The sequence below is a fragment of the Emydura macquarii genome, unplaced genomic scaffold, assembly GCF_026122565.2.
Source record: "Emydura macquarii macquarii isolate MOO-44397 ecotype Brisbane River unplaced genomic scaffold, CSIRO-AGI_Emac_v2 contig_1027, whole genome shotgun sequence".
Classification (NCBI taxonomy): Eukaryota; Metazoa; Chordata; order Testudines; family Chelidae; genus Emydura; species Emydura macquarii.
The window spans coordinates 16,227,036-16,299,124 of record NW_027131164.1 but is presented as its reverse complement, the minus strand read 5'-3'; positions in this window follow the sequence as shown (position 1 = coordinate 16,299,124).

Below are 72,089 nucleotides of genomic sequence, written 5' to 3'. Positions count from 1 at the left end.
CAAAGAAGAAAATCAGGCTGGTTTTGGCATGATTACCCTTTCATCCTCCAGGTACTCACAAATTGAATGATATCATTGCTCTAGTAGCTTCCCAGGTATCGAGGTCAGGCTGACTGATTTATAGTTTCCTAGTTCCTCCTATTCCCCTTTTCAAAGATAGGCACTATGTTAGCCCTTCTCCAGTCTTCTGAGACCTCTCCTCTCTTCCATGATTTTGCAAATATTATTGCCAGTGACTCCAAAATTCCTTCAGTTATTTTCTTCAGCACCCTGGGGTGAATAGCATCAGGCTCTGCTGACTTGAATTAATTCAAATTAGTTTAAAAATGTCTTTTTTTTACTACTCCAGCTCCAGTTATCTTCTTCCTGTTCCCATGATTTCTTCACCATTCTTTTCACAGGACTCACTCAGTTCTGTCTCCCCAAAGTCAATTTTTCTTTCATCTTTTCAGTAACCCCTCAGCAACTGTCTTCCACTTGCCCTTGGTTCTGTATCTCTCTCCCCCACTGTATTTTCAGTAGTTTCTCTCCCAGTTCTCCTGCCTACATCTCTCTTCCTCAATTCTGTCTCCTCTCTTCGCACTTACTTCTCTTCCCAGTTCTATTCCTCTGTCACTCCCAGAACTATCAGTTCTGTGCCTTCTTGTAGAGTGGGTATGACCTGTGCAACTGCTATAGAAATAACTGATTGACTGTTATATTGTTTCTTTCTCTGATTTCTAGCTATGATTCCATTGTAAAAGATGATGAAATAATGCAACAAAATCTGTGCTCATACGGAAGAATTCACCAGAGCATCACCTACTAGCATCTTGGGGAAAAAATTAGCCTCAAGGAACATAAAAAGCAGGATTGTTCCCATTTTTATTTTTATTTTATTTAAAACCAGGAGCAGGAAAAGAGATTGCTACTAAATAGCACAGATTGTGAACTACCAAATAAGCCTATATCTTGACAGATGTCCACTGTTTGATGGTCCTATTGCATTCAAATTATCCAACATATCTCCACTAAAAAAACAGGATAATGATTCGAGCTATGTTATTTATTCATTTTACTCTGAGTCTGAAAGCCATAAAACACTGTGCTGATAGATGTAAATTGTCTCAGACAATTAGTTCCGATAGTATGATAACAAATTTGAAGTCTTTATAGTTTAATAATGAAGATGGGTTGGATTTCAAATTACAGTGAAGAAAAGAAAAGAAAAGAAAAGAAAAGAAATAAGCATTTCTTCTTGGCAGCCAGATGTGTAATGTCCAGGGTGTGACTGGAAAGCATTGTTAAGAGTATAAATCCATAGTGTAGGACACTTTGCCACAAACAAATGCTACAAATCACATGTAAATTTGTACATCTATTGCATATTATTGACCTCTAATTCTTTCTTTAAGTAAGCAGCAGTATGATAATGTTCTTTATAGCATTTCTTAGCTTGATTGCAGTCTAGATTACCTTTATTAAGTTTAGGTTTCCTTCATTTAAAAGAAGTTAACGAGTTCTTCACTGCTCCTTAGCAATTCAGGCAAAACTTCCACTGATATCAAAGGGAATTTTACCCTGATAAGAAGTACTGATGTGGATCCTTAATTCTGACTGATTAGTAAAAGAAATTCCAAAATTTCTTCCTTTTATGAGTGGGGCCAAAAAATGATTGGTTTCCTTTCGATCATCATTCCATCCCTTTCTGATGATAGTCATCTTTCCTCAGGTGCAGTCAACTTAGTGGTTTACGATTCAGGTTGGACATGCCTACACTCCATGGAACCAAACGTTCAAGCCCTGAAAAGGTTAGTTCAACTAATTTACCTTCAGATGTTGAGGGATTCAGAAAAATAATGCTAAAAATCCCCTTTGCCATGCAGATGGCTGAAAATGAATGATATTAATGGATGAATAAGTTCTTCCAAGACTGATCACAATACAGTGAAAATCCATGAAATGGCATACAGCAATACTTTTAACTTTTCACTATTAACCAGACTTTTGGTGCTTTGGATTTATATGGATCAGATCTCTGATAATTTGACTGATACCAACAAATAAATTGTCACACCTTTGTGAGGTAGGACAGCATTGGTATTAGAATTTTACAGATGGATAAGTGTGGCAAAATGAGATTAAGTGACGAGTTTAATGTTAGACAGTGTGTCTGTGGCAGAGAGGGAAAATGAACCCAGGAGTTCTGCTTTCCAAGTCTCACTGGTTATCATTAGGCCGTGCTTTCTTTCATTTACAAGCATAGTGCCAATCAGGTATGATGGAAGAAGGCAGCCGCTGAAATTGAAGAGCTTATTTGCATTTACACTAAGGCCTGTTTTTACTGTTCTGGCAGCACAAATGCCCTTAAACTGTGATGTGTGTAAATTTCCTTTAAGCCCACTTTAAAGCTCCTTTTGACTGCCATCGCATTGAAAATGGGTTTTCAAATAAATGTGAATTGGGCCCCGCGTGTCTTCCACTGTGATCAAAATTGTTCTATAGGAGCCATTCTGTATCTAGTGATAACCCCAATATTTCCACTGTGCTTGTTGCAGCTCACGAGGGGGATCCAAACAAACGGAAGTCTATGTGGAGTCCTGATTTGATTTTTACTTCTGGAGATCAAGGTACTTAAGCCTTTAGTAGGATAAAATTGTACAAACTTAAAATTAAATGTTTGATTCTCGAGGGAAAAAATACACCAAAATTGTGCATGCAATGAAGCCACTTTTAAAACACTTTTCTGTCTCAAATTCTAAACTTCATGTCAGCAGTTGGTGTTCCAGCTTCCCATCTGACATGATTGTCAATTCAAATAAAAACAGAAAAACACACTGATAAGCTTTCTTCCCATGCTTTATTATTGCTAGGTTTTTCCCTACTGGACATCTTTTGCAGTAGCGTATTTAGGACTGTACAAAGGGAGTAACATAGGTGAAGACTGAGGCGGGGAGGGAAGGCATTGCGCCCCAAACTGCAAGCCTCAGGCAGGTGTGAAATTTGCTCCCCACACACGGCCCCATTGGCCTGACTGTAGTTGCTCCCCCAAATATAAAAGTCATACTACGCCTATGGGGAGTAGGCGTGGCATAAGTATGCCCACAGGTAATATTATGCAAGTATTACCCACGTGGCTCTGTACAGAATCTCTCTGTTCTTGTTAATATCAGAATAACTGATTTGATTAAACTGACTTCACTGATTTCATTACTGAAACTGAGAGAAAAGCAAAGAGTAAACAAAGAGCTTAAGTAGTGTCAAGAAAACTGGATTTTAAAAATTATTTCCTTCAAGTTATTTAAGGTGTTATTAGTGTCAAAGGTAAAGATATTTCTTTATAACACATACAGATATAAATAAAGTAAATATAAATAGTTATATAATTAATATTTAAGTTGATAAGACCTCTTAAAAGAACATACTACTATTTATCTGATTGCTTTAGTTCTTTTAATTATTTATTACACAAATCAAATAAAAATATTAGGCTACATAATACATTCAAATTCAGATTGTGTGTTTTATCATGTCTTGTGCAAAAAATATTTTTTAAAAAAGAAAAGTTTAACATATTATTTATTTTAAACTGATATTATAAATTATGCAAATATGGATAAACAGTGGCCTATCTGCACAATCCATAGTGAATTCCATTTGGTGTCAAAGTAGTAATTAAATACAGCGTTAAAGCAAATCAGGTCCTCCGAATGCTAATCTCATTATCACCTTCTCCATGCTGTTTGCCAGAGAGTTAACAGCCATTGAAGCTCTACTGCTCATCCAATCAGAATATTAAATTAATCAGTATGGCCCCGACACAAATATTGCCAGTGAGTTAATCCTTTTCTTTGTACATATCAAATGGGGAATATACGAAGCTATTTATGAAACTGGATACATTTCCATTAACATTTTAACTGTGCATACTGCTTCAAAATGTTTATTAATGTCAGCATATGCAATGTATATGAAGAGTCTGTCAGAGACTGAAAAAACATGTCTAAATGTCCTGCCCGCATCCTTCCTCCTGTTTGGGTTCCCTTAGGAATGAACATAGTATTTGTTTTTTCACAGTCTACATTCTCATATGATTTCCTGGCAAAACGTAAAAAATGTGCCAACAGTCTATGAAATCAGATACAATTGACTATACATAGGCAGACAGGCTCCTATGTCCAGCAGGCATGCACTGTAGTTAAACTGCAGCACCACAATTTAATATTGTGCATCTTTAAGTAAATTTCTGATAGCACAAAAACTATGAAGTAATTTTCCCAAGACGTTCAGTATACAAAATCAGTGTCTGAAAGAGTTGTGCCATCTTGCAAATATGAGCTAATTAAAAATGCTGTGTTCCCCGAGACTTAAGGTACTGTTTGACAGAGGCCTTTGCCCTAGTTTTCTTATGATAGTTGTAGCTATGCCATGATCTTGTCAGAATTAATCATAGACCAAGGAAAATGAATAAAATATACATAATAATATTAGCTTAATGTGCATATACTTCTATTTTTACATTTATTTATAAATAATGTAAATTTTTATCTATAGCTTGTGTATAGCATTATAAAATTGTAAATGTAGATGTTTGTGTATACACACATACATATATATATACAATTATGTATATAACTATGCAACACACACTTATATGGGTATATATATATAAACATATCTGTATGCATATCTATATACACGCTACATCCATACACATATATACTCATGCAACAGCAATAATACATATTAATATACTCATTTTAATAATTCATTATAATAAATATTTATATAATATACACAATGGTGTGTTGTAGTATAAATGTTTTAGTGGCATGCACTGGGGACGGATACATTATTCATAAGTAACAAAGCTACAAGTTCATTATACAGGCCATCAATGAAGTCTTTATACCACATCATCATATATCCTGCATATGCCATTCATGTTACAGGAAAAACTATTTTACAAATGATTAATGCGTTTTAAAAGTTATTGGAACTATTGTTTTGATCCATTCCCCTGTAAAGCCGTAGCTGGTATCAGTCTCACAGTAAAGGGCTCAGACGGAGACAAAAATAATCTCTAAAAATAATTTTAAACAACCATTCTATACCTATAAATGTCAAATTGTTAAATATCAAGGGGTAAAGTCTTGCTTCTATTGTAGCCAACCAGTGTTGCCTAGTGACTTAAGTAGGGGCCTGAGATTCAAAAGACCTGAGTTCTATTTGCAGTCCTGCCACTGGTCACCTGCTTTAACCAATCTGTGCCTCAGTTTCGAGCTTTACCGATGACAAGCACTAAATAAGACCAAAGTATTATTAATGTGAGTTTTCCAGTGACTGATATGGGACAGGATTTCTTGACAGATGCCTAATGTCTCCGAACCAACCAGGAATGAAGCAAGTGCTGCAAGTCTCATCAGACAGCTAGGATTCTTCTCTTCCAGTGATAGAAAACTCCAGTTTCTTAGCCTGCAGGTAGCATAGTATCACATCATGCTTGCTCCAGGACATATTTCCCATCCTGGTTCTTGAGCAGATTAAATTTTAGGGAAAATTCCACATGGAACAATCATTTCCCAGTCAGGAGAATTTTTTAAAATGGCAGCTGTTCAAAGCTGTTTATAGATCTGGAATTCTCAGACAGGGCTCTGAGGAAATGGACTAGCAAGCATGGAAAAGATGAAATGGAACCATGTGATGAACTGTATTAATAACATGGTGTTGCAATTTATTACATAGCTTTTAACTTATCATATAAATATCTCCACTACATGTGTAGTGTGTGTGTTAAAGGCACAAAATATATTTGTTCATACATATGCGCTATTATATATAGATGGACAAAATGTACTTGTCCACATCATATATGTTACTATCATAATTATGAAAAATGGCTCATATTAGTATGAATAATTATGGATTTTATTAATATTAATATTAATATTAATATTAACCCAGGCAAACTGGCAAATACAGTTTTGTAAGACTGATATGCAATATACATATTGCATGGCTATAATTCTTGTGTATTGTTACATCATGAAAAAAGATGAAAAGATTTTAATCTGGTTTGGTGGAGTGTTTATGTGAAAGACTCCACTGTGTGCAGTGCTTCCGTGTAATTTTTTTTCTGCCTGGTCTACTTAACAACTGCATTATGGCAGGGGGAACATGTAGTACATCACACACAAGGTAACATTCCCCCATATCATACGAACAAATAACTGCTGATACCAATACCTTGCAAAATCCTGCAACATAATACCAATATCTCTTCTTCCAAGCCCCTAAACCTAACTGTGCATATTTTCATTAATTATAATTCTAAGGATATGGAGAGTTTCTTTGAGGTGACAGACAAACAGCAGGATATCATGAATATGTATTACATGTCTGAGAAAATAAATTAACAGGGGCCATCCACTGATAAACCACTTAGGCTGTCATTGATGAGCGTGACAGTGAGGTTCTGTAAGAACTGAATTTGCATGACAGATTTTTCTCCCGATCAACTAATTTACCCCATGCATTTAGATTATTTTAAGCTCTACACAGCAGTCAGATAATTAATCATAAATCACAAATAGTGACATTAAGGTACGACCAATATATTACTGAGGATTACCACTTAAAACCCTAGCACATCGGACTCTTGCTCAAAAATAGGAATAATTTGTAGCTGAGGAATTAAATCCATCATCTGATATGTTCGTAAGGTTGCATGTTTAGGGATGGGGCAGTTGTTTTATAAACAAACAAACTTTTGTTGTTCCACATGATAAAAATCAAGGGACAATCTACAGTCTGACAGTTACACACTATTATCACAATTATAGGATTACTGTCTTATGTTACAGGGGTATCCTTTCAACCTCAATCTCTCATTATTCCTGGAGCTGAACATTTATCTGTCTCCCTCATTATCCTTCTCATCCACAGCCCAGACTTCTTTCCTATATAATATGTTTTCAGACAAATACATTTAGCTTACTCTGAAAAAATTGTCCACAGAAAATCACAGGTTCTGGTTGACCAAAACATTCTAGCAATTCATGTAGAATTTGACAAGCTTTTTCAGTAAAAACAAGATAACTCGCGTAGAATTATGGTTTTCAAAAGTCTGTCTTCTGTCTCAATAAATACAGTAATATAGTACATAGATAAAGATATTTATGTCCTTTTTGACTTATTTAATCTTTGATTGATCTCTGTAAGCCTGATATAATGCCTATGGAAATCAATGGGAGTCTCTTCATTGATTTCTAAGGGAGTTGGATTTGGCCCTAAAGTGCATTATGAAGGCCCAATATGAATTATTACAGTTTGATTCATACTGTAACACAACCTAAGCTACACATAATTTCTAAATCACATAGCCAGCTGGTCTCTAAAGGATCAGTGGAGCAATGCACAAAGTAAGGATTTTATTTTTGCCAAGGACACATAACACAAAAGATGCAGGAGGAGGCTGCAATTATATTAATCTGGTATTCCAAAGCACAAGGAAGCTATAGAATCCTGTGCTCAAAAGCAGTAGATAATCTTTGCATTCTTCTGCTTCCTGTGTGGACTCTAGACAATGTGGTCTCAGTTATGGCACAAAAGTCCAGTAGAACCTTTATCAAGCCAAGTGTCTATAGTGTTATTGGACACTAAAACCCAGAGCCTCAGAGGTACTTAGGCACTGCTCCATTCAGCCTTGCAACTGCTAGGCAGCCTGCCACCTAGCTGAACCCTCAGCCCTGAGTTAGGCAGCGAGGCTCCCTATACAACGCATGGGGAGAGCTAAGCACCTTAGAAAGGGATCCTCATAAGCCACCAAAATGAGGAAGGAGCGAGGAGTGAAATGCCAAGAAGAGTGGGGAGAGGACAGCAGCTTATGCACCTAAGTAGATGATCTGGTGTGCCTGGCTGATAGTCCAGAGATAGGCCATCCCTCCACTTGGGATCCTCAGCTGGAAACCCTCTCCTGATGCCCTAGCAACCAAACTCTCACTCACTCTCTCTCTTTCTCTTGCTCCCACTCAATAGCTCTCACAGTTCACCCTACATTTCCCTGTGTACCTGGCTGTCTTTTCTGTGGGTGCTGTGTTGTCCTCCTCTACCTATCAGTGGCATCTGACCCAACACCTGAGAGGTCTGATGAGTCTCAGCATGCTCAGAGCAGGCCTACAGAATTGGGGTCTACTGCCGACACAGGCATTCCCCTACCTCATTTGAGAATCCCACCTCAGGGCTTCCAGGGCTAAAGCTTGAGTTCGGGCTCCAAGCCGCTCATTAGCTGTGGGATGCTGCCAGTGCTCTGGCAGAGTGTGAATGCTGACTGGTGAAAACTTGGGTGCCCAGAGGATTTGGGCATTTATGGGGCTTGGTGACAGCCGAATGGCAGTTTTGAGAGTGTCATTGACATTTACGTACTGGACTTAGGTGCCTAAAGAGGCAGATAGGCACCTAAATACTTTTGAGGATCCAGGCCTCAGGACCTCCAGTGGGAAATCAGACTTGATTATCCGAGAGCTGGTGACCTCTTGTAATGTCCCAGGAGCTGGAATGTTTTCCCTTAACATCACTGAATGCTTGAATTATGAATGAATTAAAACCTTTATGCTTATGAAAGGACAGAGTAGTCAGTCCAATCTGAAAGGGTTGCAGCTGACAAACCACCCGGCTGTCAACCTCCCCCAACCCCCAAACTGACCATAAGTATACACTGAAAATGTCTGACCCTGTCAGAGAGATGTAGCCTATCGGCATGAAATAACCTGGGAAAACTATAACCCACTGGAGACCCAAGATAATTCCTCCTACATGAAAGCAAACAGCTTCCCTCTGCATCCAGTTAGTATTTATTTCTGACTTTGTTCACCACAAGAGGATTGTTGGCTCTCCTGTGGAAGATTCACCACAGAATGAGACTGGACTATGCTACGGGAGTCCCAGGTAGCACAATGTAGCAATTCTACTTAATCTTTTTCAATAAACCTACACTGGTTCCTACCACCAAATAATTTGTCACAAGGTGTAGAGTAATTGCACCTCAGGTGCCAAAGAGTTATGTTAGGCTTTGCACCAGCCAATAGCTTGCCCCAAAAAAGAGCCCCTATTCCCTTCAAGTAAAGTCACAGGATGCCCCATCTGAAACCTACATAAGAACCATTCTTCTTCTCTGTCCCACTCTCCCGATTCCACATACACAAACATGAGTAGAGCTGGATGATTTTTTTTTCAACAAATTTTTTTTCTCCTGAAAAATGTACTTTTTATGTCCAGAACTATTTGCTAAATTCAGGACAACTTTGATGAATAGTTTTATTTGTAACAAAACATTTCAAAACTGATGAAACATAATTTAGATTATTTTGTTTTGAAACATTTCTTTTGCAAAAGACTTGTTTTGATGTTTTGATTGAAAAAAGTATTTCAATTTTACATTTTGTCAGGGGATTTTTTTTATGTGGGTGAAAACCACCCAAAATAGCGGAATCAAAATGAAAAATTCAGAAAAAAATAATGTTTTGAGTTGACTAAAATGAATAAAAAAAATGATTTTGGATTAATTCAAACTGGATTTTTTTTGACTCAGCTCTAAACACGGGATAGTAGCCAGAGAGCCATACTGGAATAGAAAGAGCTTGTCTAGGTGCTTGAAGAGCTAAACATCATGAAAAGAACCAGGGGGATCATTATAGGATCTCTAACCAAAAGAACCAAACATACTTAAAGATCTAAAGCCATCTGACATCCATCTCCCAATAGGATGCAGTTTTGTACTCTACAATGCCCTTTATGATCCTGGAGTTGCAGTCAATCCCTAAAACAGTATGCATTTACCAAGAATAAGATTAGGAAAGCAAAGACTTGTATGTTACCTCTTCAGATTGGTAAGGGGTGATAATCACCATCTCCAAGTAGAAAAAGACACTGCCACCCTTCTGTAAAAAGGAGATAAGACTCCATTGCTTACACTGAAAGGGGTGGTTTGACCCACCAGTCTTCTTCTTCTTCTTCCTCCTTCATATGGCTCAGAGAGATAGCAATGATGACAAATTTATATCTAGGTTTGATAATCAGCACATTGCTGCAGCAGTGAGCTGGTGAATGTCTTTCAGGCCCAGTGAAAGAACGAAGGGGACACTCAAATACGATGCACTCCATTGTTTCTGATTGGTGAGCACAATCTCATAGAACCACAAAATGCATATGCCATTCCATTTGTCTTTGGAATAGCACAGGCTCAACACCATATAGCACATATATCGAATGAGATTGCTAAACCTCAGTGTTTTTGGCATAACCTTCTCTTCTGAGAATCCCCAAACAGCCATGGAAAGTGCACTCAATACCAAAATTGAAGGCACTCAATGCCAAAATTAGGCATTTTATCAACTGCCCAACAGTTAAAACAGCACTTTCTATTCTATTCTATTCTATTCTATTCTATTCTATTCTATTCTATTCTTATGCCATGCTCATTACTCTGGTTTGGAATCTATTATCTCTTTCATCTCTCCATCATCTTCCAAGCAATAAAACCTCAGTAATTCCCTAAAACTTTAGGGATTTAGATATCTGCCAATCTATGACCTGATAGAAAGGAATTTCATATCTCTAGGAGGAAACACCACATTTCTCTGGCAACTTGTTTGTTTTGATAAAACATGGTTCTTTGAAGTTGGTTAAAAGTTTGGAATGCTAGAGTAAATCCTAGTAGAGTGGAATTAATGGGCAGAGTGAAGATGAGGGAATCCAAGAAACATAATATATCTGATACACTTGGGTTCAAAGCTTGGAGAAGAAATGTGAGCCATTGCTGGAGAAGAGGTAGGCTGTGAGGGAGGAGCATGCTGTAGGAGATACAAAATGAAGGAAGTCTTTCCACTTTTTTTTTCTATTCCCTTCTACTACACTGTGCCTGAGATGAATAGCGTATTCTAGATAGGGTATTAATTTTGACAAAATGATTTTGAATCTTGCCATTTTGGGAGATATTTTCTCTTTGTTCAGTTGAAATAGTTCTTCTTTTATTTATACATTTTCTTCTAGATTTCACTGGTGTCCAGGGCACGGACTAAGACTCATCTAAAAGAACTAATAAAATCATTTGCTGTCAATGATCCTAACTCCATACCACAGGTGTGTAATATACAGCCTAGCTGGTTATGGAAAAATATCTTTTGCTGGCATTTCACATGACTTTTAAGATGACCAGTAAAAACCTTGAGCTATTCTCTGCTCATGAACCTCTCAGTCACAATCAACAGGGGACATAGAGAATTAATTAAATCAGTAAATTTGTGATGAGGGGGGAAATGTGCACGTTGCACCAAAGACTCCAGAAGAAAAAATAACTCAGCAGTTTATCCAATCACTTATCATTTCCAAAATGGAAACACATGCTTAGTTTTAATCTATAAGTAGGCCCACTGGCATCGATGGAGCGAGCATATACTTAAATGTGTACATGAGTATTTGCCGGATCGAATCAGAGCCTAAAGGTCCATTTCTGAAATCTGCAGGGATTTTGCCAATGATTTCAGTGGGAGCAGGATCATGCCATTTCATATGAATGAGGACTCGTATTTGAGAAACATGATTTCTTCAGAGCAACTCTGTTTTGTACATAGCCAATTTACCTAGCTCCCTAAGGCCTGCATCACTGAGAATTATGATTGTCTAGCCTTCCTAGGGGTACATATTGCTCCACCCTTATACAGAGCTAGGAAATTAGTCATTTAAATTGGGCAGCAGAGAGTTAACTACTTTTACAAGAAGAATTAGTTTCAAAATACAAAAGAATCAATCCAAATCTTTAAAAAATAGGCTAATAAACCTGTAGGAATTAACTGATGGCCACTACAAAACTTATGAATCACTAGCTAACATGACAATGAAGAGTTTGAAATACATAGTCTGGTGTGGAGAAGCAAATTAAACCTTTAATATTTAATGAACATTGCCTCCTACCACCACCATCCTTTGGCTGCATCATCATTATCCCCTGTTCTCATCTTCCCTCTTTTGCCCCTTCCCTTCCTGACAATATAACTCATTTTTTCTCCAAGAGAAGAGAGAGAGAGAAAACCATATGAAAGTATGCACATCTAACCACCGAAGCATCTTGCTGTAATCCTGATCCTCCAAACCCCACTCCACCCCGAACAAATCTTCCTGTTGTCTGTCATTGTTTGTTTACTCACACTGTAAAAAGTTAAGTTTTTGCAGGATCCATGCCTTAGATTGTAAACTGTACAGGACAGGGGCCTTTTACCCTTTTGTCTATTCTTTGAAGTGCCATGCACATTTATGTTGTTGAATAAATGATAAATAAATTAAATAATAGATCTGTTTATCCAAAATTAGGCCCGATGACTCCCTCCTGTGAAAACACCAAGAGGGGGCTGGTGCTGAAGGCAATGGAGAAGGAAAAGTCTCTGAGATGCCCCTCACAGAGTGTTTTTTCCAGCCCATCCCATTGAGAGTAAGGTTGTTTAGGGCTTGCCCTCCCCATAGAGCAGTGGATTTATCCCTAGTAACTCGTAGAACCTCCAAGATCTACTAAAGGCAAAAAGTCATCCTGGCAGCCTCCAACCATCCCTGGCTTATTTGAAGAACTGACATTTTAAAGAAATGTTGCTTCCCCCCTACATAGGGTTCCACTTTCTTCATCCCCCCATGGCTTTCCCTTCCCTTGTCTCTACCCCAATGGCTGCTTCCACCTCTGCAGCTCCCATGGCTTTCCCTTCTCTGGACTTTCGCCGCATAGCTACTTCTCCCATCCTTCCCCTTTCTACAATCTGATACTTTTTCCAGTGTCCTAGTGGCTACGTGCTGCTTTTCTGTTCTCCCCACAGCTAACTTCTCCCAGACTCCTCCATTCTCTTCCTCCCACCACAGCTTCCCTCTTCTCATGGCTGCTTGTCCTACACAGATTTCCCCAGCTGGCCACAGCCCCAGCCAGCTTCAGCTCCTGAGGTGGTCAGCTGAGAGGCAGCTGCCTTGGAAGTGGGAGAGGCTAATGCTAGCTGCTAAGAGGGAGGCATAGCCACAGCCACAGAGGCCTTGTCTACACACAAACTTACATTGATTTAATTAAACCAGGGCAGCCCTCAGTGGGAACACTCTTCTTTTGGATGAAGAGCAGTTTCTTTCAGTTTATCATTAATCTGTTCCTAACTGATATAAAATAAACCAAAGTAAGTCTGGTTTGATCTGAAATAAGAGTGTCCACACAGTCTTTTGCACTGGTTTAAGGTAAGTTAAATTGGAGCAGCTTTGCCTGTAGACAAGCCCGGAAAGCAGGGAAGGAGCTGATGAGCTGCTGCTAGGAGAGCAGGAGAAGCTGCTCAGTGTAAGAAAATTCCTCCAACTTCCTGCTGCCCACACTGGCAGTCAAGGGCATGTTTCATGTTGTATCTCACATGGTGATTTTTTGGGGACATAGCGCAGATCTCTGCAAAATATTTTTTTGTCAAACACTGTGATTTATCTCCTGAGTGGTGCTGCAGATTCTCTGTTCCATTTAGGGACCTGTTCTCTCCCTCCAGCTGCATCTGTTTCTGCTCCTCTACACTCTCCTGCACTTTGTGTTGATGCTTTGGTGGGGAGGTGCTTCCTCTGTCAAAGACCGTGGCAGAATAAATCCAACCCCTCCCCTGTCACAGACTCCACCCAGCATAGCTACCAGATACTGTGGTGAAGCTTCAGCAGTTCATTTGAGTGATTGGGTGGGTAGACAGGTAGGAGACACTCAGTCTGTTTTGTGCACAGATGTGTTGGAAGTACTCTGCAGTGTCACGATGGACATCTGGGCTCATGGCTCACCTTACCTCAATTATCTCCCTAGGACTGATTGGGCACATCTGGGCATGAATGTATTTGATGAGGAGATATGGTGTGCTGATTTCACCAGTGGTGGACAGTTCATGGACAGGTTAAGGGTTAATGACAGCTTTGAAGATAGGGTTAGCTGTCTCTCCTCTTTTCCGGTGGGGGGGTACATCATACCCCAGATATCAGCTCTGGGAAAAGGGAGAGCAGTTGTCAAGATCTACTGCACAAAATTCATCCCTACAGCAGTGTGATACACAAAGAAATAAAGGAGACAAAGTAGTAGAGTGTGCAAAAATTTCACAATAAAACCCCCAAACAGAGGAAAATCACCAGGTGTCAGGCTGAATGACAGGCTGAATTAAACTGACCAAGATTCACGCAGAGATTTGGCAGAATTTTTTTTTTCTTTTTCTGGAGCAACAAACAAAACAAAATAAAACAAAAAACACTGAGGGTTTTCAGTGAAAAGTGTGGCTGAAACTACTGAGTTGTCACTTCTAAAATGTTGTCAAAATTAAACTGTCCAGTTTCACCTAAGCTTCATCTGGAATTTGTGAATTCTCAAGAATCCCCCCAAATCAAAGCAATGCTTGATTTGTCAAACTGTCAACCTTAAAACCTGCCTAGAATGTACATGGAAACTTGCGTGAATGGAAGCTGTTTGGTTTCATACATCTTGAGCACATGGAACCCCAATCGTGGATTACATTTTATGTATAATGGGCCAAACTCTGCTGTCACTTACACCAGGGCAACCGCTTGCAGAATCTGGCCCACTTTATCTTATCTGCATACTTTATTTTTGGATTTTATTTCAGCTGATATGGAGGCCAATGCAGTTTGAAGAGATGTAGATTTAGGTTTAGCCATGTGGGGATGATTAGTGTGAGAGCAGGAGCCTGTAGGAAGAGGCTTTTAAAATAAATTAAAAACAAAGGGGAAACCTTGGAATTTTCACTTGGCTACAAGATTGAAAAAAAATGGGGAGGACCCCTGCCTTCCTCCCCACACTCTGTTCACCAGCAAAAATAGAAAATGTAAAGTTGGCCTGGTGGCAAACTAATTTATAATTGTTTGTACTCTCCTATGGCAGACCTTACTGTGGGTTTGAATCCCAGTATCTCTCTCTGTCTCCAGACTGGAAGGGGTTGAAGCAGCTCTTAAATGCATATGTGGCAGCAGGCCATGGCAGAGTCACTGACTCCTTTCTGGAGAGGAGAAGGAAGTGTCATGGAATATGTAATTGGGAATTATACAGCTGTTGAAGACAGAAGATTCCCCCCTTAAAATCATGAGTAATAGCTGCAGACCACAGGAAACCCACTGAACTAACTTGGATGTGCATCAGCTTGAAAGCTGGTAAAGTTCCATGCTGTAACTGCTATCATTACTGTGCTATTTCACCTTTACTATTGACTTATAGACCTTAAATGGTCTTCTCATGTCCTCTCCTTAATATCATTCTAAGATCCACTCTGTACAAGTAGTCCTTACTCATGCAAGTAGTCACTTTGGGCTTGATTCTGCTCACAGTCCCTGGTGTAAATCAGGAGTAACTCCAATGAAATTAAAGAAGTCATATCTGCATATAATCAGAATAATTGAAAACAGACTCAAGGTCAACAGAACTACTCCCAAGAGTAAAGAATTTTCAAGATTAGCCCCCACTGTTGTTTGATAATGAATGAAAATATTATAGACTTAGATTGGAAGCAATTGAGGACAGAGACTGTCTCTTTGTTATATGTTTGTACAGCATTCAGCATAATGAGGCTGGAGCCTCTGAGTGCTACTGCAATGGTAATAAATAATAATTATATATCTATTACAAGGAACATTTTTATTTTAATATGTGCAAAACAACATTACCAGTGAAGTAAAAATGTATCTTTTGAGATAGGAAGCATACACACCCAAGCTTTAGTTTTCACAGGGGGGAAATGTCAGTTCTTAGAGCTGAACTGAAAACATTTCACTGAATTTACTTCATATACTTCAGATATTTTGTTGGCAGATAAACCATTCTGTTTGCTTCTTGGGTTATTTCTTCTCCTTCAGCATTTTGTGAGTTTACATCTCAGACTTACAGAACTATTTATATTTGTAGGTGGGTGATTCAGGGACTTTCCATATGTTCAGACTAACTTCAGTAAATTCTTCATTCATTTGAAATGGGGGTGCTACTATTTAGGAAAAGTGTGTGTGTGGGGAGGTGGGGGGAATGACAGATGGTTTTGGTCAGCAGAGTGTTCCCATGATTTTAATAAAGATTTTTAATATATAAATAGTGCTCACAAGCTTACATATTTTCTTGTAATTTTCAGCTACAGTTTGTTTTTTTAAAATGCAATTCAGCTGGAAAAAACCACAGCTCCATAAATGTAGATGATTCCTTAAAATGAAAATAAAACAGAGACACTAAAGGAACATTTAAGTATTAGAAACTAGAGCTGCTTGAATACTGCAGAACATTGTTTTGTTTGCATGCTTTCCTCCATATTCCAGCTATTTGGTTCCACAATTTTTGTATTCCTCTTATTCAATATGGTGAATGTGCTGAGGACCTGGGCTCAAGTGGGACGTCATCCCATACACTGAAAATGATTCATCAATGGCATTTTGTGAATCTTTACAAAGAACAGAAATTAGGGTAGGTTTGTGAACAATCTGCAAACAGAAAAGAGGGTTCATTTCAAATTATTGATTGCAAATGAATTACGATTGGCTCTAAATATGAGAGAGAAAAATGAATCCTAGTAACAGAAATTTGGGAAGCTATACAATAAGGGCCTTGAAGCCCATTAGCCTTTTTTTAACTCATTGATTCAGTGAACTTTGGGGCAAGCCCTAAGGTCCCAATTCAGCAATGGCTTTAAGCATATGCTTAAAACCTAGTCAGCAAAAGATTAATCACATGCTTGACTTTAAGCAGTCACTTAAGTGCTTTGCTGAATTGGGATCTAGGTGAAATGTAATCGTAAAGTCCACATGACAGTTTGCAGTAACTGAATTTGGACAGGATGTTTTGTGGATGAGTAGGAGGATAGGCCACTGTTAGGGTATTAGACTGGAACTTGGGGGCCCAGGGTCTGCTTACTGTTCTGCCACAGACTTCTTATGTGACCTCAGGCAAGTCACTTAGTCTCTCGGTGCCTCAATTCCCTACCATATAAAATGGGGATGATGATAATATTTCTTTGCCTCACAGGATGTTGTGAGGATAAATATATAAATGATTGTGAAGCACTTGGCTGCTATGGGAATGGGGACTATGTAAGTGCCTCAGACAGATATGCTGTACATGTGGAAATACTCATCAATTAAAAAAAGATAAAGCTCCGGTAAAGAGAATACCTATATTTGAATATGCCCTTTGCAGTTTGCTTTTGAGTTTGTGCATGTTTCAAAGTGGTGGATCATTTATTCATGGCTCTCAGTTTTACTGCAAATGTGGTGGATTGGTTTTAATCCTTCTTCAGAGAACACCATAAAATTATTGAATATACACACACAGTCAGAAAAGCCTGGGGAATTTGTCCTTTCAACAGTTTTATTTTCTTAACATGATTTAACATGTATTTACTTAAGGGTTGCTGATGCAATACATACTCTGGAATAAAGATTGTTAAAGAGTCCTGGTCTAACCAAAATTAGATTGTGGAATTAAAATAAAATGTTATGAATTTTGTTCATTTTTAAGTGGATTGCTACAACTACTTCATTGTCTGCTTTTACTGTTGCCAATGGGTCTGATTCGAAGTTTTGAGGGCATCAGATGTAATTTTCTTCTGCATCTGCACCATTTTTTGGACATTATTATTTAAAACATTTCATTTTACTTGCTAGTTTATGTGACTGCAGTGGGAAGGCTCTGACTTTAGAAAAGGACCTGGGGGTAACGGTGGATGAATGGACTATAAAATGGATGATATGATATTGAGCAGTTTTGTTACCAAGGTGCCACATTCAATAAAGGAAAGAAATGTGTGTTTTCCCTTTTTAAAATGTGATATCTTTTCTGTTTAGAAAGGAAAACATACTGAAATCATTAGGAACCAGATTTCCCAAATGCTTTTCAAATAAACTGTATGAGAGACTTTGATCTACTTAACTGACTGATATCACAGTTCTATTCATGTGTCCATTCTGATTGTATCTACAGAGTTTTTCCCTTTTAAATCATGTGTTGAACTGCTTATGAGCTCCATTTCAATGGAGAGAGGCCAACAGCAAAGGACTTATAAACTAATGCAACAGCTATGTTACACAAACTGCTACATCACCTCATAAAAACCAAGCACATCCATGAGAATGGTTTTTTTTTCTTTTCCGTTTGACCTCTGCATAGTGCTACTGTTTTATTTGCATGAGCTGAGTCAACACAATAATACTTAAGAGATACTTTCATCATTTTGGACTCACATTTCTGGAGTCTATCAAATCTTTCCAAACCCCAAATTATTGGTGTTAGGTTATGACAGCAAGAGATTCTCCAAGTCATGCCTGGGTTGTGGCTGCATGCAAATGTAACTCTGCTGTAGCATTTGACCTAGTGGTTTATCTTTTGTGCACAATATCATGTCATGAAACACTCACCAGCCTCCAAAAGAGTCAGAACAATATCTGCCATAATGAAGTACAGTTCCAGTGGGCACCAAATTACATCTTAGATACTTTGTTACTTGTCCTTTATCAAGAAAATGTAAAATTTTCGTGGGGATACTGACATACTGTATAATTCAGCAGGCTGCTGCTTTATCACAGCTCTCAGTAGGTCTCTAATGAATATTCCTGTATGCATGTTTCTGACTGATAATCAAACTAAGAACAAGTCCTAATTGGGTTTTTTCCAGTGCATAGAAAAGTGCCTATATTAGCTTGGCACATGTCCCAACCAATGTTAAATTAAAAGTACAAACATAACAGACTTTCTTTTATATTTTTTTCCAAAACATTACATTTTATTGAGTTATAAATGTACACAAGAAACACAATCGCACGGAGACTTTTTTCATAAAGTACACACTCAGCCCTGGAACAAGACGTCTAGAATGAAAATGAAGTTCATAAAGTAGTCTCTGTGAGCTTGATGCTGTAACTCCATATGTATATGAGAAGTAACTCCATTGAAGATGAAGTGGTGGAAATGGGACAAGAATCAGGTGCTGTGTCTTTATCGGATTTATAGGGTAGTAATGGCTAGAGACTAGGTAAGAGCCCTATCCTGCATGTCTTTCTCATGCAATGAATTTCACTGAATTCAAGGATTTGCCTCCAGGAGTTGTGGAGTTGAAGAGTTACTTGTATGTTGAGGCAGGATAGTAGGGCTTCAGGAGAGATGGAGAAAAAGAAAAGATCCAAAATGCCACAGGTTTTTGTAGAGGACGGCATGGATAAGGTGTATGAGATGAAGGCTGATCATCATAGTTATACTGGACAGAAACATTCTACTGCTTCTCCTTAATCAGTACAGAAGATTAGATCAAGACCTGGCTGCCATATTTGTTGGTTTATATTTCCCATATGTCTAGCAGCAGCTATCTTGAAATGATCCTTATTTTGGTCTCAGTTACACAGGCATAAACCTGGAATGACTCAGTTGACTTCAGTGGACTTTATCTGGTTTCACACTGTTGTAACTGAGATTAGAACCCAACAGAACACAGTTAATCCAATGGCCAATGCAAGATTTTCCAATTCTTTAGATTTTTTTTCCAGTGTCTCCTGGGACCTCATTGTGCTTAGACTTAAAGATCATGAAGAAGGGTGGAAATCCAATAGATACAAGACATTATAGAAGGATCTAGCTAACATAAGCAATTGGACAGAATTATGGCAGAGGTAATTCACTCTAGGTAAGTGCAAAGTGATGGATGCTGGAAAAAGCAATTTGAATGACTTATGCACATGACTTGGTTCTACATTAATTGTAACCACACAGCAAAAAGATAGTGGCATCATTGTGGACAATTTAAGGAAAACATCTGCTCAGTGTTCAGTGGTAGTAAACAGGTAAGCAAGATGCTAGGATGTGTTGGGAAAAGGATAAGGAATAACAATGAAAATATTATAACACCAGTAAGCCTCCACTGGAATACTGTGTTTGGTTTTGGTTATTTCATCTCAAAAGGTCATAGCAGAAATAGAAGAAATCCAGAGAAGTGCAACAAAATTTATCATGAAAAAATTCCTCGATTATAAATCTTGCCTTCCAAAATCCATTATGTCAAATATGTCTTTTAAATTAGCTACAATTAATTTAACTAGATAAGAATAACAAATAACAAATATGTATATTATATATATTATATATTATATAAAATATAATAAATAAATCCATTTAAGACAACACCAGAGTCCTTTTATACAAACTACTTGCAACCCCATTTCATTCCTAGGTTCAGTCTCCAACCCACTCCCAAAGGTAACTGACTGTCCCCTGACCAGTATTTTGTTTTCTGCAAATTAAGGCTGTTCCAAACTTTAAAGATTATATAGCCATACTCAATTACCATAGTTCTTACACTGTGACTAACACACAGAAATTAAAATAAGGAATATGTAATTTACAAAGGAGATAAATACACAGTGAAACAATAGAGATATATAAATAACGAATGGTATAGAGATAGGATATCAGGGGCTCCTAATTACTCTGTCTCATATTTTTTTACATAGAGCTAAATCATGCCCCAAGCCGAAGTAAAGGACAGCATGTGGTTGTGTTGTCTCAGGTGCACGCCAACAACCAGACTGTGACTCAGAGAGCTCCTAATTTACTCCCTGCTCCATAGGGAAATAAATTTGTGTCAGCCCTATCTCTAGTACTATTTCCTCCAGTGCAGCCGTATCTGCTGATGTGTTGTGGATGGAACCAAGGTTCCACCTATTCCTTGCTCCTGCCCGCCCACTCCTGGAAAAGTCTATCTCCCCACTGCACTTGTGCACACACACATGCATACACACACTGCTACTTGTGATATATGTAGCTGGTGCAGTGGAGTAACTGGGTTTCTTGTCCCAGAAGCACATAATGAATGTGCTCCTGCTTGGTCTGTGACTCTGCTTATGCAAAAGGGCAGGGGCTACTCTCCTAATACTCTCCACTGCAAGCAAGTGGGTGGGAAAAGGGTGGAATTTGGCAGGGAATTGAAGGAGCATGGCTTTGCCCCCAACTTTCTGGCCAGGGTAGCTGGCTGGGTGGTGGAGGGGAGAAACTCCATAGAACAAGGAGAGAGCAGAAGAGAAATTGTGGCCTTCTGATTTACAATTTATTTTCTTTTTTGGGCTACTACAAGGCATTTGGGTCCAAATATGTTCACAATTTCAGCAGCGATGAGCAGGAATTAGCAGTCAGGAGACACATTCTGTGGACTCTTGAGTGTCTCCTGATGCAGAGGCTCATGGATATATCCCAGGCCCTTTAGAATATTGCTCCAGCCAAACCACCAGCTTGTGAACCTTTCTTATTTAAAATTCTCAAAAGTGGCCTGGAGTCCAAAGAACTGTTTAGTTGCTTACAGTTCATGTAACTTGGATTGACTGTGTTTGAAAAGATGGGAGGGCTCCTTGTGTGTGTTTTATACAGCTTCTGCTTGAAGAGTGGATATCTGATGAACTATCAGATCCACTGTGCAAACTTACAATTTCTGAGATTAAATTTACAAATATTTATTTTCCATGTTGTTACCTGGCAGCTCTGTGTTCTTGGGGAACCAGGGCGCAAAACCCCTATTCTCTCTGGCTCACATGATTCCCCCTTCTCCCCTGCTTGAACCAGAAACCAAAGGCATCTCAATATGAAAAGGTAGTGGAAGACACACCTAAAACCCTCCCAACAAGGGTGATACAGCTCCCCTCGCCTCATCTACATCAAAGATGTAAAAAGGAGGCATCCCAATTAGCACATAGAATGGAGAACAGAAGCCTCATCTACATCAAAGATGGAACAAGATTTAGCCTAGCATATGGAGAACCAACCTCCAAAGCAGGGACCGCACTGAACTCTGGGATTGGCAAAGCAGGGACACACTGCATGATGGGAGATCTCTGCCACTGATGTAAATGAACCCACATCTGCACACATCCAGCTCCGCAGTTATCAGACCATTCAAGATATTGATATGCAAAACACTGAATCTGCCAGGTTGCATTGTGAACTCCCTCAAGGAACACTCCCCATAACCAGGAATGATCAGCTCCTATTGTCCAGCATAAAGAAAACCACTCTGGGATACTTCCTTGAGACACTGTTTACCCATAAACAAACCTGAGGGTCTACAAAAACCTCTGCCCAAGTTCAAACCTCTGTTCTGATGCCTGGATCCAAATTCTGCATCAGTCCCACAGGAACTTCCCCTCTTCCTGACTGATCGTGTTGGGGGCTCTGCCTGTCTCAAGCGCTCCAGATCCTAAGCTGAACAGACTGTCTCCTGGGAACCTTTGAGCTTCGTAGAGTGGTGAGACCCCCCATCTTCCCCCCCCCCCCCCCAACACTCTCTCTCTCTCTCTTACTCTCTCTTTTTTAGTCCAGGCCTAACTTTCTACTTTTATAATCAAACCTGGGATAGTTTTCTCCAATATTCCAATTGTAATTGTGTAGTACTGTAAGCATTTGATTGTTTCTCTCTCCTTACATGGTATCACTGTTAGTATCATAAGTTTTATATACCTGACAATAAAATAACTGTTATAATCAAGCTGGTTGCCACTCTCTCTCTCTCTCCAAACTTCATTTACTCCTTTGTGTTCTTGGCTTTCCTATCTTGTTCTGCAGCAACACTTCTTTTACCTAAGCCAAAGGTCCCTGGAGTGCCCAAAAATTCTATGGGGTTTGTTCATCAAGGGGGTTACTACTAGAATAATTGTAGCGTGAGGGGGGAGGCAGCTGAGAAGTGCTGCTACGCCTAGCCTACAGAGTCCAGGGGCATATAAGGGGGCCAGCTGAAAAGTGCTCTTTGGACCCAGCCTGCTCAGAAGTGCACTCTATTCTGGTGCGGGGCAAAAGGGCATATAAGGGTGGCCACTGAAAGTGCTGTGTCACCCAGCCTTCTGCGTTCAGGGACATATAAGGGGTCAGCTGAGAGTGCTGATAGCCCAGTCTGCTCAGATGCACTCGGTTAATCTGGAATGTGTGTGTGTATCTGTGGGGGCTTTATTTGAATCTGTGGCTGAGGGAACCCAGCCCTGAAAACCTTAGGACCACTGGGAGGGGACTTGTAGCCGTATGAACACACAAGTAACACAAGGAGTACAATAATAGAATCACACACCCCAAGTAACACAAACAGTACATTAATAAAATCACACACACCCTCCTCCAGGAAGGTAGCCCTAATAAATGAGCATACCCCAAGGTAATAGGCAAGTCTGGTAACAATGTATACTTAAAACAGCATTTGGAAAACACATTTACTTCAATTTCAATGATGAGATACTGACTTTAGGCCCAAATACTCTGCCTCCTTGACCTTTCTTGCCTATAGCATTAGTTGTATGCAGTGTTGTTGTAGCTGTATCAGTCCTAGGATATTGGAGGGAAGGTGGGTGAGGTAATACCTTTAATTGGACCAACTTCTGTTTGTGAGAGAGACAAGCTTTCGAGCTTACACAGAGCTCTTCTTGAGGTCCTGAAGAAGAGCTCAGTGTAAGATTGAAATCTTGCGTTTCTATATCATTAGTGGGTATTTTATACTTTTGTAAAAACACAAAACAAAATACTTTTTCTGTGCCGGCGTTGTGCTAGCATTATCTTCAAAAATAAATAGATATGGTGGAACAAGGCAAATACACTCAACTGGTTAAAATGTTTCCAGTTAGGAAGCTAGACAGCTTCAATTCCAATTTGCCATAATAAGTGAGAAACCAATACTAATATCTCAGATAGAGATGGCCACTTCTAAGGCCTGACTGGGAAATATTACCATTTACAAAAGAAGAATGCAGATATAGTGCTGTAAATGATAAATCATTTTTCAAATTCTGCAGAAAATAGGCAATTGATAAAAACCCAGGGGACAATGGTTTAAGAAAACTTTAATTTCTCTTGCCCTCTAGATAGTACCCATTTATTTGAAATAAAAATCTAACTGTTTAAAACAGATGTAAAGAGTCAGGGATGAATAAGGTATTTTAATCCCAAAGCTCCAAAACTAAATAAACCTCCTAACCAATGAACTCATCAGAATAGTTATTAATTAGAGAAATAATACAAGCTCCTTATGGTTTGAACTACACGATTGAAATTTAAGATGAACCAGTTAATATGGATAAAATACAAATGAATACTTGTTGTCCTGTTGATCAGTTCACCCTCTGTTATGGAACCAAGGCCCTCCCTGATAAAAGAAAACATCACCTCTTAAAGGAAGATCCTCTTACTGTTATTATTTCTATAATTATATTAAAGGTCCTAAAAGCTCTAACTGAGATCAGAACTCATTTCTGCTAGCCACTCTACATGCATGTAGCAAGTGTTTTCATCCATAGTCTTTCTAAAGCTATTCTACCAAAACAAATACATCTGTATAAAGAAAGTGTTGGATTTGTGAAAATAAACAATGTTGTATAATAATTTTCCAATGGCCTTGGGGGATTCTTCATCAATGACCATTTTTAAATAAAGATTGGATGCTTCTCTAAAAGATCTGCTCTAGAAATTATTTTGGGGAAGTTCTATGGCCTGTGTTACACAGGAAGACAGGCTAGAGATCACAGTGGTCCCTTCTGGCCTTGGAATCTATGAACCTATAAAATAAATCTCTGTAAAGCCAAGTAGATTCTGCCACAGCAGTTCTCACTGTAGCATTGATCATCATAACTAGCAATGGGTTAACTTCTGAAGAGTCAGAGTTAGGATTCAGTTCAGGTAAGCAACCAATGTTCATCCAATGTTCAAATGTTCATCCAAAGCTTGTCCAAACACTGGAGATTCTCTTCCACCGAACTGCACTGCTCGCTTCTAAACTGCACTAAAAACCTAGTGTTCCTCCCTCCTCTATGCACTATTTCCAGAAAGAGCGAAGTCCCCCACTTCTAATGCTTTCTTATTGATTGGGGAAAAGACATGGTTTCCTGCTTGGCTTAGAGGTCTTTAGGGCAGGCGTTGCTGATCTGCTCTCCCCTCTGGGCATTCTGGGATCAACTGGCTGATTTACCCCTCCTTCCCTTCTTCTTTTTGAAGAAGAGGTGAGGAAAGCTGGTAGGCCCAATCCATAGTATTGGCATCTTCTATGGAGTAGGCAATTTTTCTGCCCCTTATACCACTTTTCCTCACCTGGGGGATTCATCATTACTTGAGTCTATTTCTTCCCATTGAAATAGCCCTTTAGCACTTAAGCCCAGATTCTGCTTGGCACTTCTGCAGAGGTGAAGGGAGGGAAGGAAGTGAAATGCCACTCCACAGACCCTTGCATGTCCCATGTGAACTGCAGTCTCTGAAGAAGCCCAGGAACCATTCCCAAATTACTCTGTCAGGGTCTCACATTTCCTCAAAGGGGGCATCAAATTTAGGGAGTGCCTTGATTCTGCCTCTCTTTCACACTGGCCAGCAGAGGCCTGCCACATGGGGGGAGAGGAGGAAAATATAACAGGCCTCTTAAATGGCATATCTGTTTGTGCACTCTGCGGTGCCCTGGAGAGCTCTGGCAAACATCGCATCACTGAGCCAGAAAGGCTCTGGTGCTCCATTGGATCAATGCAGATCCTTACTGCCTTTAATGCAGGAACTGTCTGAAATGGAACAGTCTGTATTATTACAGGCCACAGAACAGCCATCAAATGGCAGCAACTTTCACTCAATATGGAAAAGTCAACTCCCACTTCTGATAAACCCATGATGGCGGTCTTCTTCACCCACTTGGCAAATTTTCCAACAAGCATCTTCATGCTTTTCCCCATGCTACTCCTCATGCTTGAGAGGAGCTTCCCATAAATAACTGCAAAACTAACTCATTATCCTCCATCAAAGCCATCCTTATAACTCTACTCTGCTGTGAGGCCTATAAAAAATTAACAGCTGTTTTGACAGTGCTAATACCACTGTTCATCATGCTGTCCAGTATTGTCTCATTGTGTCCTTGTATTTCTCCATTGGTCTGTCTGTATCTATCTGGGGTCTCAGACTGTAAACTCTTTGGGTCGGAGACTGTCTTTTTGTTCTGTGGTTGTACAGCACCTAGCACGGTGGGTCCTGGTCCATAAATGGGACTACTAGGCACTATGATAAGACAAATAAATAGTAATAATAATAACTGGTAAACTAAGCTCAAATGGGTGACTTAGCATGAGGGTTCAGGTCACATTACCAGCCATCTAAGCCATCCTTTCCCCAGCAACAAGCTTTTATTGTCAGTGTTCACTTCTGGACCTTTTGATGATACAGTTGTAACAAAGCCACATTTTGCGAGTAGATGGGAGATGATAGCTTTGCGTCAAGAAAATGGCATTAAAGTATAAATTGTAGATTACAGATCAAAAACCATTTCATATAATAATAGTTAATTAATAAAAACCGTCACAGTGAGGAGCACATTTGTATGCATTTTTTAAAATCAATTTTAAAACTGCCTCCCTAGCAAAGAAATCTGATGCTTGAATGGGTTACTGGATTCCAGGCAACTCATTTTCAATCTTTGCTGTCACTGCTGTTGAAGATACTTCAAAGGGCAACAGAATGAACTGAGCTCAAATGCACCCTGACACATCTTTGAAGTACTAAATCAGAGGTGTCTAAGTATCAGTACTAAGCAGAAACCTTATACAGGTGATATATTATACTACATCCATGTGAAATATGGAGGACCTCTTTCTTTTTTGGAAGAGAATGTTTTTATTAAAGGCAAAACTGGCTTCATCAGGGGATTATTTGCTTTATACACTTACATTTGTTGTTGTTCTTAAATTAAAATATGTACTAGCATGTCTTTTATAGACCTGCATAATGACAATGCATATAATATGGCATGAAAAGTAACCTTTTCACACACACACATGACTAATAAATATTTAGGGCTAGATTCTTCCATCTTTACCAATGTTGGTTTCAATGGGGCTACCCAGTGCGCATAAGACTGGCAGAACTAGCCTTTTATTTTCAAAGATAAATTCATTAGTCCGGTAATGTTTCTGTCAACACAAAATATTGTAAACATTAGAGATAAGCCGAAATGGATCTGAAGCCCCACAGATTTTCGGCGAGGTCAGGTCTTTATGAAGTCCTGATTCTGCAACCTGTAGGCTACATGCATTCGGGCTGACTGTGAGATGCCCATTGAATCTTTTGAATTCATTGTCCCCCTTGGTCTGAAAGAGCCCAAATCCAATGACTTCAGGGTACGGAGCTCATGATTCTCCCTCAGATATCCAGTGAAGAGGGGTGACGGGTGTGGCATTGTGTGATATAGCACCCAGGACAATGGGGTCCCAATCAGTGATTGAGAATCCTAGGCACTACCACAACACAAATAAATGAATGACAAATAATGGGAGCAGTGGGGAACTGCTGCAGGGGGGGAGGACATTTTTTTTAAATTGTTGTATTTAAAAATATGTTTGTATTTAAAAAACCTAAATTATGCTGAGGGTATCTGAGGAGTATGGACAGGTGCCCTTTTTAGGATTTCTATACATCCAAATAAATAAATGACCTCCCAAGGCAGAGCAACTCCTGCGCCCATTGGTGTCCATAGCATAGCTTCTATTAACCGCAATAGTGGAAGATCAAGCAATTGTGAGCAATATCTTTATTTTATTCACTTCACTGGTTCTCATGCTTGGAGCTGTTTGAGTTTCCTGCCAGTTCATTACCAGGATTCCCAGTGATTATCTTCTTTCTTTCTTTTACCATCTCTCACTGTGAGACAAATGGATATGTCTAATTTTAGAATAAATTATAATTTATGATCCTACCGACCAAAGTGCAGTCATCTTGCAAGGTCTGAAGGCATTCTGTGAATAGGCTATAGAGCTGCGAGGCTCTGACCACTGCCTGGCCACTTTTTGGTAAGGCCAAACTCGAGTGGCATTGCACCCCCACACGCTATGTTGTAACACCACTCACTCAGGGTTGACCTGGCCAATCTTCTATCAGGACGTAGGAGTGGCCAGGTCTAATGTGAGTGGTGCAGTAACTCCGTGCACCAGATTACAAAACCATTCAATCTGGATTAGGAGGGGATAGGTTTAGGGGCATATGGACTGGAGGTGGAAGGGAGTCAGGCTTCCAGCGGTAGAATGGAAGAGGGAAAGATAAGCATCATGTGGATGGGTAAATCTATGTCCCCCCACTTAAATGCTGCTCTACAGCCCCTGATTCTATTTTAGAGATCATAACTCATTTAGATGCTTTGTTACAATCTAGATATAGTAAGGGACAAATGCAACCATAGGTAATGCTTGGCCAATCAGTGAAGATGGCTGGATTAGTGAGAAATTAATGGAATTGAGAAGTTCTATCTGATAATACAAACACTTGAACATTAGTGGCAGCATAAAAACCTTATGACTGATTTCTATTTCTCGTAACAATATTGGCTGGTTGTTTTTAAATACATAAAATGGGATTTTCAAAAGCAAATCAGCACGAATACCTAAAAATCTTCCAGTGACTTTCCTGTTATAACACTATCTGACTTTTTGATAAACTCAGGGGTGTGCACAGGAATAAAAATTTCACCACTTTTGGAGGGGCACTTTCTGCGCCCCCCGTGGCTGGAGGAGCTGGCTCTCCCCCTGCTGCCCCAGGACCTGTGAAGCTGTCATTTTCCACTCTGGCCTGGGGGGAGGAGCACACTCTCACAACCCGAGACCCAAAGGAGTTCTGTGCCCCGCCAACTGGGGGGGCCCCTTTGCGCATGCCCCTGAATAAACTTTACAATAACATATCTTATTACCTCAGATTGTTGAGAACTGGCAGACAGACTCTCTTTAGAAAGCTATTAGCACTCCATAAACTTAACTAGGCAAGACCGAATATTTCATTTCATAAGCTCCTATACTTTCTGTGTCCTTATGGTAACATTACAAATTTGCACTGGGAAAATTAATCATTTCTAAATTGGTTCTTTGGGTTCATTTTCATCATCACACTACCAGAAATAAGTCATCTTGACAAAGAATGTTGAAATGCGATTCTCCTTTGGGATTGATTGGAAAACTGCTACTCTGTGAACTCTTCAGGTGTGGCTGCGTTTTAGACATGAGCTAGGCAGAAATCATTCAGCATTTCTGCACTGCTTTTTGTGAGCTTCGTCATTAATTAGCAATTTATGGAAACAGAAACTGTTTTTTCTGAAATTGTTCCCTTTGTATCAGTTCGAGTTTTCAGAGCATCAGTTTAATGCTGCATGAAATGGCACAGATATATGTTTATTAACCTAAGCTCAATTATTCTGTCTGTAAAAGTAGATGATCACAGAATAATAAAATCATAGGACCATGTTGTACCATCAGTTTTCCAGCAGAACTCCCCACTACAATAAACTGAGAGTTCTGCTGAAATATTGAGGACATATGTGACCCACAGAAATAAGAGCTATAAAAGACCTTGTCAGTCAATTACCTGAACACCTTTCAGGGCAGGATTCATACTTACAATCTATGTTCCAGTGCTTAGTCCACTCTAGTTTTGAAGGTCTTAGGCAATGGATCTTCCACCACTTCCCTCAGCAAACTACTAAATCTTGTTAAAATAGAAGAGTGGTAATTTTCACCATTATGGAGCTGTCATTTTATAGCTCTCCTCTGCCTTATTTATTTACTCAGGGACATTGTCTTGTTGGGAAGTCCAGGAGTAATAAAAAACGCAGAGAGGCAGTTGTAAACAGGTGTAAAACCTGTTTGGGGGAGGAAGGGGTGAGGAAAATTAACAGCCTTTAAGGCCAGAAGAGACCATTATGATCATATAGTCTGACCTCCTGCATAACAGAGGCCAAGTTCCAGATGGAGCTCCAGCAAAATGCAGATAGGGAGAAACTCAAGTACAAACACACAGTCTCAGAAAGCTGTCAAGTACAGGATTCAAACTTATAGTACAGGGGTGCTGCACAGGTTCAACTGCCATAGCATGTCACCTTGAGCCATCCTGTTGAAAATGTGCATGAAAAGGAGGATTTTGTCCAATTGTGAAAGTGATTGTCTTTAGTCACTCATTTTCTGGTCAAAGTAAACTTGAATTTAGCGTTTGACTCTGGGCTAAAGGTTCAACCTGATTTGTTTTCTGCTGATGTCCCTGTTAAATTAGATCTAACCCCCATGCACACCAAACGTGCATATTTAACATAAATATTACAACAAATCTTTACTCTTAATTGGCTATTAATATTAGTAATATTAGCATAGTGCCAGTAACAATACTAACTGCAAACAAACAAAAATGCACTGAACATACTGGAATGATAAAAAATGTCATGTAAATATGGAAAAGACAAAAGATATTCCGGTGATTATCCACCATACTCTGAAATCTGTGTTAATTATTACTCTTCGATGGCCTACTAAAATGGGTACCTGAAGTTTAATTAAGGAGAATAGTAGTAAGAAAGAAGGAACACAGAGAGAAGCAGAGTAGAGAAAATAAAGAGGGACAGACAGACACAGAGTGGAAAAGAGGGAAGTAGGTAAGTAAAGGTCACTGTACAGCTGCTTTGGGAGAGAGGTGATGTAGCCACTCCTTGGTAGGTGACCATTGTGGTTATGTTATACTTTACAGAAGCTCCCAAGATAAAAAGATTTCATTAAAATTGTTGTTTCTTGAGAAAGTGATCTTCAGCATAAGTGAATGGTCTACAAGAGTTTATATAAAGATAGGTATCATAGCAAAGGCTGATTAGTTTTTCTAGAATAAGGCTATCTTTATATAGACCTAACAGGCAGATATTGGCTAATGATATGATGGAGAAGGTTACAGTCTGAACTGTAAGACTACAGACTTCGGGCCAGGTTCATCCATGATGTAACTCCATTGACTAAATTAGGTATGAATTTGGCCCATGGGGACAATGAAGGTAATTTTGCATATGACCAAGGTGAAGACTCTCTCTCTTTTTCTTTTTCTCTCTCTCTGTATATGATCAGACTATATATGATAGAAAAGTTTATGTATACCTCCTGCACTGGGTCCTGGATTTGGGACTAAGGCCTCAATTCTGCACTGGACTCCCCATGGATGGACCCCTGCATCCACATGGAATCCTCTGCAAGCTCAGGGCCTAAATGCATGAAGAGTACATGTTCAATACAGTATCCAATATCAGCCATAAACAGATATGGGACTTTAAATTGACTATGTAGGCTGGTATGCTCAAATTCTTATATTCAATAGCTTTCATTCATTTTGCCTTAATTTTCTTGTGAAATCTTAAGCTCTTCATGCTTTTTGGTGCAACTTAGCCATGTAGAAACTTAAATGACATCATGGCTGAATGAACACAGCTGAGGAATTTAGAACTTTTCTGTACACCCTGGATCAGCACTGGTGTTTCCGTAATTAGGAGAGGTTTTGGAAATAGGCAGTGTTCCGTGACACTCAGGCATGCATTCATTTTTATTTGTTTATGGTTAAGATAACCCAACACAGGATAGTTATCATATCAAACATGAACATATGCTGGGTGGATGGTCTGTGACACTCTGACTCTCCTTTAATCTAGAAAAAGTAAAAAAGAGGGGGAAACAAAATCTTTTTCCACTCCATCTTTAAAGCTGATGATGTCTCTTTCACAAAAAGAAGTTGGTTCAATAAACGATATTCCCTCACTCACCTTGTCTCTCTAATTCCTCACACCACGACTCAATAGACTTAAAATACTCCCAGGTGTGTCCCACAAGAATAGTGTAATTGGGCTAGTGATGGGCATGATGAGAGTATTGTATGTATTAAACCATTATCCCCAGTAAAGGAAAGTGAAAGATATACAAGATATTACAGAGGCTGAAAGTTAATAAAGAGCTACAAGTTAGCCTTGTTAAGGACTTGTCTTATCTTTTTTTGATTGCAGCCTGTGATTATTAATTTGCATATCACCTATGCCACTTATCTAGTTCATTACCTTTATCTACCATTAATGGAAACCAAAACTTTTGTGCTGGAGGAAACTTCTCAAGGAATGATGCTTTTTTCAGAATACCTTTATATTAAAGGGCTATGTTGTACTATGTGATACTAAGCGGAAACACTCTTTGAAATGAATGAAGAGCCTCTCTTAAAAAACACAGGCAAATATGGCCAAATATTTGGGCTTCAATTCTGCTAGCCCTTATGCAATTATGAGTAATTACACATGTGAGTACTATCAACTGGAATAATGGTTGTGTGCAAAGTTCCTCACCTACATAAGTGTTTTCAGGATCTGGGCCTAAGGTAGGTCCATTTTAAGCCTTAACTTAACCATTGTGTAGTCCCCAACTTCTTTTCTGCCTGAAATTTATACATGTAAAATCTCTACTGAGAGGAGAATGTCTTTGGAATGTTTGAGATTCAACAATAAGGGTATTTTTCAGCTAAGGGACATTGAAAATAAGGTACTTTTACTCTTTGAAAAATGTTATTTATGTTCAAAAGTCATATCAAAACCAGCTTGATCTTTAACTAATCTGTTTGAATAATATTAATCAAACAAATTATTTGCCAAATTTCTCAGTACTTTTCAGAACAATGAATTAATTGTTTTACTAATTTTTATCTGAGTTATAGAGCTGAGGTAATTATTTTGGGGCCTGATCCAGCTCCCAGTTCTACTGATTTTTATGGGAGTCTGATCAAGCCTAGATGAATATTGTGACCTGTCCATGCTTAGGGTAGACCACCTGAAAATGCGAAGGTCAGGACAGGCTGCAAAAGGAGAGCAGATTCTCCCAGCACTGGTGGCTGACACTGAAGTCAGACTTCCTAACAATCCACAAACAGTGCTTTTGAGTCTCCACAATGGTTATCAAGAAGCTAAAACAAAATATACACAGCCCCCTTTACTGCATTTCAGGCTCTGGCTCCTAATCAGCCAGTAGATCCAGTAAGGAGATAAGTTATTTAAAACTCTATACTCTTTACCAAAAAGTTTCTCCTGATCCCCAAAGGGTCAACCACAGTACCAGATCAATATAAGTTTGGCTCTTACCCAAAATATCATGCTGCCAGCCAATCCTTTAGTAACTGAAACTAAAGGTTTATTATAAAAGAAAAGAAACAAACAATAAGAGAAGTGTTAAATGATTAAAGCAATCGGATACATACAAATGATTTGAAAGTCCATCTATATCAGGTTTTCATTAGAATTGTGAAAACAACGAGAGTCCTGTAGCACCTTAAAGATTAAGGTGTTTGCAGGCTTGTATAGTCCATCTGGTGTACATCAAGTACCAGGATGGGTCTCAGTCCCTTGATTCACTCACAACTTCATTTGCAGATGAGTTGATCCAGAGATAGGTGAAGGTTGAAGGCTGAAGACTAAAGACAATATGGATGTGGTGCAGCTGCCTTTTATGTGGATTGCTACATGGCTCGTTTCAAACACAAGCCTTCAATCAGCACATGGCATGGAAAAGCCCCAGAGTTAGGGACAGTCCCCTGTGCATAGGGCATGTTCTTACATGTCCTGGTGACTCATCAGGTGTAGCCCAGGCTTGTCTCCCAGGGCCCATTGTACCTGTGAGTTTCCTTAATGGGCCATTTAGAAGGCTAGTGCTGCAGCCACCCTATCTGGCGTGTCACCCAGAAACAGAGCACAAGTTGAAATACAGATACAGCAAACATATCCATAACTTTCAATACCAATATGACACGTACACATAAACGGTATCATCTTACTTCGCAAATGATAACCTTTCTAACGGTACCTGACATGGCATATCTCATATAAATTATTGACAATTTTGAAATACTGCAGTTAAATAATATCATAAATGGTCCCCCTAATCCATCCAGTGTCACAAATATATTCACAAATAATTTTTTCAATAAATTTATTCTTCACCCAATTCTTCTCTAGTAACTTCATATTTGCTTGATTCATTCATCTTGGATGAGATCTAGAATATGTTCCAAAATCCACTGAAGTCAGTGTAAAAACTGTTTTCGCACTTTGAGGGGCTCAGGCCGTGCACTTCCTTTTCTCTTTACCTCCATCTCCCTGATGCCCAGGCAAAAAATAAAAGTTGGCTTTGTAGTTCAGGTACTGGACTCCATCTCAGCAGAACTACATTACATTCTCTGCTCTGACACAGACTTCCTGAGCAATCTTAGTCTTTAATCTCTCTGTACTTCAGATCTCCATCTTCAAAATGGTATAATTATATTTCTGTCCTCCTGCTGGCATCTGTTCTGTCTAGCTAGCTTGTAAGCCATTTTGGGTGCAGGAACAGTCTCTTCCCATGTGTTTTCACAGTGCCTAGCACGATGAGGGCTTTGTAGTGGCTTCTAGATACTATTATGAAATAAATAATAGCAGTTTAATAACTCAATATACTTCGGTTTTTCTTTTCATCCTCTTCTCTGACATTTGTAGATAGACATGCGAAAGTGTTCCTTAGTAGTCTTGGCCTTGTGACAAATTGTGTTAAATTCATTTGCATTAATCTTGTTTGTTTTGTTTGCATTCAACCCACCCAAACATCTCCCTTGAAGAGAGAGTGGTTTCCTTTGTGGTTCTTATCTGAAATGGCTTGATCCTTTGAATTTGACTGTCCCTGTGACAGCTTGCTGTATGGTTTCTTGAAACAAAATTTATTGGCCCCGTCAGTTACACTCATGATAACCTATTAAAGTCAATATGAAATAGATCCAGTCCCTCCTTTGCATTTCCCAGATTGTCACTGATATTGAACAAGATCCCCTTTTATATTTAGCCACCGTGCAAAACAGATACATACATACATTTTATACAACTTTCAATAACTCCATTTCAGCCTAATTTTTCCCATATTCTGCCATTTATGTTTTAAAATTTCTTGCATCTGAGGCAGTGGGACTCCTATGCTGAAATTCTATAAACACCTGTATTTTTGTCTATCATTTCTCTATAGTGTCTGTTACCATAATATCTAAGTACTATAGTATCAGTAAAGACACTGCTGCAGAAAATGTCATATCCAAGCACCTTATATAATAACAATATTATGGCAACGTACTTTACTTGGGGCTACATAGTCTCTCTGGAAATTTAATTTGATGCAGAATATGGCAACCCAGATGTTAAGCGGTACCTCTCAGTAGCTGCATCTGCGCTCCCTGCTCTTCTAGGCCTACCTATTAGTTCCCAGGTGGAATTTATGGTGTTGGCTTTGACCTACAAAGCTCTAAACAGCTTGGGATCTGCCCACTTGAGAGTGAGAACGCTGTGGTGGGGAAGTTTTTATAAGCCCGAAATCTTAATAAATACGTTATATATGCAACAGAGATTGGATCAGATTTATCTGACACCCGAAGCAGAATCTTGGGTTTGTTTCAACAAGCAAGATTTTATTAATTAAAATGCTAACAACTTGGCTGAATAGGTTCAGTTGTGAGAAGAGCATATTGTAAGTTCCCACAGAACAAAGATTTGGGATAAAATGTCTTTAGGGTTGAACATCCTGCTAAAACATCCTTGAAGTAAGTAATAAATAAACAAAATCTCTACTTCAAAAAGCTAAAAGTATGGGGTAATAGAGAGCAGATAAATGACCCCTTGGTAGATATGATACTTTCCCCCCTACACATTGTGACTAATTGACAACTATGTGGGTTTTTTTTTAAAGGGAAGAAAAGATTTGAGTTGGCTCCGGTCCCATTACCACAACGTAGCTGGAGCTCAGCCATCTGTCACAGCTGCTGCTCACTTTAACTGCCACTCTAATTGACAATGAACCCAGAGACCTGTAATAATTGTGGCTGCTCTGTGACTTCAGCAGGTAATGCCTTCCTTTTAGCATCCATCAGGCCCCATCTGTGCTTCAACACTGCCTTTCTCTCAGGAAACGGGGGCTCTGTTAGACTCTATAGCTTTGATTCTAGGTTGGGAGGGATCACCTCATTAGGGAGGCCTTAAGAAGGCCTAAGGGAAGTCATGCCCACAATGAAATTGAAAACCTCCTCAAACTTGTTGTAAGATTTTAATCCTATTGCCAACACACACAACATCTGCCATTCAAGCTTCATTTTAGATTTAGATTGAGTACATAATGGCTGTTTTAAACCAGGTCTCTTTTAAAGTATCTTCTCTTGTAAGTCACTTCACTCCAACATCATTTTAAATGGACTGCTTCTACCCCTTCGCCATCAGAGCCACGAAAGCATTAGGACAAAAAATAAATTTATAATTAGATCAATAAAAAAAAGTACAGGAAGAACCTCTGCCAAAGTTCAAGCACTTTGGCTCCAAAACCAGATCTCTACTGACCTGAAGAGACGGTAAGATGTTTGGATACTCATCCTTTCCCAATGACCACGCTTCACCTTATCCCTAGAGAATTGCTCTCTCTCTCTCTCATCTCTCACATTGTGCTGCAGAGATGGAAATGCTGCTTTGCAGGTGCTGTGTAATGGCATTCTGAGAACTGTCATTTTCCTGAGTGGAAACTTCTGGGAATTAACTTGGGTTTTCCAAAAGGTACATACATCACAGATAAATATCAGCCCATATAGTTAAATTATTCTGCTATAATATTATGGTTTGTTGGGCCTCATCCAAAACCCACTGAAATCAATAGAAAGACTCCCATTTACCACAGTGGGCTTGCTTTGGAACAGGGCCTTAATAAAGTCTCATGTCTTTAAATATACAACAGTTTTGGGCCACGCCCTAAGTACTTCCCCAGTTTTCCCTTAATTAGAGTAAGAACTACGTAAAAACTAGATAAGGACTTCAGGATTTGGACCACTGAGTTGAACCAGCTCAGAATGGCTGAGGGCTCTAATTTGGTTGAACGCAGTGGCGGATTTAGAGTTAGTGGGGCTCTGTGCACAGCTTCATTTTTGGGCCCCCCCTCTCAGGACCCAACCAAGAAAAAGAACATTCTCTCTTATCTCCCCCCCATTTTTCATTCTTTTTTTCTTCATCCCCCTCCTATATTATAAGTAATAAGAAGTAAATGAAAATAAAGTGAAGTACATGGATTGTTTTTTTAGCCTAACTTTTTTTTCACAGATCACTTGAAAATTGCTGAAGATCTTGGCGGACCACTTAATGATCTTTCCAAATGTTGTTTGTACTGTTAGCTAACTATTGTAAAGTGCTTTCAATAACAGCGCTTTATAAAAAAAAAACCCCTTAATTACCTTTCCTCGGTCGACCTGAATGAAGTTCTTGGGCAACAGTTTGAGAACTTCTGGTCTAGAAGAAAGCTCGTATTTGCATTACGCTAATGTGAAAAATGTGTAAAAATAAAAAGTATAGATGACACATGAATGGAAAAATAAAAGTTAACTTCCTCTGAAGAAACTTATTCAATTTGGAAAAAAAAAGGAAATTTATTCAGATAGCTTTTTTCTTCACTTTTTTTTTTTTTTTTTTACAAAATCATCAATTAAATCATCATAAGTAATATTTTGTAAAGAGGCACTTTCAATTGTTAATATTGCTGAACTTCTCAAATGTTCCTCTCTCATCGTATTTCGCAAATAATTTTTAACTTGTTTCAATACTGAAAAAGAACGTTCACTAGAAGCATTTGTGACAGGTATTGTTAAAAATATTTTCAGAATGGTTTCTACATTTAGAAAGGTTGCCTGCAAACCATAACATACAAGTCTATACAAATCAACTGGTGATCTCAACAGTACAGACCTCATCATTTTCAATAAAATGAATGAAATGTTTCACTTCATCTTCAAAAAGATTTGTATGTATGTCTTCTCAGTAGAATTCACTTAATTTTTTAGTATGGTGGCTTTTTTAGCATTTTTGTTCATACTTATGTCAAAAAACACGCAAAATAAATCAAGATTTTTTTAGATATTCACCTATACTCTGTAATTGCACTATTCTTGTGTCACAAATAACATTAATGGTCTCAGTTATGATCTTCTCTTTCCCTTTTAAATTGATTTCCTTGTCTCTAGTTTCATCGAAAAATAACTTCCTGCTTTTTTTACACTTTTCATCAGATATTTCAGAGGAACCTATATCTTCTGTTAACGTTAGTGCCTCTGCTTCTACCAAGCCATAGTGATTTCGAACTTTCATGACAAAACTTTTAACTGAGGCTAACATTCAGCATTCAATAAATTTGTGTCAACATTTTGCAGCGATTTACTAATGGCATTAATTCTTTTAAGTAAACAGTTCCACAAAAGAGTAAAAACAGTAATATTGTACTTTTTAAACTTTTCTGCTAAGGATTTTGCTTCAGTTTTTGCACCCGGTTTTTCAGAATTTGATGTGGCTATGTCTAATAAGGTTTTCTTTATATCGTCATAGCTTATTTTCAAAGCCAAAACAGTATTTGCACGAACGGGCCACCTGGTGTCACAAATTCTTTTGACTGACAAATGTTTTTTATTTGCCCACTCTAAGCATGGTTGTAGCATACTCCACCGATGCGTGGAAACCGAAAAAAAGGCATACATGTTTTGAACGAAGTCAAAAAAAACGTGCAGCTCCCTCACAAGATTCGGCTGCAGTGTTGCAGATTAAATTTAAGAAATGGCTGGAACATGCTATGAATAAAGCAGAGGGGTTTGCATTGTTCAGTCTTGCCTGTAGACCTGAATATTTTCCTGCCATATTTGCAGCAGCATCAAAGCTCTGCCCACGACAATTTTTGATGTTCAAACCTAAATTTGCAATGATTTCCAAAACAGTTGTCTCTAGACATTCAGAAGTGTGGGATTTTAGCAGGACAAAACAAAGAAATCACTCTACAACTTCACCATTGCTGGTCACATCTCTTAAAATTAATGTTAATTGGTCTACATGACTCACATCTGGTGTTGAATCGACTATTATGGAATAGTACTTGGCATCCTTTACTTTGTCAGTTAATTGGTTTCTGAGCTGCTCTGCCATTATAGTGATGAATTCATCGTAGGCTCGGTGTGTTAAAAATTTGGTCTTCCCTGAGCCACAATACTGATCATTTTTCAAATGTTCTGTGAGAAAATCGTCAATTTCACTAAGATATTCAAGGCAAGTTAAACAATTACCTTTTCGATTTGACAATGATGACTCATCATGTCCTCTTAGAGGTAGTCCCAAAGAAGACATCAGTTTGACCATGGCAACAACACATCTCAGCACTTTCTTCCAATAAGAATACTCCTTTTCAAACTGAACCGATAACACAGAATCAATTCTTCTAGATAATTTACACCTTTGAACGAACTTACACATAGCATTAATATGAGCTTTGGAAGTTTCATGATCAGCAATATCTCTTGCAACATTTCTTCAATTAGAGTGCCCGTCGACGAATGTTTGTTTTCCTTTACTATGGTCAGGGAATAATTTGCAAACATAACAGTAGACTGCCTTAGTGGTTTCCGAAAAAATCAACCAAATTCTGTCATCCCATTTTCCGTCATCCTCAGAAAATAGGACTCATGAAGACCTCAAAATTGCTTTCGTCCTCCAACCTCATACTTTTTTCTCAAATTTTCCATATTCTCTACATTTTTTGGTTTATTTACTAAGAAATATTCTATCATATCCAATTAAACAAATTTTTGCCATAATGCAATGTCTTTCGGGTAGGTTTCTTCCCTCACTTTGACAAAATTACCAATATTTTGTAGTTACATTGTCATTTCAGAGTCTACTTGTTCAGCTTTTGGAGTTGTTGTGATATCCCCACAACTTGGCAAGTGATCAGATATTTCAGATGTTTCCTTGCCCATACTTTTTGTTGAATGTCCACTATTGAATACTTCAGGTTTTTTTAAAATAAGATGCCAAACTGTCTTTTTGCTTATGTTCGTCTTCTTGCTTCACCTTCATTTTTTTTGTGTTTTTGACTTACAGATTCATAGTGTCGCTTCATTATTGCTAAAAAACTGACCTTGATTTTAGGCAGATTAAAAATGTCTGAAAGAGCAGGGGCATAGCCACAGGTGGCCCTGGGTGGTCCATAGACCACCCAATGAGGTTTAATGCAGTTAATCCTGCATTTTTAACAGCCTCTGTAAAAATGGGATTTTGAATTATGACATACTAGAGACAAATCATGGGCATTGTTGCAAATTGTGGGGAATGGTGCTTTTGTTCAACTGGATAATTGGTCAAGGAGACAGACTTTGATTGGCAAATGACAATTTCCCTTAGTTGCTGTTATGTTATTGCCGAGACAGTGAAAAAATGGTGAAGCAAAATTCTTTGCTAGACTACTTCAAAAAAACATGTTTAGAGCACAGTTCGCAGAATAAGCTTGCAGAACACAGAAAGCTGGACCGCTTTGCGACTTGAAATGCTTATTAAGTTCAGTCATTTGTTAGATTTGTCCTGCATTTTGGTGCCCTCTGTCGTTAGGGGCCCTGTGCCACTGCACGGTTTGTTTCACAGTAAATCTGCCATTGGTTGAAAGGAATATATTTCCCCATGATCTGATTTAAAAAATGTTAAGTAGATAGTTAATGATACAGGAGTTGTTAGACTGGATCAGGCCAATCATCCATCTAGTCTGGTATCCTGTCTCTGACAATGGCAGCACACTTGATTTAATTTGCCCATTCACCTAGTTTGGTTTAGTGCCTTATAGTTTTGTCTAATCCTTGATAATCCAAAAAGAAATCTGCAAATTTTGCTACCTTATTGTTCATCCCCTTGAACACAGCCCTGGTTAACCTCGGGCAAGTTACTTCCTTTGCCACAGTTTCCCCACCTATAAAATGGGGATAATGATACTGACCTCTTGTAAAGCACTTTGAGATTTATTGATGAAAAGTGCTTTATAAGAACTACATATTATTACTACTATTTTCCAGAAATGGCCTCTCATACTGTTTTCACTCCACTATGCAGGAATAATCTACAGAGGAGAAAATTTGACCCAATATAATTCTTATCAAGAGTGGCAGTTTCTTCTTGAAAAGACTTGTCAGAGCTAATTGCACCTAGCCATTGTCCTCAGCCAAGTGATTTCTTTCTCAAGTTCTTCAGATGGAGGTGTAGAGAGATTTTGTACTAATGCTAAGTAGATTGCACCAAGTATAGCTTATAGCAGAAAATGCAGTTTAATGGATTTGTGTTTTCATACCCGGAACCATATATCAGCAAAACTTCACCTGAAAAACTAATGAAACTGTGAGTTGAGTAGAAGGATCTGTTGAAATGAGAAGCACATTACATTTGGGTTCTTACGCAGCAGGAGATATAGTTACTATAATTGCTACTCAAATACAAGGAAAGGCATTTTAGACCTGGTATAAAAGAAAAGGTGGGGAAATAGTCTTAACACAATGCAAAATTATTTGAAATTCTTGTTGACAGAAAGTTTATCTAAGTTGTTGACATCTTTCTGGCAACACCTCTGAATCTAAGGCTGTATCCAAAACATCACAGGGATGGACTCTGATCCGATTTACATGACTGTGACTCTGAAGTAATCCCAGTGAGCTCATGGAGTTACTCTGGTGGGACTAAGAGTAGAATCTGGCCCTTCATCTAGAAACATAGATTTTAAACTCCCATATTTTCAATATAATTGGCTTGCTCATCTTACGGTACACAAGTATTTGCAATATGTCACCAGGCACAAAACCTTCCCCTGCCCTGCACAAGTGCAGAGAGTCCCCGATACACATGAACTAGTTGCAGTTCCACTGTGTAGGGATGGAACTGCCAAAAGGCTATACAACAATTAGAAACCACTCCCAGCATGCTGCAGAGACAAACTCTGAGGGCATGCCTAGACTAATCACCTTCAGTGGTCTTTGGAGGCAGGGTGGGGAGGGAAAAGAAATCAGGCACTCTGCAGATCCTATGATCTTCCCCCCACTGATGGGTCACTATGCTGGAGTAGTTGTTGCAGGGTTAGTACTTTAAGACCTGATCAACTGAGTGCATGTAAGGGGGAGAGAAAGCTGTATTCACCCAAGGGAGATTCAGGGGCAGTCCTGCATTTCAGCTAGTCTGCATGCTACAGATCCTGTATGGGCTTGCCTGCTTTTCAGTTTAGGACACCATGTGAGGTATATTTCCTGCAATATAAGTATTAGCTTTTAGATCAGTGTAAGATCTATTTTAATTGCATTGGTATTTTTCAACATTTTAAGTTTCTACACTTATATTTTAATGCACGTACCAATTATTTACGAATATCTTGTTCAGATTTGAGTCACTTGCTTCAAATAAAAAGCTCAGTTACAATCCAACAGCTAGAGAGAGATACTGAGGCAAAATCTAACCTCAGGTTCAAGTGGTGATTCTCCAGATTTATACCAGTGTAGCCAAGAACAGATTGTAACCTATTGTACGTATCATCAAAGGCCTCAGGTCTCAGAATCAACAAGCTATAGAAGCCAGGCAAAACAGAAGCTTTTTGCCCTATTTATTGTGCTGCTATGCTTGGAAAACTGTCTGAGCTTTAAACTTCATGCCCACATGCCATACCTAGGGCTTGGAACAAATGAAAACTCAGTGGGGATGGTATGTAACATTTCCAACACAAATCTCTGTACCTGGATTGAGACAAAAGATACGTATCTTATAAGATAAAAGCTACTCAATTTCAAGTAGTGTTTATAATAATGTATGAGCACATCGGGGGAGAGCTAAACTTCAGAGTGCAACCCTAGATTGCTAACTAAGCAACTCTCAATCTCAATGATCTCTTTAGATAATTTTTTTTGATAAAATGCATGAGAGTTCCTTTCAGTATGAATGGCAGATCTTCTTAACTTAGTACACAGAAATTTCTTGCACAGCATTAACATTAAACTTCTGTCCTCATGTGCATGTTAAAGTAACCTTCATTCCTAAATTTGGGGCGGATGACAATGTAATTTTTTATCTTTGATAGGAAACTTTTTCAGGAGCATACAGATGGCTTCTGTAGAACTTTATATCTGTACCAATCATTGTATGGGGGGTGTTTCCTAGCATATAGTTTTTTAAAAGCCAATTCCCTCAGGCTGTTGAACACAAACGTCCTCATCAATTCCTTAGGCCAGGCTGGGAGGTGGTGGTGGGTGGTGGAATTATGGCAGTCTTTGTGCCCCTCCCAAATTCCTTGTGGTTTACCTGCTTTTCATTATAGTGCTGGAAGCTTTGGCTTTGCTGATTCTTTTAAGCATGTACACTTTAGTTGGAAGTTACATGGTGCTCTACAGTAGCAGAATCAGTGGAAATTGTGCTCTGAAATCCTTCAATAACTTTGAAAAATCCTCCTAACTTTGTAATTTGAACAAAAAAATCAACCAAGTTTCCTTTATAATAATACCTACCTCTTTTATAGAACTTTTTCATCTGGAGATCTCAAAGTGCTTCATTATCATCAGTGTACTTATCCTCACAATACCGAATTTTACATATGGGGAAATGAGGCACTAAGAAGTCAAGTGACTTGCCCAAGAAGTCTGTAGTAGAGAAGAAAATTGAACCAGGAGCTTCTAAGTCCTCGGTTAGGACTTTAATCATTGGACCATCCTGCCTGCCTTTATAAGACTTGCCTCTTATTACTCTAGTTCCCTAAGTCTGTATATGATTAGAATTTTTGTCTTAATGTTCTTCCATAATTTTCCTACTAATTGAATTAGATTTACTGGACAATAATTGCTAGAAAGACTCTGAGTTAAGCATGTTCTGCCAGTGCCATAGACTTTTGAAGAAGTGTCGGCATGGCATCTTCAAGACAATCAGCCAATGCAATCCTAAAACATCCTTTGCTTGGTGTCCAGAATCAGTCAGGTCTGAAAAGCACATTGGAAGGCTTGATATCCACTCAGGAGTCTAGATGGCAATTGCCTTACTCGGGTGGGAAAAGGGAATAAAGGAAAAATCTGAGATTCCTGACTAGAGCTGGATGAAATTTGTGGACAAGTAGTTTGTTCACTGAAAAGTGCAGTTTTGGTTGACCCAAAATTATATGCAAATTTGACCAGATTAGTTTCAGCTGCTTAATTCAGAGGAGGGAATTAAATTCACATCTACCTCCCAGGTGATTGCCTTAATCAGTAGGCTACAAAGTCATTTGCTCTCTCTGTGGCTCAATGAATATTTAAGTAGTTTACATGGTGGAACAGCTTCAACAGGAGAGATTGGGAAAAACTTACTCCAGATTCGCCTATAGCCTGGTGGTCTGGGCATTCAGCTAGCTGGGTGGAAATTTAGCTGGAAGCTCCATGAGAGTCCCAGCTTGAGGTGGGGATTAACATGTGGGTCTTTTATCTGCCAGGCAAATTTCCTAACCACTGGGCTAAAAGTTCTGTGTCGGGGTCATGGTCTCCAGCAAATCAGTCTCCTGGTAACCCACCATGCACAGCTGGACTGCAGCAGGCTGCCTGATTGACTGCACCACCTGACTGGTCAGGAAGGGAAGCCGGCTGGCTTTTAAACACAGCAGCAACTCTCTGGCTAAAAAATCGTTGCAACATCTATCACAAATACAATTAAAAAAAATAAATAAAAAGCTCTTCTGCAGTTCTTAAAGAACACTGGGAATGTCATGAAAAAGATACAAAGAACAGTGCATGCTGCACAGCGACTCAGGAAGCAAGGCTGCTGTGCCACAAATTCAAAGAAGCAGCACCAGCTCTCTGGCTACTCAGTGTGTATGGTATCTGCAGCTGCACTTGCCCTTGTTCCAGTCCCTGCTCCAGCTCCTGTTCCCCTTTGGCTCCCGTCTCTCCAGTACTGATCCTCAGCTTGTTCCTGGACCAGTGGCGTACTGAGGGGGGCCAGGGAGTGCTGGCCGGGACCTCGGAGAAGGAGCTGCCTCCTTCTGTTGCAGGCGGCCAAGGGCAACCGGGCTTTGACATCCCCTCGGCGGTTGTGCCGACTTAGCTCAGGCCTGTGGGCGGCCAAGGGCTCCTGCTGCAGGGGGAGCAAGTGTCCTCCTGGTCCCTGTGCCCCCATGCCGGGCGCAACAACCAGGGGTACCACTTAGGCGGGGCGGGGGTGGAGGGCTTTTGCCTCACCCTGATTTTCATAAGAACTGCTGGGAGTGTTGCTTGCTCAGCTCCTCTCCCGCCCCACCCCTTCCCTCACCGGCCAGGACTGGGAGCAATGACGTTGCTTGCTCCACTTCCCCCTTCCTCTCACTGGCCTAGTCTCTGCTCAGCCAAGAAGAAGGCAGAGGTGTGGCAGAGCCAGCCGCCGGGCTGAGAGCCTCTGCAGCCCTTTTTCAATCTTGAAACAAACACGCTCAGCTGGGAGAAAGCAAGGCAAGCTCTCAGCAGGCTTCGTGCTTACTCTGAAGATGCTGCAGATTTCATCATGATCTGCCCCTCACCTTCACATGCTGACATGTTAAAAAGACAGGCGCAAGCTCCTTGTGACACCAGTAGACACAGGGCTGCTCAGGCTGGAAAGAGGGCTGCTGCCCCAGGTGCATTCAGGGGATGATTATCCTCACAGACAGCCCAGCTCTGGAAGTTTAACGACACCAGGGAGCCGCGGGGACCCCAGCCCCGCAGGGGCCAGGCAGCTAACCCAACGGCAGGGCTCTGGGGCAGAATTTGTCAGGCCCCACCTGCCTCCGGGCAGCCCAAGGGCATATGCCCCTGTCACTCCTGCTACTAGTCATACCCGCCGCCCCTACTGAGGGGGTGGGGAGCAGGGGAGAGTGGGAAACAGGCCAGCAGAACCCCCACACAGGGCACTGTCACCGCTTCTGCTGACCGGGGGATGGGGCGGAGGGAGGCACAAATTGAAGTGCAAATTGGCACCCGGGCACCAAAGACCCATGGTACGCCACTATCCTGGAATGTGACTACATGCAACTCTAACTAGTAAGCTGAACTCTTGCTTTAACCACTAGGCCAGACCACCCATGGCCTGATTACTAACAATATAATAAGGAACACATACATGGTTTGCTGGCCCAAAACAGGCTTTTCCAATTTACTGACAAATTCCAAACACTTCTGGAACTGAACTGAATATTTTTTTCTAATTTTTTTTGTTTTTATTTGCTGGCTGAAATGAAAAAATCAATATTTTGCCCAGCTCCTCTCCTGAATGCCCTATGTAAGGGTTGGAGTGTGCTGTTTATTATTACGATCCTGAGTTTACTTCAAGGACTGGACCTAATCCTAGTGGGATGGCTTTTGCCCTACTGTCAGTAGCTATTGCCATTGCTGCCACTAGCTACTTTAAAAGGATAGGAAAGGGCTACTCCCTCTGCACTGGCCAAAAGAGGGAAGTTCAAGCTGCATCTGTAGTAAAGGTAGTAGTATTGTTAGTAGAATGCACTTCTCAAGGCAGACCAGGAAGAACTCTGGTCTGAATAGTCAGAATTCTTTTGGGAGCTCTCACTCCATCCTCCTGCAATGCACAGTTTAAAAGCCACAATCTAGCCCCTAGCATCCATTTACTTTGGTAGTTGTTTTCCCCATATGAACACTAATGCTCTGTGTTACTAGCATTAGTGTGCCTGAAATCTAATGTCTGCATTTTGTCATGTAAGCCTTAGAATGCTTGTAAAATAAATCGGGACTGTTTTAATGTTTAAGGATCTATTCACCTCTAAGAGTGTGCAGGTCTGTGTTCAGCTCCATTAACATTAATCGAAGTCATAAGTGTGTACACTGGAAAGAGACCCTGACCCCCAGGGAATTATTGTCCAGAGGCTGTAACAGCAACTGCTTATCTCTTATTTAAATAATCAAGTTAAACACCAAATAAATCTTCAAATTCTGCTTTCTGTTGAACTCAAAGAAATCAAAGAGGGAAACCACAAGCCCCACTCTCGAATTATTACAGCAAAAAAAACCCAAACTATTTAAATATACTGTTTACAAGCTACACATTTCCAAAAGGATTAATTTTTAAAACAGAAAACCAATTATAAACATCAGCTGTCATCTAAATGCTGATTCAGAGGCTAGATTGCTATCTATGTAAGATTAGCAGGAAGTTTAAATTATTATCGATTGAAGTAGGTCTGGAACAAAAGCAATTATTTGGAAAATGCAGGCTGAAAATTGAATTTGGTTCCTTGATTAATTAATTAATTAATTAATTAATATTAAAGATTCCACTTCTATCTGCTGGTTCTTACCTCATATTTACTAAACAGTGGCTTATCTGCATTTGTGCAATAGCAGCATATGCATACTATAGTGCAACACCAGATCACACAGACTGGTGAAGACACTACATCTCTTATACTGTACCTTCTCTTTAAAAATGATTCAGAGACTCTACTAATTGTGTAATGAAAATGCAGCAATTTAATGGATTCACATGCACAATAAAAGCCAGGTAGGAAGTGCTAACAGATATGCAGTGATGACTTCAGGTGATTATTTCTAAATACACTAGTAATGATAGGATACAATCAATATTTACAATAAGTAGACATTGAAGCCAGGATCTTAAATAACTATAAAGTTCTTATTGCAATCTGGCTACGGCTTTAAATGTGATTTGGCTAATGTAAATTGGCATAAAGTCACATTCCAATGGTCAAAGAGATTTGATGGTATCTTCTTTACACAGAGTTAAGTGAGCCTCCAATGTTTGCATGCCAATCCAAAAGAAACCACTTAAAGGGAATAAACCCTTTTTAGTACTTAGCACACTTGAGACATTTTTCATACAAGGAAACAAAGTCTAAAAGAAAACTCAGTAGACAAGTGAACAAAGGATTATTATTATTCTACAGTTTTGTAGTTAATAAATATATTTAGAGTGCAAAGTAAATTTTACAGTCTAAATTAGACAAACACAGACCATGGCAGGAAGGATGGTTTAGTGATTAATGAACTGGTGTTAGACTTGGAAGACCTAGGTTGAATTCAATCTTCTGCTATAGATATTCTAAGTGACCTTGGGCAAGTCACTTACTCATTCTGCTCCTCAGTTTCCTGACTGTTAGACTTCCCTGTTCTGAAGATATTATAGATATGATGTAATAGGGAGTAGCTAAGTATCTGGGATAGATGAGATTAGACTTGAGTAAAGACTGAAGTGAGTGTACATACATAGGAGATGTGCCTTTGTTAAGAGCAGACCTGTGCAGAGTAATGGAAGTTGAGGGCCCAAACTTCCTATAGAAAGACACAAAGTGAGTAAAGAGGTTTTGGAAAGGAGGATAATTTTAGTTGCTGAATGGTGGATGGATTGAAGAGTTTGAGAGGTGGCAGGTAAGGCTGATGGAGGGGGAGAGGTTACAATAGTTCAAGAGAAAGAACAGTGGTGTTAATCAGGGTTTTGCCAACCACATCAAAGAGGAAGGGGCATATTTTAGAACTGCTACCGAGTGAAGAAGAATATAATTTGGTGAGAACCTTAATGTAGAGACAGAAAGAAAGGGAGAATCACAGTAATTATACTGACATCCTTTGTAAAGTGCTTTGAGATCACTGGTGAAAAGTTCTGCATGAGAGCTAGGGATTATTATTATAGACAATCTTAAAGCTCTGAGCTTAACTGTTGGGGAGGATAGATGGAGAGCGGAGAGAAGATGGTTGAGGAGGAAAGATGAGCTGTTCAGTTCGTGTCATGCTACATTTAATTTAAGAAAGCTGTAAGACATCCATGAGAAAATACAAGGGAAGAAGAAAGAGGTGTAAGCGTGAATTTACTGGGGAATTTGTGGATGGAGAGCAACATATGAGAGTTATGAGCATAAATGCGGTAAGAGATCATGGAGGAGGTCACTAGGGAGGAGCGTAAATGAGAAAAGTAGGCCCAGATAGACACCTAAGGAACACCAACAGAGAGAGGGAGGGAAGAGAAGGAGGAAGGGGATTCAATAAAGGTTACACTGAAGGAGCAAACAGCAAGGTAGTAGAAAAACTTGGAGTTTTTCTCTAGGAGTGAACAGTAGAAGCCCATCAAGACAGGCTTTCAAGGAGAGTGGGATGGCTAATGATGTAAAAACTAGCAGAGAGATGGAGGATAATGAGTAAGGAGAAGACCGCTTTAGACTTGGAAAGGAGAGCTCATTACTTACTCTTGCAAGGGCTTTTTTAATATAATGGACAGTTTGGAACTGGGACATAAGGGGAATGAGGAAGGAGATGGAACGGTGACGTTAAGAGTAGGAGAACTGAAAATAAGTGATAATGTAACAAGGTTAGAATGAGGAAAGAAGCAAGGAAGTTTGAGCTGGGAAACAACAAGATGGGGTTGACCAGAGACATTTGGCAATGGCTGGAGCTTAGAGAGAGTAGGCCACGTCTACACTAAAGAGTTAGGTAACTTAGGTCGACCTAACTCTGTAAGTCTACAGACTAGAGTGCTCCTCCTACCGCTGTAACTTGCCTGCTATGCCGACCTAGTAAATCCACTTCAGGGAGAAGCATAAGGCTTAGGCTGACACAGTTCAGGTCAGGCAGTGTCTGTATAAACACTACATTACTTGCATCGCCTGTTGGCTGTCAGCCAACTTGTCATTTGACAGAAATGTCAGTGTCTTTGCTGGTAGGGTCCCTGTTTTGAAACTGAGCATAGACGTAGTTTGACTGCTATATTGGGGGGGGAGGGGTAGGCATGCACACACACACACACACATACACATGTTCACGCTGAAGCCAGTTACCTTGGCTCATTGGCTCTCTTCCCCCACCTGGAGTGCTACCTGGACTGCCGGTGCTGGGGGGCATGGTCCAACTTAATGGGGGAGCTGCAGTAGCTGCTCGTGGCCACTCCGGCACCTGCCGCTACAGAAATGTTGCTGCTCTGGCTGAGGGGATGCCACATGCCAGGCTCCTGCTTCCATTGCTCATTCCTGTATCCCATTTTCTTCCCCATCTCCTGCACCTTCCTCTCCACACTGTCCTGTGCCCCATCCTACCCACATTCCACACCCTACCCCATTGTCTCTTCCCCCCACCCAACCTCCCACCCCTTTGTCCTGCCCTCCTCCCCCATGGGCACTCACTGTTGTACAGGAAGAGGTGGGCACTAGGACCCAGGAGATGACTTCCAGCTGCTGAGGTGGGGCCCTGGAGCACAGGAAAACAGCTTCTGTCCTGTTGCCTCCTCCACTCCTTGGGAGCCAAAATGTGCTGGGGGGAGTTGTGGTGGGGAGGCACCGCAGCCCTTTCCCCCGGCAGGCCAAGCAGAACAAACCCTGCAGGACAGCTTGGTGCTTGCAGAAATTGGGGGGGAGAGGCACGTAACCCAACATGACATTCCCACACACCTCGCCTCTGTTTGGAGGGGCAATGCCCGTCCTCCACACTCCAAACTACATCCATGAAATTGAGCCCCCAGGGCAGGGGGGTTGTTCCAGCTGCGTGCCCCACAGTGCTGACAGCTGGAGCCTTGCTGCCTGGGCCCTCAGTCCCTACACTGCCCCTCTCAAGTAAGCGGAAGCGCTCCTGGTGAGCCAAAGGAAGGCAGTGTGGGCATGAAAACCCGATGGTCGTAAGCTGACCTAACATAAGTCGACTTAACTCTGTATGGCAGAAATGCCTACATCTTAAATTACTCCGCAGTTCCCCGCATCTACTTATTCATCTCTTACATTTGCAAAGCTGTCACAAATACACCATTTGAAATCAGTGCACAAAAAATCAGTTCTCTTGCCCTTTAGCTGATGGACAAGCATATTGATTTTTGTGCTTTATGCAATGAATTTAAATGGTATATTTGTGACAGCTTTGTAAATGAAGGATTAAAAAAGGTGAGAGTAGGGTGAGCGGAGGGAAATCAAACATGATCAAAAACAACTGAAATAGAAACAATGCCACAAACACACTGAATCATTTGAACCACCATTACCCATAATGCCACTGGACCATAATGCCAGTGAGTCTGCTTTAGCTTCATGCACACATTAGACTCAAACTGCAACTAGTCATTACAGCCCCATTTCATCAACTTGTTTTCGAGCCTTGCTTGGCTCCAGTCAGGATATTTAGATCATTTGTATACGCAGTGGTCTCTAGAAAGAAAATTCCTGAGACCTCAGCACATATCAGTGATTGGTTCTTCCACCTTTTTCTATGCCTCCCCACACTGCCCCCCAACTCTGTGTAAAAAAAGGAAGGAAACAAAAACAAGAATTTTGACCTGTCTTCCCTGATTTTTCTTTCAGGCAGGAACCTGCTGCTTTGCTCCATTGACATCTACTTCTCAGTGCCTCCCTGAGGCCAGAAAGCCTCCCTGGAGACTTAGGGGTGCAGCATCCAGGCAAGCACAGGTGGAAAACTACCAGGGATGACAAATTAAATTCTGACGTGTTTGCTTGAGTCTTAGTCGCTGGGCTTGGTCAGCAGATACCATATCTTCTCTGCTCTGTGAAGATCTTTGTTTGATTGGGGATATAGAGGTTAAAAAAGAAATATTGTGCTTTTGATCAGTAGAGCAACGGTCTGCTCCACTGCCACCCCCTGAGGGTAAAAGGAAACTGCCAGAGCTTTCTGCAGGATTATTAATGCATGGAATGCCTTGGGAGGTGAGGCGGTTGTTTTTAAATAGAATTAGGGTCCTTGGACACCAACAGCAGCCTCCTAAGGTTACATGGTTCCAAGGCTCCTGTGTCTTTCATGCTGCTCAAGTAGTGTGAGGTCAGAGCAGTAGATTTTCTCCTACAATAATCAAGAAGTACTGTATTTGTTATAGACTTCTCTGGCTGAAATCAGCCCCATTAGCAACCAGAGTCTCTAAATTATTTATTCCAGCCTCTCTTCTGGGCTTGTCAATGAGTGACAATTTTATCAAGCTGCTTTTCGCTAGGGGCTAAAATCTGAACCATCAGTGAGGTGCCCCCCCCCCCCCGCCCCCCTCCCAGGAAACAAACAAACAGAAAAGACATTAGTCACTTCCTAGATAATATACATGCTCTTACAGAATACTCTTAAACGGGATGCCTCTTTTGCACATTCTTCTCAGTCAGGAGTTCCTCTCATCTGTAATACCCTCTCTGAACTCCGGTTACCAAATGCTTTGGGAAAAAGAATAGCAAAGGACTGGCTCGGAGCCTAATGTTCCCTCTTTGGATACTGTATTAAAGCATTACAGTGAACTATGTCAAAGGCCTCAGATAGAAAAACAAACAGCTTCTCACATAAAGACAGGTCTCCATTACCCAGAACAGATCAATTGCTCTGTGTGACTGATGAAGCTGAGGTGAAAATACGAAAACCAGAATGATGCTAGCTCAATATTTTATTTTTGGTAGTGAAAGTGATCTACTGCTGTTTACCTAGTAATGCCAAAGAACATCAGCACAAAAGACAGGGTAAAAAATGTTGGCTACAGTGTTGTATATGTAGCCAGATTTCAGGATGAAGCTAATTGCACACAGTTTGCAAAACATTGATATTTCATCATCTTTTATTTATGGAATTCATTAAAATGTGAGATGCTAATATACCATGCACTAAAAAGAAATTCTACAAGCAACTCTCCATATCATCAAAACCATTAACCATATACTAGGAGATGGCTTAGAGGAACACCTCATATTCTAAATGATCAATCCCTTCACTCCTGACAGTTTGTACATGTGTCTTGGCAGTTCTTTTTCATTGAACAGCCATTTACTTCAGTGGCATGTCAGGACAAACCAAGTAAAGTTGCAAATAAGTGGTGGAGAGAGAATACACCACCTGCATTTTGGCTGTTACACACTAGATTTAGTAATTTATTTTTATAAGACCCGGGTGGGAAGGAAGCTCTCTCAGACACACAGTATTTGCATAAGCAACCAATTTTAAAAAATTAAATATTCATATCAGGCTTCTTGAGTTGTGATAATATGCCTTTTGGGTTCTGATGGTCTGGGAGGAATTGTACCACTGAATAACAATTGGTGGTTATTATTGAAACTGTCAGGGTTAGTCTCTCCAGAGCAGTCCTCTCTTTAAACTCTTGCCTGATGGCGATTCTGTCATACCGCCATAAAATGGAGTTACAAATGATAGTTTCCATAAGATGGAGTTTTGTGGGTTTTTAATGACCTAGCCTGAATTCAGATTTCTAGCGCCCCCCATGTACTCCAGACCCAAAGGGATGTTTGGATCTGGAGGCTTAGGAAAGGCCTATCTCTTATAGCAATCTAAATAGCTCAGGGGCACATGAAGTGAAGTACAAGTTAAAGTCACAGGTAACTCTAAATTAAACAGGATCGTCTGGGTAAGAACAATGAGAACACTGACTGTACACAGAGAAGTTATACTGTGTTGAGGTTTGTTATCACTCTTCCTAAATTCCTTCTAAGATTCTTTTTATATATATAACCGTTAGAGAAATTAGCACAATTCATCCTCAGGGAATTACACATAGATTGAAAAATATTCATCTCAGCAAAAGTCTGAGCCTAACTTTAGCCCTCTAAGGGAAATCTGGGGCTGTTCACTAGGTACATTATGTAATGGACAGCTCTTTATTTATTTAGGATAGTCACATTATTTAGGATATATAGGTTTGTACTGAATATCTAAATTAAATTTGCTATTTAAATCCACTCCTTTTCTGTTAAAGTAATTCCAGTAAAGTGCATCTTAATATCCTATTACTCAGTATCCTAATGTGTGCTCCAAAATGAAGATTATATACTTAGACATACACTTAGAGGAGAGAGGTAATAAAAAGACCATTTTAGAACCCTACTCTTTCTGATTTATACTAGCTCCCCTCTATTCAGCTTCCCAGTCCCTAAAAAGTAGCCAATTCCCAGAAATGTCCCACCTGACATTAGAGTTCATTAAGGGTTAACAATCCCATCAACTATATTTTTTGGGGAAAAGGAAATCCTATACTGGTCTATTTTCTTTATAGATATTATCTTTTTCATAAGAACAGAGATTGAATGCAGTGGTCATCTCATCAAATTGAACAGTATGGAACCATTATGTTGACAGTAATGAATTAATACCACCCTATTAAATAAACTGGATGTTCTTTGTAAATGACTGATCAGGTTGATTTTGGCTTAAGAATACCATATTTATTGATGTTTTATGTGCAATACTTAAAATTGATGACTAATTTTACAGGCATGGCTCATAACCAGGTTCTTAAAGAATTTTATTTCCCAAAATCAAATAGATTTTGACCAATTTCTTATGGCCACATTGAAGAAATTTATCTTTATTGTTCCCATATCAAATTTATGAGGTAGGAAGATAAAGGTTCCTGAAAAATGTCCTCATTTGTCCTTGTAATTGTTGTGAATATGCTATACCTCCAGCATTGCTTCCTGTTATTTTGTGCTGATGTCTCAGCTGTCCTGCCCCTTTCTCTGTGGAGGTCAAACTCAGAACAGACATATATGTTTTAAAGAATATATATGGCTAGATTCCCACTATCTATATTTAAGTGGGATTTTAAAATATTAAATAAATGCCTATCCCAGGCTCTAGGTGCCCTAACATCAATAATAGACAAAATGCCAGAAACACTAAGAAACAGTCGTATGTACTTGTATGCCCCACATTATCATAGAATCTGAGTGTCTTACAATCTTTATTTATCCCTTGTGAGGTAGGGAAGTGCTATTATCCACATTTCATAGACGGTGAACTGAGGCACAGAGAGACTTGCCCAAGATGACACAGGAAGACTGTGGAAGAACAAGGAATTAAACCTAGATCTCCTAGGTCCCAGGGCAGCATTATAATCACCCTTCCTTCCTACTTAAAGTCTCCAGTGACATTCTCAGCCAGGGGAGAACAAATCCCTTTATATTCCTATGCTGTCTGCCCAGTTCTTATGTCCTGGCACACAGGAGAAAATGGGGGCTACTGACTTGCTTACTTCCTCCTTGGAACAACTGGGCCGGCGGGGATTGAGCCTTGGCTTCAAAATAGTTGAGCCAGGCAGTTGAGGAAGGGATGGGGACAGAGTGAGAAGACAGTTGTATGGGTCCCCATTCAGGAAAACTTTTAAGCATATGCTTAAATCCATCCCTATGCAGGACAGCATGTGCGTAGGTGCTGTCCTGAATAGGGATGATTTCCTAAATCTGACATAAACCAAGAGTAAATGACTAACCTCAGGGAGTGAGAGGAAGCAGAAGAGGAATTGTGACTCCAGGGACTCTCCTGAGTAACAATGCCTCTTTGCATTGGTGCATAACCTCTTGCTTAGGACTGTGCCTAAAGTTACAATCTAGCCCATAATAAGAGTAAATGGAACTAAGCATAACTTCATATTGGATAAAGGTACATGATATCTTCTATACTAACCTAAAGAGTATCTGTGTAGGTCTGGAACAAAGTACTCTATAGGAATGACATGCATTATTAAAAAAATGAAAATGCCTTTTCAATGTGTTTTTTAGCATTTTCATTCTTCATTATTGATAGTTTTTCTATTTACAAATAAAATTACATGAAATCATTTATAATCATATTATTAATAAATCCCATGATGGCCCCAAACTTGCTATTATTACATGAGCAAAGTCATTTTAAACAAAGAAAAAATGTTAATGGCATCCATTAGTTGGCAAATTGATTAGATCTGTGCTGACACAAATGAGCAGTTCATATTCATATTCAGATGCCTAAACCTAATTGGCCTCATCTAAGCAACACACATCCATCTGGGATGGTATCAGCACCATACGCATGTGAATACAGAGAATGTCTTATATACTGAAAAGAGTAGTACTGCTATCTATTTTGTATAACTACTGCAGAAAAATATTACACACTTTTTTTTAGGTGAAATTTGAATTGGCTAATCACATGAGTTATGCTGCATGAGAAAAAGTTTCTTGTGGATTTGATTTTGCATAGCCCAGTTACCAAAGGAAATCTGGTTATTTACAGATTCAGGAAAATACTTTCTTGTAGCACACTGGACATTATGGTTAATTTTTTCAAGGTTGCATGCTTAAAGTTAGTCCAAGACCATAATAATTGAACCAGTTTTCTGAAGTACTGAATACACACAAATGTCATTGAAGTTATTAAGAGCATCTCTGAAAACCATGCCATTTATCTACAGTCCTAACTATGGATTCATGTGAAGGCATCAATTTTAGCCACTACACATTACTGTCTTACTATGTTGCATTTTTGACATGTAGTAGTGATTTCTAGCATCACTTAATTGCCTTTGTATTTTGTTTTGTATTAACTTGCAGCATTACAAAAAATAACAGGTTAGGAGACTACACAGGAAGCTGCTATTCTCAAATTAGAGAAACGTTCACTAATTCCACATTGTGTTATAATGTCTGTTTGACATAAAATGAAGCTAGCAGATGGAAGCCGTGAAAAACAAGGGTTCTTCTATCTATCTGCTAGCTAGTGCAACTTGCTGACTCTCTAATGTGTTGGGTATGTTAGCATGGGAGTCTCCTTCTGAGCTGTGAGATGGTAGATGCAGTGCTCACAGATATGTGGCAATGTTGTGAAAAACGAAATGGGTGATTGAAAGGAAGACACACCAAGTCAATGTCTACAAGTCAATAATCCGATGTTTCAATACGCGCACACACATGGACAAATTATATGGTTTTCATAGAAGCTACTGATATAGCTGCCTTGCTCTAAATACACTGGGTCAGTTGGTGTAAATCAGTTGGTGGAAATCAACATAGTTCTACTGAAGTCAATGAAGCTACAAAAACTTGCACCAGATGAGTTTCTGGACCTCTGTTTCAAAAACAGAGCTGGCATGCTGTGCACATCTCCACAAAACCACTCTCTTCAAAAAAAGAATTTGTTGGTCATGAAGTCCTGGGTGCTATCAGGTTTTTTTTAGTTTCCCACGTGGTTAAAGAACTTACTATAGATATCAATGTGCGTGGGAGTCAAGCCAGCCAAATGCATCATGTAAATCTATTACCCATAAGAACTAGAATCTGGGTAGAAGAAGCAATTTAGGCTGCTTTCAGCCTAGGTCCATTGACTTCAATAATGCTAAGTTGATACACATCGGCTGAAGATCAGACCCTCTGGGTCTCTTATACAGAAACAATATTACACACTAGATACAGTTTACACCCATAGGTCTTTGAGGGGAATGAAATGGTGGAACGGAAGACTGACATCTCTGTGCACTCTGCTTCCAGTATTTCTTAATTTCAGCCTGATCTCTTGTTTATGGTGTTTATTATCTTAGTTACTGGGAACAGAGTAAAATCCTGTAGGACCTAAATTAAAGAGGAGTTTAAAAATGTTTTGACATTCATTCCCAAGTTTCAACCAGCTGGGACATTGGCATGTCTGCTTTCAGCCTCACACCAAAAGCAGCATATGATGATCTGACTTTTAGATAAAAAGCTAAATTTGGAAAATTTGGAACTTATCAAAGGTTGGACACAGTTCAAGCTACAGTGGTAGCAAGAGAAAGCTGAGAGCACTGATTCATGATTGGAGGGGATTGAGAGAAACTAAGTACTGGACTCTTTACTCTCTGGATTTTTTTCATTCACATTATAAGCACATTCTGTTCTTGTTCTCAAAAGAACTTTGCTGACCAATCAGGATATCTGTTAGACAATCTCCTTTCACCTAGATGAGTCATCTATAACAATTCCTTTGATTTTCTCTCATCAAGAGATATTCTGGTTCCTCTCTAATCTTGTTCTGCCTTCTCTTTCCCCTCTCCCCTAAAATTGTTCCCTTTAAAGGGGATTAAAGTTAAACCAAAGTAAGGTCACTTTATTTCTGAGTAAGAACATCCACACAGGGGTTTAATGCCCATTAACTGTAGTTTAATTAACTTAGCTTTTCTGAGTGTCCCCATGTAAACAAGCCCACATTTTCTAATGGACAATTTCTAGTCAAATCTTTAGACGTATGTTCTCTCCATACTTGTCTCCTTGATTTAGACCATTGTTCATCAACAAAAAAACCTCATTAAAAAGAGTGACTTTTAAAAACAGATTGTAATAACCCATCAATGGTTCCTGAAGTTGTAGAATTGTTGGAGTCGTTGGACTCCACTGACACTTTCTAGAATAACTCTTTTTTTTAATCAAGTTTTTTACTTGGGAATTACTCTGCTTAGAGAGAGATCTTATGAGGCCCACTTTTCCCATCCTGCAAATTCTGGCAAGACTACTAAGTAGGGGTGCCCATGCGTGCATGCACGGAGTTATATCTGAATGGGTATAAGAGATGGGAAAGGAATGGAGAGGGAGAGTAAGAAGCTTCTGTCCAAATGGAAAACATGCAAGTTTTCCTATAACAAGTTCTATAGCTGGAAATTTTAACCACTTAGTTTTAACATGTTTAAAAGATTCCCCTTTCCCTGTCTCCCACTATGCTTCCTCCAGTCTCTGTATCCCCATTCCAATACTCTTCTGTGGCCTCTGTTACGTTCTTCTTCTTTCCATACCTCTGCTTTGGCATCTGGGCCCCCTGCATCTCCTCCATCCCTATCCTGTCAGGCCCCTGCTCCTGATCTTGCATCCTTCACCTGCTCACCTCTGCCTCCACCAGAGCCACCCCATTTTGAGAGTGGGGAACACAGCTCCACTGCTCCAAATTCCTGTCCCCCGTTCTATGTCCCACCAAGGCATCCCTCCACCTTGTAGACTGCTGGCCCTCAGAATTTCCCAACAGTCTCTTACCCTTCACAAGTGTCTCCTGACCTCCCCAACTTCTTGTCTGAGTCCATAACTTGGAGCAGCACAGCCTGGAATTAGAAGCAAATTAGTTCCTATTTATACATGGTTTTCTATATGCATATAAAGAACACCTCTTTATTCTTTGTAATTCCTACACAGATCTTCTAAATATACCAAAAACTATTTCTCCCGCACAAAACCGACCAACCAAAACTACACCAAGAGTTTGCCACTTTGGTGATATGAAGAGTGAAAAAACCCTTAGGAAATTTTCCCAAAAATTAACATCAAGAACATTTTAAATAAAACACCATAACTTTATAACTGCTGTTCTGCTTTTGTCCAAATTTCCCAGAAAATGCCTATGCTGGGATGAATTGTGGTATATTAAATCTGACGGGAATTTCTTTCTTGGGAAGCCATTGGGGAAAAGCGTTTAAAAATCGGGCTTTTTATGGGAAGCTAGCCTCTAAATATTCTGCAAGTGTAGGAATCCTTAATGAACACATTTCAAGACAATATTCTGATAATAATCAGGGAAGCCAGCAGGAAGAAAGAAATAAGCAAAAGGAAATAAAGCAGTATGACAAAGCATCAGAAGCAGTAGAGAGTGAGAGGAGTAGCATGGCAACAGGAAATTTCTCCAGCTTAGGAGTCTGAATACCTGTGGCTGGTTTTACAAGCCTTGAGCTATGAAGAGAAGCAACAATGCTGGGGCATGTATTTCATATTATTCTCTCAGTGGCCAGGGCCAGATTAAACTTTGGTGAGCCTGGCACCAAACATAGTTGTGGGCCCTCAGGGGGAAAATGGGGCATGGCATAAGAGTGTGGGGGGGTTATTCCCCAGAGTACGAGACTGGCTGGAGGCAATGGAGCATGGTGTGGCCAGGGCAGCCCCACTCCGCCTAGCCCAGTGCCAGGGCACTGTTTAAAAACTGACACCTGCCAGACACTCGCTAGCCCACCTGGCTCTGCACTACCAGCATGCCGCTTTCCCTCAGGCCCACCCTGTGTGCTGCACCACACCTACCTCTCTCCGGCTCCCTATTCCTAACACCCCTCCACCCAGAGACCGCCCACAATCCCTATGTCCAGCACTCCCTGATGAAATCCCTCAGACCCCTATGCCCTGTGTCCCCCAAACCCGCTATGCCCAGCACCCTCCCCACCCATAGACTCCCCTCACTGGCCAGTGTCCCCCCCCCCAGCCCCAATAAAACTGCACAGTGCCCCTCACAACCCCCCCCCCCACTATCTAGCAGCCCTCCATGGACCTCCCCAAGGCCCAGCATCCCAAAACAAACAAACCTCCTACACCCTCCACTGCCCGGCACCCCCCTACAGACCCATTCCCCCAGTCTAGGGTTGCCAACTTTCTAATTGCTGAAAATTAAACACCCCTGCTCTGCCCCCTGCCTTGCCTATTCCCCCAAGGCCCTGCCCCTGCTCACTCCTCTTTCCACTCCTTCTCCACCCCCCTGCCCATTGCTCACTCCCCCTCTCCTGGGACTCACCTGCTACCTGCAGAGCCAGGCTGGGAGGAGCTGACAAGGAGCCTGCCTGCCTGCCTGCCTGCCCAATCGGCGCACAGCAGGGGTCAGTCCCCAGAGCAAGGGGCTGAGATGGGGAAGGGTCAGTCCCTGTAGTGAGGGGCAGGGCTGGGCAATTGGGGCACAGCCGCAAGAGGAGCAGAGGAGAGATTGGTAGGGGGGGCAGATGTGGGGGCAGAATTGATTGGGGGCTGTGAGGTAGAACTGATTGCTGAGCAGGGGGCTGGGCAGATGTGGAGACAGTGGGGGACAAATCACCTCAATAAATTTGGGAGTATTGGCAATCTAATTGTCTCTCCCACACCCTGGTGATGGGCGCCGGGAGTACAGAAATCAAAAGACAGGCTAAAAAAACCATAACATAATTGTAAAAAACCCACTTTTATTTTGGGCCAATTTTGGGGGTCTAACTCATGTTTTTTTAACCTATGGGGATGACAATACTGTTTATTCCCCTTCCCACATGGGAAGAAGCTATACATATATACTGGTATAACTGTGTCCATCCTTAGAGTATTGTACTGCTATAACTATATTGGTATAATGAAAGCGGTACAACTTTTGTGTGTCAACCACTTGTAACAGAGGGCTTGAACATAGATAACAACAACAAATAGTTAATTAAATTAAACTCAGTTCCAGGACCTTATGGAGATACTGAAACAATTAGTAGCATTTGTTAAAATAACAGAAAATTAATGGAAATAAAGCAAATATTATAGTTAATATAATATTATTTTGTATATGTGAATTATATAATTAGAGATGTGCATGTTCAGGATCTCTTAGGCTCAAACTCTAATGCCTCGATCCAGCAAACATGTATGTACCCTGAGTGGTAAAGTTTTTCAGGATCCAAGTCTAAAGTAGCATAACTATTTACTGGAATTTTCCTTTAATATGCATCATTGAGCTTATAATCCATAAAAGCAGAAGAAACTAGTAAATCCAAACAGAAACCAAAATGCCATCATAAATCCACAATCATCCTCTAGATCTGAAACACTGGTTCTCTCACTGTGTTACAAATGGATAGAAAATATGTTTTTTTGAACCTGATTCTGAAACTGTCAAAGATAGGGAGGAAATTAAGGGAGTTATCAATGATGTTTTAATAATTCTTCCATTTGGAGTTAACAGAGGACAAGCAATTCAGTTGATTTGGATTGTTCTTTCATTTTTTTTAATGCAGGCATACTTAAGGCCTTTCTGTGAAATAAAAGTAATGTAAGCAAAGGGATGGGTAGGCTTAGATTTTTATCAGTAAATGTTGGAAAATGTGGATTTCACAGTGCATACACAACTGATGAAAAATATTTCTATTGATAATAAAAATTGAAAGCTAGCCACAGTAAGAAGAATGTGGATTGAAAACTTATTAGAGTTTGAATTAAGGATATTGTATATTTGTTTTGTATTGTAACATTGTATATTTTTACATGTGATGTTGACAAGTTGTGTTTTAATGATTATAAAACATTAACAATTAAAATATTCCCTTGTAGGTTGTCTCGGTTGATGGGAGTGAATATTGCACCTTTTGGAAGCAGGAGGAGCATGGTGCCCCCAAACCTTGCTGAATTATCTTGCCCTCCTCCAGCAGGGTAACTCTGGACTCTGCTTGACTGCTCTTTGAGGATGGGTACTGTGTACCTTTGGTGAGGTAGGACAAAATTTTGCTGTACATTTCCACCCACAGCATATGAGACATTTGCTGTGAGGAAACAAAGCCTGTGGGATGTGTTCAGAAGCAAGTGCAGGGGTGTATCTACAACATGTAGAAGAGCAAGAAATCTAGATCACTGGAGTGACAAGCCCAAGCAAACCTATAACAAGCATACAGAATGGAAGATAATACGGCATTAATTGATCATACTACAAATGGTATGATTATTCAGTTTCTGCCTGTCTGTTTCATTATCATTTTAATTGCTGTACATGAAGGCATATAATATATTAAGTAAGGCAAGCTGCAAGATAATGAAACTGTGTATAATAAACCCCTTCATTGCACTAGCATAAGCAACTACATCGTTATAGTGTCAGGAATAAATTTGTTCTATTATAATTGTTTTGATATTTACAAGAATCTTAGCTATATTAAGCTTTAGTACACTAATTAGATTGTACATTACAGTACCTGTATGTGTGATTTTATTTCTGTTCACAGCTGGCAGATGGTGTGGCGCATGAGAGTCTGCTATTAAGAGCTGAAGAATTTTAAAGTAAGTATAACTGATGCATTGCTGGTTGCTTCCTTTCACTGTGTCTGCGGTGTTCATGTCACATAGCAAAATAAATCCCAAGGTAGTTAGGCTTCTACATCCATTGAGATCAGTGTAAGTTAGGAGCCTAATTATGTTTGAGGATCTGGGCCCAATAACTTAGCTATCATGTTACTTTTTTTGTTTTAGTCTTTCAGATTTTTAGGGCCAGAAAACAACTCACACTGAAGTCATTGGTAGTCCATAGGAATTCAGTGAGGTCCTTAAATGCTTTGCTGAATCAGGGCGTAAGCATATACTGAAGTCCATTTATATTCAACTTCTAGATTTTGAAATAATTGGAATCTAAACAACCATATGAAGTTAAGCATCTGCTTAAGTGTTTTCCTGAATAAGGATGCTTTTCTGTCTTAGTTGGCAGAGGTAACTCCCATACTTATTACATTAATAAAGTTACTCACTAACTAAAAAATCTGAATAAAATACAGGATACACTTGGAGAAATTTGATATTTAGTGAGAAACAGATTTTACACTAGATAAATATTAAATGATATAATATTCTATAATATCTCCTTTGCACATGCAAATAGATAAAATAATAATATAATAGGAAATATTAGACTTTTCTCATTTTTAATAAACAATGAGAAAAATGTATATTTGCTAGAAGTGTATTTTAACATGAAAGACAGGTTTGTCAAAATTGATACATTACTTGTTAAAAATACTATACTCCATAAAATCCATTCGTTATTAACTAAAATACAAATATATACAGTACCTCACCATTTGCAAGAAGAGGATAATAAAAAGTAGATTTTGCATTCTGACTCTGAAGAGTTTTTAATATTTCTTGGCTACACAATTATTATGAGATGTAACCTACAGAGACCTCTACTTCTGCCCAAAAGTAGCCTTTCTAAAGGCCAGCATGAATCAAGAACACCACTTATTGGTAGTCTTTGAATGAGTAGTGCCTGAGAGCTTTACTAAATAATGATAATAGTAATTTTATATCACTGTAGGTGGGTGCCGAGGATTGGGAGCTTTTGTGTGTTAACAAGCACTGGTTTAACTTGAGAACATTAGGCCCATATGAATCCTGATTCCTGCTGAAGAACAAACTGTAAGAAGCTCCATGAGTGTCTCCTCAAGTTATTCAAGGGGAACAAACAGAAGGTCCTTCTCCCATAACCAACAGATCCCTTCAGATGTGCAGAAGGCTGTGCCAATCCATAGGAAAGTCCTATGCGTTCAAAAAGGTACTGGAGACCCCCGCCTCTGTCACGTTTCCTGGAAGCATGGCTCCATTGGGGCTGACCTCTCAAGACTGGGGGACTATGCACAGAAATGTGAGAGTCCCACAGTATTTCCTGTAGAGTTGAGTGGCTCATGCACGTCCACCCCTCACACATCTTTGCCATAACTTGCCCCCATTCTACTCCTTTCTTAGCTTTAGATAAAGAAAGAGTTCTCAGTCTTGCTCTGTTACAGCTGCCTCAGCAGTCCACTTTAATAGCGCTTCCCTAAAATGGACAGGAACCAGAGAGAAGTTAATGTTTTCAGAGAACTATCCACAATAGTGACAAGATCTTTTTCTTGAGCAGTAACAGCTAATTTAAACCCTATCATTTCATATGTATACTTTGGATTACATTTTCCAACATGCAGTATTTTGAATTTAGTATTGAATTGGGTCTGCCATTTTGTTGCCTAGTCACCCAGTTTTGTGAGATCTCTTTGTAACTCTTCGCAATCAGCTTTAAACTTAACTATCTTGAGTAATTTTGTATTGTCTACAAACTTACCACCTCACTGTTTACCCCGTTTTCCAGATCATTTATGAAGATGTTGAACATGAACATGAAGATGTCCCAATTACAGATCGTAGGGGGACACCACTATTTACCTCTCACTGTAAAAGCTGATAATTAATTCCTACCCTTTGTTTCCTATCATCTTACCAGTTACTGATCTATGAGAGGATCTTATCTCTTATCCTATGACTGCTTACTTTGCTCAAGACCCGGTCATGTGGGATCGTGTCAAAGGCTTTCTGAAAGTCCAAGTGCACTATATGCACTGGATCACCCTTATCCACATATTTGTTGACCCCTCAAAGAATTGCAATAGATTAGTGAGGCATGATTTCCCTTTACAAAAGCCATTTTGACTCTTCCCAGCAAATCATGTTAATCAATGTGTCTGATAATTCTGTTCTTTACTATAGTTTTAACTGGTACTGGAGTTTATCTGGTACTGGAGTTAGGTTTATTGGCCTGTAATTGCCATTATTGACTCTGGAGCCTTTTTAAAAAAAATTGGAAGTACATTAGCTATCCTCCAATCTTCAGGTACAGAGGTTGATTTGAGCAGTAGTTTACATACCAAAGTTAATAGTTCTGCAATTTCATATTTAAGTTCAAATCACTGGTCCTGATGATTTATTGGGTTCCCTTAGTGCTCCTTTAGCACCTTGATCATCCAATATGACATTCCCTTAGGTGCAATCTGAACTGCTCAGTCCCCTTAGCTCTCCAGCCTGGGATCGCTTTTACACTGTTTTGCTAGTGAACAGCAAACCCCTCCAGGCACTACCTACTCACAGCCACCAGCATGCAAAGTCATTCCCATTGAGTACATGAATGCTATTCTCAGCCATCCATGTATCACATACAGGATGACACCCACATATCCAGTTGAAAGGCTGGATTTCCTTTCAGCTTTGGACCACTCCCCTTAGTTCAGAATGCTTCAGGTACTCAGTGATGTTATAAGCAGAGTAATGTGAGATGGAGAGGAGAGGGTTCTGTGGAGGTCACGGTTCTTTATTTTATACCCACTTCTCTTTGAGGATTACCCCTCCTGCCGGGGTGAAGATAAACAGTCCCCTGTGTATGTGAGATTCGCACCATACCTGGGAGGAATTGTAAATTTCTTATTTACACTTCTCTGTTAATGAAGAATGGATGTTTAAGTAAGTGACAGCCCACTTGACTTTATTGATACCTGTCTGGATTGCCAGTGTCCCTTTGAAAACCCAGTTTGTGGACATTACCCAGAACTACAACATATTTCAGCAAGTCTTATAGCAAAATCTCATAATTTTACATTCAGTGATGTTCAGCAGATTATGAGTTTTCAAATGATGCTTTACAAGGCATACTTTGTACACAATGTATTATAACTATATAAAAGTGGTGAACATAGGGTGCAGGGTGTCACACCCAGGCTCTAGGACCCAGTGAAGTGGTAGAGTTCCAGAGCCCAAGTCTACACAGCAATGAAACAGCTGCGCAGCCCAAATACGCTATGTAGACATATGCTATGTAGACATACCCTCAGAAGCCCTGGGAAATATAAATAGACCTAACACAACCTCCACAAAGAACCTAGTTCAGATTTTGAAATGTTATTCCCTAAACAGTTTAATTGCATTGGCATTTTCACTGCATTTACAGTGTGTGTTTGTGTAAATTAAAAAAAAAATAACACTGTACTGTACAAAACATTAATTTATACAGAATTTTTAAAGAGATAATGCAAAGAAAAATGTCATAGACTCTCTCATATCAGTCATTTAAACATTTCAGGGGGCAAAGTTTTTGTTTCAGTTATATATACACATTTTAAGAATCAGGTTCCTTAATGAACTTGCAGAAATGTTCCTGTGAACTGGATTTTGAAATTTATGAAATATATAACACAAGAGAGAAGTAGGAGCTTGGAATTCCAGAGATTCATCCTGGCTAAAAAACAAATTTGTCCCACAAAGCCCCTGGGAAAGTCACCTAATCCTGTTGCCTAAATTTACCTACTACATGGGGTGCTGTGTGCAGAGTTAGGGAGAGGAGAAGGTTGCAGTATTAAAGGTAAGTTATAACTATGAGCACTTTTACTCTGCTATTTTGGCACTTCCAGTTCTGGACCTGTTTGGAAATCAGATGTGAAAAAACATTTAATGAGATGGTGCAATTTCAAAACAAATTTGATTTGAGTTCCATTCTAAATATAAGCAATGGCTTATCCAAGCTGCTGCCTTTACACACATGCTTAATTTTACACACTATGAGCACTTCCACCCACTCCCGTAAAACTATGAGGAATGTGTAAAGTGTGGGCTTCAGTTGTTGCCATATCATGTCCAGACTTTTACAGATGCTCTCAAAAATATCAGCTTCCACACAGAAAATTTCACTAAGTAAAAATCTGTATTTCTCCTGTCCACACAAATGTGTGTGTATACATACAGAGAGAAAGAGAGCAAATTAAGACTTTAATGTGGGTGGGAGGAGGGGAAACATTTCCAAAATCTGAGTGCATCTTGGGAAATATACAAAGATTGTGTGCTTAAGAAACCAATGAAATATAAAATGTGTTTCTATGCATGCTGGGAAGTGAATGTGCTAATTGTAATCATCCAAGTCCCTCTCCAACCTTCATTTATATGGAACCACAGTTGACTCTGAGAGTATATTTAGATCTCAGAGGAAAAAAACCCTCTAGGAAATCTTAACACTGAATCAGAAATAAGTGGTTACTTGTGAAGTCTGAAAAAGAAACTCTTGAAAACACTTCAGTGAACAGTTAACCACAATACAGAAACAGCAGAAACATGAACTAAAACCAGCTGCTTAATAAAAGGGAAACTCAAATGATTTAGTAAGATACAAGAAATAGATAAAGGAATGCGAACTGCAATCTCCACAGTCCTATTAACTACTGGTACAAGAACAAACATGTCATGATTGGCACACATCAGAATACATGAAGAACGTTGACACAGTCAGGTTTCAAACAAACCCTGTAGGAATAAAGTCATCGTTAATAAGCTATGTTTAGTTAACCAGAGACCTAACGAATGCCTTCATCAAATTCTCATTGGATGATGTCATATGTTAATTTTTAAAAGGCCCGGTAATGAGAGGAGATGTCAGCAAATTAGTCCGATTGCCTGTGTCCACTTAACCTTCTGTCCTTTCCTAGCTCTGATTCCACAGAGTCTATTAAAAGGTTTGAGTTTTATGTGGGAAACAAACTAGACCACAAAGGAAATTATGCACCATAACAAATTGCCTACAGATAATAGTTTAAACTGCAACAGCTATGTTATCTTTTTAACTTCATTGGCTGAGAAAATCCATTTTATGCTGTAGAGAAAGGGCCTTGAAAGAAGCCAAACTTGTGAGGGAGGGTGATTTGGGGATGCAGACACCAGAGAGCAGCAGTGCAAGGATGGAACATTGCATGATGCTTGATGCTAGAAATACTCTGGCTCCCCTCTGTAAAAATGTGCTGCTGTGGTAAAGCTGTGGCACCCAACTTCCCTCCCTGCTCCAGCCTTGGTTTAGTATAGTCACAGTATCAGGAAGCATCATGCTGGACTAAGCTTGTCATTCTTGCTTTTTGCCACATGAAGCTCAGCTATAAGAGCCCATGTTCCTGATCCACTGATTCATCAATCTACACCTCTCACCTTGAGCAGAATGGCGTCTTCTAGTCAGGGATTTCCCAAGAAGCTTAAAAAAGGGAGTTAGTGCCTAGATTCAGTTATATCTGGGCACCTTATTCCATTAGCCTCCTTTGAAAATCTTGGCCCTAATGAGTAAGGACATGGGCAGGGGGAGCAACCAATAGAAGGCAGCAAAAAACATGAAAGAGCAAAAAATGAATAAAAATAGACAGTCCAAAAAAGAGTGGTTGAGGGAAGGGAAGAGGAGAGGAAGAATGGAGACAGAAAACGAGAGGACAGTAAGTAAGAGAAATTGGACAGGAAAAGAGACATGGGGCAACTGTATCAGGGTATAGCATGAGGAAAGACAGGGGTGGCACATATACACCAAGCAGTTGAAAGAAGGAGGTTCAAACACCTGTCAGCTTTATAAAAGGCAAAGCTAGTGTTTTGGAATTGCCAAGGAAATCATATGTTTCCTGAGCTGGAACACTTCCCAAGCCAGACATCCCTTCTCTAAACACATCAGCCCAGTCCAGTCATTCAAGTACCAAGGTTCCTGTCTGAATACGACCATTCGTCATGACTACACATAGAATGGAGAGCCATCCAGCACAGCTACTCAGTGTATAGAAGACCTAGGTTCTTCTAGACTGCTTCTCCCCTGAAGCCATTTTCTCAGGAATCCTGGGGGCAAGCCATCACATTCTTCACAGCCAAAATCATTCACATTTGAGCCTACCAGTGTGCAACCAAGAATGTCAGGAGAAGAAGCCGTGCATTCTTCTACCAGTGTGGTTAATTTTGATAGAGTCTTTCCTCGTGAAAGGACAAGGGTCCTGGCAGGATAACTGTAGGGCTTATAAAACTCAGTTATGAGACAATTTCCCAGTGGATGGACATTTTCATTAACATCTCTTTTTTTGAAGGCCAGAATGCCATTCCAGCTGCAATATCATGAGGTCTTGACCCCCTCAAGAAACCATCTAATTATTACCCTGTGTCAAACCTCCCTTTTTTGGAGAAGATGATTAAGGAAGCAGTTGCTAAGCAACTTAAGGAGCACCTGGACAATGTGAGATTTTTAGATATCTTCCAATTTTCAAGTGAGGGTTTCCAGATAAGTTTCTATAATCATGTTAGATCCATATTTAATACCATTGATCATGGTACATCACTGATCCAGCTAGACAGGATGAAAAAAAAAGTTGTTTTAGAGCAATTGTGTTAACTTCTTTTGGACAGATTTCAGTATTTGCTGGTGAGGACCCAATCCAAGTTCACCTATATTAGTATCAAAAGGATCCATTTTATTGACATTGTTTGTTTTTATATATATACACATTCATACATATGAGAGCAAGAGAGAGAGAGATCAGTCAGAAGACAACATGATCTCCCTTATTTTCTTTTTCTTCATGTTCCCACTGAACCCCAAATGCATCATATAGAAATTTTCTATCTTTCAAACAAAAGAAAAGAAAAACTGAAATTATATCATTATCAGATCTTCAGCTAATAGTGAAATCCCAATTAAAATAATATGAATGACGTGATGAAGACATAATTTTTGCTCAGTGCAGCACACAATGGGAGTTTCATGCATGGATGGCTTGCAGAATTTCCCCTTAAGGCTTCTCTACTGCTTAAAACTGAGGAGTGATGTGGCTATCTGAAGATTTTCAGTGCCCAGTGGACCAGCCAAACCTTTCCACTTCAGAGAGCATGGAATTATAAATACAACAGTCTGTGCAATGGCTAAGAAATCAATCAACAATTAAATATACTTTCCCTAAAAAACCTTTGCCAGCTTGGAAACAATCTGACAATATTAAAATACCATAGTTGTTTACATAAAGTATCATGGTGTTGATGTGCTACATGGTCTGAGTGAATGAAACACACAGTAAAATGCATTGAAGCAATGAGGTCAAAAGAAATCATTTCTGAAAGGCACTCACCTTTTTCGGTATAGGAAGGAAATGTTATTTCTAGAAATTGATTCTTCCTGGCTCCATATGGACTGAAGGACATGTGTTCAATGTAATGGCACTAGCTCTGGCATGAAAATCTTCTCCCTAGTGCTAGCCAACTTATTTGTCTCCAAGAAGGCACTGAAATAAGTTATTAAAGGGTTAATAAAAAAGTATTGCCAGTGTGTAATTTCAGCTCTATTACCCTGTAATATCAACTTTCTCTGGTATCAAGTTTCTATAGCATAACCAGATTTATACTGTAGTTCCAAGCATCAGGAACATAAATCACTGAGAGGGAGCAGCCTACAGATGCAGCCAAGTAAATCCTTATTAGTTATAAAGGGCATTCAATCCTCAGGTTCAAGCTCCAGCAATACTTCTGAACTAGCTACAGCATAAAGTGGTGTCAGTGGGAGCTCAAGCTCCTTCCAGCGGCACACCAGGCTTTTACCACTTAACTCAATGAGAAAGGCATGTTCACTACACAGGAGGATGGAGCAGTGTAAAGTAGAATCAGGAGACAGCTTCAGTGCAAACACACCAGGGGTCCACTGTTGCTTCTAACACAAATGGTAACATAGCTATATATGTGGAGGTGGGGATCCTTGAATGTTTTTTTTCTCCTTTGAGCAGCCTGGCAAAGGAATCCTCCAGGTTGTTTGCACCTCTCTTTATCTATGAGCTGAACACTGACAAGGATACTAGGGTTGTAGAAAAGCAAGACGTTTTCTGATTGGATACAAATTATTGGGCCATTGAGACAGTTTCTTGACAAAAGCTTGACTATCCTGGTGTAATTGTAGAACATCCTGTTTTCTGGCCTCCGTGTGCTTGTCTGTCTGCCTATCCCTAACATGTGAGCTCCTTGGACACAGCACATCCCTTCTGGAATGTCTGTAAAGCAGCCAGCACCACATGTGGGCGCTACCACTGACAATAATAAGGAAGATGCAGACAGTTTAATGTGCTCAAATCTGCAAATCTGATAAAACTGTTTTATTCTTACTAGTACCACATTACCCAGCCTTGATTATTGTGCTTTAGCTGACTTTCAAAACTACTTCTGAGCAGAACAGAAGTTGTATGTACATTGGGCTCCAAAACAGGTTTTTCCTTTGCAGCAAATGCATATATAATTCCTTATCAACAGCTTCGAAATAACCATAGCCCAGATCACGCAGTCAAAAATGGACATACCCCTGGCTTTCATTCTGAATTACAAAGGGTCACATCCTATTCTCAGTGAAAAGCCGTAGTGTCTCTTAAAAGCTCTTCAGGGCGTTGGGGACAATTATGAAGAGGGGTGATTTGAGGGGGACGCTGCTGGAAGGATTCTTTTCTCCATGCCACAGAGCAGCAGCAGAGCCTCAACTGCAGGCTCAGGGCATCAGTAGTGGCTGTAGCTGCTGAGCACTTATATCTGCATGGAGGAATGGCCACAAACTTGCCAGCCACTGAGCCTGTCTGCACCCCTCCACAGCCCCCAGTACCATAAACCCCTGCAGTTTGGGGAGTCCCTGTAAAGAACTGTTTTGTGGCCCCTTAAATTTCTCTCCTCCCCTCCATATTGTGTTAACGTTTTTTCATGGCCATGGAGGGGGGAGGATTTGTCTTTGTGAGAGGGAAGAATGCACATTCTTTTTACATGCCATTCTTTTCAAGAATTACGAAGACATTGCTGGAAGTTAAGCTCTGAGGCCTAGGTTTTTTCTATAGGCCTGTGTATCTCCCACGGATATCAGTGACAGTTTGGCACCTGTCTGGAAGGCGGTATATGATACCAACTGTAATTTTAAGTCTAAGCATGATCGAGTGGCCCAAGCATAGAAGGGGGCCAAGAATTGTGACTCAAGCTGTGATGACTCCCCCTATGCTCTTGGGTCACATATCTCTTCGGGGTACAAATGGCTCCTGTGACAAGTTCACCTTTGTGTCAGGTGCTCCATATCTGTTTCCCCTCTTCCATATCCAGATGTTTCAATTTCTTGCTATTGGGCTAGTTCCAGTGCTTCTAAATAATTTAGCTCTTTGGCCAAAGCATAAAGTTTGACAGTAACTTCCAAGAGTAAACAGAGAATCTAACAAACCAGTGTTTTTAACTCTCTGTGTTCCCTCATCCCCATCTCCTTTTGGCCCTTTCAGGGCTCCTCAAACAGCCTGGGTCAAGGTTCTAGGTCTCTTTCTTTTGGTTGCCTAGTTCTCTCCCAGCAGGGAGTTCTGCCCAGCCCATTCTGGACCCTCACTCTTTTTGAAGAGACTTTCTCAGGGTCTTTCCTAGCTCCATGTCTTCTTCTGAGCTGTTTCTGGCTATTTTCTAGCCCTTCTTCATGGCTTACAGCAGAGCACTTCTTAGCACTTCCCAACACTCATCTAGTTCTATTGTAGTAAAATCATCCTCCTCCCTTCAGGTCTCCTCCCCTTTGACTGCACTTGCCCCCTCTTACAGGAAACGTATCCTCTGTGCTACAGTCATGTGATGCTTGGTCACCTGACCCAACGTTTGGCCCAAGCCCAAAA